This window comes from Triticum aestivum, chromosome 3B (assembly GCF_018294505.1).
Source record: "Triticum aestivum cultivar Chinese Spring chromosome 3B, IWGSC CS RefSeq v2.1, whole genome shotgun sequence".
NCBI classification, from domain to species: Eukaryota; Viridiplantae; Streptophyta; class Magnoliopsida; order Poales; family Poaceae; genus Triticum; species Triticum aestivum.
In genome coordinates, this window is record NC_057801.1 from 504,859,887 (window position 1) to 504,931,975 (window position 72,089).

Sequence of the window (72,089 nt, forward strand, 5' to 3'; positions counted from 1 at the left end):
GACAACCCACTCATCCTCTCATTGCTAATGAAGTGCAAATCGAGAAGATCATTGATGACATTGAAGCACCAGGTCCTCTCACACGCTCAAAATCTTCACATTTATCTAACTTTTGTGGGCACTTTGCTTTTGTCTCTATCACAGAGCCCACTAAGGTAGATGAAGCATTTCTGGAGCCTGAGTGGATTCAGGCTATGCAAGAAGAATTACATCAGTTCGAGCTCAACAACGTCTGGGAATTGGTCAAACGTCCAGATCCTCGCAATCACAACATCATTGACAAAAAATGGATCTACCGCAACAAGCAAGATGAAAATGGCCTTGTGGTGAGGAATAAGGCACGGCTTGTAGCTCAAGGCTACACACGGGTTGAGGGAATTGACTTCGATGAAACTTTTGCACCTGTTGCTAGACTTGAGGCTATTCGCATATTACTTGCTTACGCTAACCATCATAATATCACTTTATATCAAATGGATGTGAAAAGTGCATTCCTCAATGGTAAGCTTGAGGAAGAAGTGTATGTTGCTCAACCCCTAGGTTTTGAAGATCCAAAGAATCCCGACAAAGTCTTCAGACTCAACAAGGCCCTGTATGGCCTCAAGCAAGCCCCTCGGGCGTGGTATGATACTTTGAAGGAATTCCTCATGAAGAAAGGCTTCAAACCCGGTTCACTCGACCCAACTCTTTTCACAAAATCTTATGATGATGAATTGTTTGTGTGCCAAATATATGTTGATGATATTATCTTTGGCTGTACTGACCAACGTTATAGTGATGAATTTGCCTATATGATGAGTGAAGAATATCAAATGCCTATGATGGGAGAATTGAAATTCTTTTTAGGTCTTCAAATTCGTCAACAGCGCAATGGCATATTCATATCTCAGGAGAAATACCACAAAGATGTATTGAGGAAATTCGGCATGCAAGACTGCAAAGGGGTCAAAATTCCAATGCCCACAAATGGCCATCTATGCACTGATGAAAATGGTAAAGACTTCGATCAAAAGGTATATCGCTCCATGATTGGCTCTTTATTGTACCTATGTGCATCTAGGCCAGATATTATGCTTAGTGTTTGCATGTGTGCCCGATTTCAAGCTACACCGAAGGAATCACACCATAAGGCTGTGAAGCATATTCTTCGATATCTAGCTCACACACCAACACTTGGACTACGGTATCCCAAGGGATCTTCATTTGATCTCATTGGATATTCAGACTCTGACTATGCTGGTGATCGCGTGGACCGCAAGTCAACATCAGGCACATGCCATTTCCTCGGACGATCTTTGGTCTGTTGGTCCTCAAAGAAACAAAACTGCGTATCACTCTCCACTGCAGAAGTTGAGTACATTGCTGCTGGATCATGTTGTGCTCAATTACTATGGATGAAGCAAACACTCAAGGACTATGGCATCAACGTGAAGAATGTGCCTCTCTACCGTGACAATGAGAGCGCTATCAAGATTGCTCATATCCCAGTTCAACACTCGAAGACAAAGCACATCCAGATTCTTCATCATTTTCTTCGTGATCATGTGTTGAAGGGTGACATCTCCATCGACCACATTAGCACTGAAGATCAACTGGCTGATATCTTCACTAAGCCTATGGATGAGAAGAGATTTAGCAAGTTGCGGTGTGAGCTAAATATCCTAGAATCTTCGAATGTTCTCTGAAATGGACACACATCCTAACACTTATGCTGACTTGATGATTTAGATGCGCAACACACGAAGTAACGTTTTTCTTCAATCAATGAAGACTAACACTCTAAGTGTGAAGAAATCAATGAAGAAATTGATTCTCAGAGCCCTACGACAATTGTACGTGGTGTCTGAAATCAGCTTTCTTATACGGTGGGTTACGCCACCAACCAAAGTTGAAATCGTCAATTTGAGTTTTTTTCTTCGTTTTTGAAATTCCACAGTTTTTCAAATTCTTCAACTTTGCATTGTCTTCACTCTTTCCGGTGTTGTTCTTCATTTGAATATATATATATATATATATATATATATATATATATATATATGAGTTTTATGTCCTCTACAACATTCACTTATTGCTATTTCTCCAAGTTGATTTCTTCTGCTAAGTGAATGTGATCGAACCCTTCCCCCTCTATGCTAAACTCAACCAAGTCTATTCACAAATTCTTCATGTGTGTTCTAATTTGAAATTCGTTCAAAATCTTCACTATATCCTTGAAAGCTCAAGAAATTGCGAATGGAAACTTAAAATAATCTTATCTAAATTTTCGGCTTTGCCGCTCAAACCGTTCTGCATCCCATGACAATACTTATCTATTCACCCACGATCCTACAAGATCGCCACCTCACAGTATGTGGGTGACACATGTCACGTGAATAAGAAGGCCCAGGGGCACGTTCGTCCAAAATCTTTGGGCGTACAGTTTTTCACTGCCACTATAAATACCCCTGCCTCTTCCTCACTTCACTTTTACTTTGCTCGACCTCACTCCCGCTCGAGCTTCCCGAAACCCTAGCGCCGCCGCTACTTCATCGTCATCGGTGAGGAAGAGCTTCACTGCCTCGACCTCGTCGCCGTCGTACTCGCGCCGGTTGTGGATTTCTTCACTCCGCCACCGCCGTAGCCGTCTTCCTCTGCCGAGTTAGGGCGTGGAAGATCTGAACCGATGAACTTCACACCTACACTTCTCAGTTCCTCGTGTTCGTCTCCTCGGGTAATTAAAAGTTACTTTTACTACCCGCGTTGATTCATGTGTTTTTCTTGAAAATGTTCATAGGTGTTTGTTCTTCAAATCTTCACACACTAAACACCTAACATGTTATCTGTTCTTGATTCGTTTCTCTAAGCAATGATTTTCTTCAAGATTCCTGAATTGTGTGGATTCTCAAATATATACAACTTTGGAACCTAAGATAAAGAACGCTTAGTGAAATTCTTCAAGACTCATCTGGTCAAATTACTCAAACCTATTCTTTTTGAAATCTTCTGAGAATGCATATGACCTCTCCAAATTCCTCGCAACTATACTCTGTTCACAGGTACAATTGTCCGCTGCTGAATCACTAGGTTCTCATCAACTTAACTCATTTGCAGCGTTCCTCGAAGAAAAGTTGCACACCTCCTCAAAAACTTCAGTTGTTCATATTCCTCACCTGAAGAAAATGGGCGATGGTAAGAAGCCACAGAAAGGTGGAAAGAGGCCTGAGGTCAATACTGCTTTCGAAATCCCCGAGGACATTTATGCTGGGTACTGCACACCCCCTAAGGAAGATAGAAATCAGCGCAAGGTGCGCATTCAAAAGATAGAGAGGAGATGGGCACGAGAGTGGAGGGAGTACAGGTATGTTACTCCCAAGTATATGAAGAAATTCGTGCTCAACCCTCCATGCTCAAGACCTCCATTGGCACCAGGCCAAGTGGCTGATCCCACCAGCCTCAAGCGCAGTGAGGACTATGTTGATTAATGGGCAAAGCGCCAGGCCAAACTGGCCAAGCAAGCAAAGGAAGCAGTGAAGAAATTCAATGCAGACTCTGCTGCTGCTGCTACTGCTCCTGAGGCCTCTGCTAGTCAGCCGAAGAAGGCGATGCCTAAGAAGCCTGCTCACAAGTCAAGCGCTTCTTCTTCAATGCCCTCTCGGCCAAGCTCCTCAGCAATGCCCTTGATACGTCTCCAACGTATCTATAATTTTTTATTGTTCCATGCTATTATATTACCCCTTTTGGATGTTTATGGGCTTTATTTTACACATTTATATCATTTTTGGGACTAACCTACTAACCGGAGGCCCAGCCCGTATTGCTGTTTTTTTGCCTATTTCAGTATTTCGAAGAAAAGAAATATCAAACAGAGTCCAAACGGAATGAAACCTTCGGGAGCATGATTTTTGGAATGAACGTGATCTAGAGGACTTGGAGTGCAAGTCAAGAAGCAGCCGAGGCGGCCACAATATAGGAGGGCGCCCCCCCCTGTAGGGCGCCCCCCTGTCTCATGGGCCCCTCGGGCAGCCACCAACGTACTTCTTCCTCCTATATATACCTACGTACCCCAAAAACATCCAGGGAGCAGCCAAAACACAATTTCCATGACCGTAACCTTCTGTATCCGCGAGATCCCATCTTGGAGCCTTCGCCGGTGTTCTGCCGGAGGGGGAATCGACCATAGAGGGCTTCTACATCAACACCATAGCCCTTCCGATGAGTTGTGAGTAGTTTACCATAGACCTACGGGTCCATAGTTATTAGCTAGATGGCTTCTTCTCTCTTTTTGGATCTCAATACAATGTTCTCCCCCTCTCTTGTGGAGATCTATTCGATGTAATCTCTTTTTGCAGTGTGTTTGTCGAGATCCGATGAATTGTGGGTTTATGATCAAGTTTATCTATGAATAATATTTGAATCTTCTCTGAATTCTTTTATGTATGATTGAGTTATCTTTGCAAGTCTCTTTGAATTATCAGTTTGGTTTGGCCTACTAGATTGATCTTTCTTGTCATGGGAGAAGTGCTTAGCTTTGGGTTCAATCTTGTGGTGTCCTTACCCAGTGACAGAAAGGGTTGCAAGGCACGTATTGTATTGTTGCAATTGAGGATAACAAGATGGGGTTTATATCATATTGCATGAGTTTATCCCTCTACATCATGTCATCTTGCTTAATGTGTTACTCTGTTCTTTGTGAACTTAATACTCTAGATGCAGGCAGGAGTTAGTCGATGCGTGGAGTAATAGTAGTAGATGCAGGCAGGAGTCGGTCTACTTGTTATGGATGTGATGCCGATATACATGATCATGCCTAGATAATCCCATAATTATTCGCTTTTCTATCAATTGCTCGACAGTAATTTGTTCACCCACCGTAATATGTATGCTATCTTGAGAGAAGCCTCTAGTGAAACCTATGGCCCCCGGGTCTATCTCTTATCATATTTTCTTCCAATCTACTTTTATTTGCATCTTTACTTTTTGCATCTATATTATAAAATACCAAAAATATATTTATCTTATCATACTATCTCTATCAGATCTCACTTTTGCTAGTGGCCGTGAAGGGATTGACAACCCCTTTATCGCGTTGGTTGCGAGTTCACAGTTTGTTTGTGTAGGTGTGTGGGACTTTTGAGGAGCCTCCTACTGGATTGATACCTTGGTTCTCAAAAACTGAGAGAAATACTTACGCTACACTTGCTGCATCACCCTCTCCTCTTCGAGGAAAACCAACACAAGCTCAAGACGTAGCAAGAAGGATTTCTAGTGCCGTTGCTGGGGAGGTCTTCGCTCAAGTCAAGACATACCAAGTACCCATCACAAACTCATCTCCCTCGCATTTACATTATTTACCATTTGCCTCTTGTTTTCCTCTCCCCCACTTCACCCTTGCTGTTTTATTCGCCCTCTCCTTCCCAATATCCTCCTCTCTTTTCCGCTTGCCTTTTTCTGTTTGCTTGTGTGTTGGATTACTTGTTGCCATGGCGCAAGATAATACCAAATTGTGTGATTTTTCGAATACCAATAATAATGATTTCCTTAGTACTCCGATTGCTCCTCTTAATGATGTTGAGTCTTGTGAAATCAATGCTGCTTTGCTGAATCTTGTTATGAAAGATCAATTTGCCGGCCTTCCTAGTGAAGATGATGCCACTCATCTAGATAACTTTGTTGATTTGTGTGATATGCAAAATAAGAAAGATACGGATAACAATATTGTCAAATTGAAGTTATTTCCGTTTTCTCTTAGAGATCATGCTAAAGTTTGGTTTTCGTCTTTGCCTAAAAATAGTATTGATTCTTGGAACAAGTGCAAAGATGCTTTTATCTCTAAGTATTTTCCTCCCGCTAAGATCATCACTCTTAGGAGCGATATTATGAATTTTAAACAACTTGATCATGAGCATGTTGACCAATCTTGGGAAAGAATGAAATTGATGCTTCACAATTGCCCTACTCATGGTTTGAATTTATGGATGATCATACAAATTTTTTATACTGGTTTGAACTTTGCTTCTAGAAATCTCTTAGATTCGGCCACGGGAGGCATGTTTATGGAAATCACGTTAGGAGATGCTACAAAACTTCTTGATAATATTATGGCTAATTATTCTCAATGGCACACCGAAAGATCTTCTAGTAAAAAAGTGCATGCTATAGAAGAAATCAATGTTTTGAGTGGAAAGATGAATGAACTTATAAATTGTTTGCTACTAAAAATACTCCTATTGATCCCAATGATATGCCTTTGTATTCTTTGATTGAGAATAATAATGAATCTATGGATGTGAATTTTGTTGGTAGGAATAATTTTGGAAACAATGCTTATAGAGGAAATTTTAATGCTAGACCGTTCCCTAGTAATACCTCTAATAATTATGGAAATTCCTACAATAATTCTTATGGTAATTTTAATAATATGCCCTCTGATTTTGAGAATAGTGCGAAAGAATTTATGATTTCTCAAAAGAATTTTAATGCTTTGCTTGAAGAAAAATTGCTCAAAGTTGACGATTTGGCTAGGAACGTTGATAGACTTTCGCTTGATGTTGATTCTCTTAAAATTAGATCTTCTTCTCCTAAGCATGATATCAATGAGTCTCTCAAAGTAATGAGAATTTCCATTGATGAGTGTAAGGAAAGAACCGCTAGATTGCGTGCTAAGAAAGATAGCTTCATAAAAACGTGTTCGTCTAGTTTCCATGAAAATAATGATGAAGATCTTAAAGTTATTGATATGTCTCCTATTAGATCTATGTTTTGCAATATGAATTTTGATGATTATGGGACTGATTATGAATCAACTTTTCCTAGAAGGCATTCCAAAAATTCGGAGTCTTTAGATCTTGATGCTAAATTTGGTAAAAGTGAGATTAGAAAGGTCACACCTTCAAATAACATTGTGTTGGGGAACGTTGCAGAAAATAAAAAATTTCTACGCTTCACCAAGATCAATATATGGAGTCATCTAGCAATGAGAGAGAGGAGTGCATCTACATACCCTTGTAGATCGCGAGCGGAAGCGTTCAAGAGAACAGGGTTGATGGAGTCGTACTCGTCGTGATCCAAATCACCGAAGATCCTAGTGCCGAACGGACGGCACCTCCATGTTCAACACATGTACGGTTGGGAGAGACGTCTCCTCCTTGATCCAGCAAGGGGAAAGGAGAGGTTGATGGAGATCCAGCAGCACGACGGCGTGGTGGTGGAAGTAGCGGAGAATCTCGGCAGGGCTTCGCCAAGCTCAGCGAGAGGGAGAGGTGTTGCAGGGGAGAGGGAGGTGCCAGGGGCATGGGTGCGTAGCCCTCCCTCCCCCCCTCTTTATATAGGGGCCCTGGGGGGGCGCCGGACCCTAGAGATCCAATCTCAAGGGGGGGGCGGCCAAAGGGGGGAACTTGCCCCCCAAGTCAGGTGGGGCGCCCCCCACCCCCAGGGTTTCCAACCCTAGGCGCAGGGGGAGGCCCAAGGGGGGCACACCAGCCCACCAAGGGCTGGTTCCCTTCCCACTTCAGCCCATGGGGCCCTCCGGGATAGGTGGCCCCACCCGGTGGACCCCCGGAACCCTTCCGGTGGTCCTGGTACAATACCGGTGACCCCCGAAACTTTCCTGGTGGCCGAAACTGGACTTCCTATATACAAATCTTTACCTCCGGACCATTCCGGAACTCCTCGTGACGTCCGGGATCTCATCTGGGACTCCGAAAAACTTTCGGGTTACCGCATACTAATACCTCTACAACCCTAGCGTCATCGAACCTTAAGTGTGTAGACCCTACGGGTTCAGGAATCACGCAGACATGACCGAGACAGCTCTCCGGCCAATAGCCAATAGCGGGATCTGGATCTGGACACCCATGTTGGCTCACACATGTTCCACGATGATCTCATCGAATGAACCACGATGTCGAGGATTCAAGTAATCCCGTATACAATTCCCTTTGTCAATCGGTATGTTACTTGCCCGAGATTCGATCGTCGGTATCCCAATACCTCGTTCAATCTCGTTACCGGCAAGTCACTTTACTCATACCGTAATGCATGATCCTGTGACCAACTACTTGGTCACATTGAGCTCATTATGATGATGCATTATCGAGTGGGCCCAGAGATACCTCTCTGTCATACAGAGTGACAACTCCCAATCTCGATCTGTGTCAACCCAACAGACACTTTCGGGGATACCTATAGTATACCTTTATAGCCACCCAGTTATGTTGTGATGTTTGGTACACCCAAATCACTCCTACGGTATCCGGGAGTTACACGATCTCATGGTCTAAGGAAATGATACTTGACATTAGAAAAGCTCTAGCAAACGAACTACACGATCTTGTGCTATGCTTAGGATTGGGTCTTGTCCATCACATCATTCTCCTAATGATGTGATCCCGTTATCAATGACATCCAATGTCCATAGTCAGGAAACCATGACTATCTATTGATCAACGAGCTAGTCAACTAGAGGCTCACTAGGGACATGTTGTGGTCTATGTATTCACACATATATTACGATTTCCGGATAACACAATTATAGCATGAATAATAGACAATTATCATGAACAAGGAAATATAATAATAATCATTTTATTATTGCCTCTAGGGCATATTTCCAACACATTGAACCTACTATCTCGGATTTCAAGGAATTTGATTATGATAATTGTTCTTTAAAAGGTTGTATTTCCTTGTTGCAATCCGTTATTAATTCTCCTCATGCTTATAGTCAAAACAAAGCTTTTACCAAACATATTGTTGATGCTTTGTTGCAATCTTATGATGAAAAACTTAATTTGGAAGTTTCTATACCCAGAAAACTTAATGATGAGTGGGAACCTACTATAAAGATTATAATTAAAGGTTATGAGTGTTTTGCTTTATGTGATTTGGGTGCTAGTGTTTCCACGATTCCGAAAACTTTATGTGATATTCTAGGTTTCCATGATCTTGATGATTGTATAGTTAAATTTGCACCTTGCGGATTCCACCATTAAAAAGCCTATGGGAAGGATCAATGATGTTCCTATTGTTGCAAATAGAAATTTGGTGCCCATAGATTTTATCGTTCTTGATATAGATTGCAATCTTTCTTGCCCTATTATTCTTAGTAGACCTTTCCTTAGAACGATTGGTGTGATTATTGATATGAAGGAAGGGAATATTAGATTCCAATTTACTTTAAAGAAAGTCATGGAGCCCTTTCCAATAAAGAAAGTCAAATTACCTTATGAATCTATCATGCGTGCTACTTATGAATCAAGTGCCAAATATGGCACTACTTAGATCTATCTTCGCTTTTTTGCCTAGCTAGGGGTGTTAAACGATAGCGCTAGTTGGGAGGCAACCCAATTTTTCTTTGTGTTTTTTGTTTTTTCTCCTGTTTAGTAATAAATCTTGCATCTACTCTCTGTTTAGATGTGTTTTTATCTTTTAATTAGTGTTTGTGCCAAGTAGAACCTATAGGATAAACTATGATAATAGTTGATTTGATTCTGCTGAAAAACAGAAACTTTGCGCTCACGAGAAAAAATTTAATAAATCACAGAAACGTTATTTTACTTTGATTCTTTTTGCTGCTGATCAATAGACAAATTGTACAGTGCGTCCCATTTTGGTAGGATTTTTAGAGTTCCAGAAGTTTGCGTTAGTTATAGATTGCTACAGACTGTTCTGTTTTTGACAGATTCTGTTTTTCGTGTGTTGTTTGCTTATTTTGATGCATCTATGGCTAGTAAAATAGTTTATAAACCATAGAGAAGTTGGAATACAGTAGGTTTAACACCAAAATAAATAAAGAATGAGTTCATTGCAGTACCTTATGTGGTGGTTTTGTTTTCTTTCACTAACGGAGCTTATAAGATTTCCTGTTGAGTTTTGTGTTGTGAAGTTTTCAAGTTTTGGGTAAAGCTTTTATGGACTATGGAATAAAGGGTGGCAAGATCCTAAGCTTGGGGATGCCCAGGGCACCCCAAGATATTCAAGGATAGCCAAAAGCCTAAGCTTGGGGATGCCCCGGGAAGGCATCCCCTCTTTCGTCTTCGTTCATTGGTAACTTTACTTGGAGCTATATTTTTATTCGCCACATGATATGTGTTTTACTTGGAGTGTCATGTGTTATATTAGTCTTTGATTTTTAGTTTACCACAATCATCCTTGCTGTATACACCTTTTTGGAGAAGCCTATTTGATTAGAATTTGCTAGAATACTCCATGTGCTTCACTTATATCTTTTGAGCTTGATAGTTTTTGCTCTAGTGCTTCACTTATATCTTTTAGAGCACTGTGGGCCTTAATTTTGAAGAAATTGCTAGTCTCTCATGCTTCACTTATACTTTTTGAGAGTCTTTTAGAACAGCATGGTATTTGCTATGGTTACAAAATTGGTCCTAGAATGACGAGCATCCAAGTTGGGTATAATAAAAACTATCATAGGAAGTGAATTGGATGCTATGATCAATTTGATACTTGATAATTGTTTCGAGATATGGAGGTAGTGATATTAAAGTCATGCTAGTTGGGTGATTATGAATTCAAAGAATGCTTGTGTTTAAGTTAGCAAGTCCCGTAGCATGCACGCATGGTTAAAGTTGTGTAACAAATTTGAAACATGATGTGTACCTGGCTTGTGCATCCTTATGAGTAGCGGTCGGGGACGAGCGATGGTCTTTTCCTACCAACCTATCCCCCTAGGAGCATGTGAGTAGTACTTGATTTTTGATGACTTCTAAATTTTTGCAATAAGTATATGAGTTCTTTTGACTAATGTTGAGTCCATGGATTATACGCACTTTTACCTTTCCGCCATTGCTAGCCTCTTCGGTACCATTCATTGCCCTCTCTCACCTTGAGAGTTGGTGCAAACTTCGCTGGTGCATCCAAACCCCGTGATACGATACGCTCTATCACACATAAACCTCCTTATATCTTCCTCAAAACATCCACCATACCTACCTATTATGGCATTTCCATAGCCATTCCGAGATATATTGCCATGCAACTTTCCATCATTTCGTTTATCATCATCATGACATACATTACTTTTGTCATATTGCCATTGCATGATCATGTAGTTGACATCGTATTTGTACCAAAGCCACCATGAATTATTTTTCATACATGTCACTCTTGAATCATTGCACCATCCTGGTACCCCGTCGGAGGCATTCATATAGAGTCATATCTTGTTCTAGCTTCGAGTTGTAATTCATATGTTGTAATCAATGAAAGTGTGATGATCATCATTATTAGAGCATTGCCCAAAAAGAAAAAAAAGAAAAAAAGCAAGAAAGGCAAAAAAGGCCCAAAAAAGAAATAAAAAGAAGAAGAAAAAGAAAAAGAAAATAAAGGGCAATGTTACTATCTCTTTTTCCACACTTGTGCTTCAAAGTAGCACCTTGTTCTTCATATAGTGAGTCTCATATTTTGTGCTTCAAAGTAGCACCATGTTTTTCATATAGTGAGTCTCATAAGTTGTCTTTTTCATACTAGTGGGAATTTTTCATTATAGAACTTGGCTTGTATATTCCTACAATGGGCTTCCTCAAATGCCCTAGGTCTTCGTGAGCAAGCAAGTTGGATGCACACCCACTAGTTTTCTTTTGTTGAGCATTCATTTATAGCTCTAGTGCATCCGTTGCATGGCAATCCCTACTCCTCATGTTGACATCAATTGATGGGCATCTCCATATCCCGTTGATTATCCTCGTCAATGTGAGACTTTCTCCTTTTTTTGTCTTCTCCACACAATCCCCATCATCATATTCTATTCCACCCATAGTGCTATATCCATGGCTCACGCTCATGTATTGCGTGAAGGTTGAAAAAGTTTGAGATTATTTAAGTATGAAACAATTGCTTGGCTTGTCATCGGGGGTATAGAAGTTGGGACCATCTTTGTGTGACGAAAATGAAGCATAGCCTAACTATATGATTTTGCAGGGATGAACTTTCTTTTGCCATGTTATTTTGAGAAGACATGATTACTTTGATTAGTATGCTTGAAGTATTACTATTTATTTTGTCAATATGAACTTTTATTTTGAATCATTTGGATCTGAACATTCATGCCACAATAAAGAAAATTACCTTATAAATTATGCTAGGTAGCATTCCACATCAAAAATTTCTTTTTTATCATTTACCTACTCGAGGACGAGCAGGAATTAAGCTTGGGGATGCTTGATATGTCTCCAACGTATCTATAATTTTTATTGTTCCATGCTATTATATTACCCCTTTTGGATGTTTATGGGCTTTATTTTACACATTTATATCATTTTTGGGACTAACCTACTAACCGGAGGCCCAACCCGTATTGCTGTTTTTTTTTGCCTATTTCAGTATTTCGAAGAAAAGGAATATCAAATGGAGTCCAAACGGAATGAAACCTTCGGGAGCATGGTTTTTGGAACGAACGTGATCCAGAGGACTTGGAGTGCAAGTCAAGAAGCAGCCGAGGCGGCCACGAGATAGGAGGGCGTGCCCCCCTATAGGGCGCGCCCCTATCTCGTGGGCCCCTTGGGCGGCCACCGACGTACTTCTTCCTCCTATATATACCTACATACCCTGAAAACATCCAGGGAGCAGCCGAAACACAATTTCCACCATCGTAACCTTCTGTATCTGCGAGATCCCATCTTGGATCCTTCGCCGGTGTTCTGCCGGAGGGGGAATCGACCACGGAGGGCTTCTACATCAACACCATAGCCCTTCCGATGAGTTGTGAGTAGTTTACCATAGACCTACGGGTCCATAGTTATTAGCTAGATGGCTTCTTCTCTCTTTTTGGATCTCAATACAATGTTCTCCCCCTCTCCTGTGGAGATCTATTCGATGTAATCTCTTTTTGCGGTGTGTTTGTCGAGATCCGATGAATTGTGGGTTTATGATCAAGTTTATCTATGAATAATATTTGAATCTTCTCTGAATTATTTTATGTATGATTGAGTTATCTTTGCAAGTCTCTTCGAAATATCAGTTTGGTTTGGCCTACTAGATTGATCTTTCTTGCCATGGGAGAAGTGCTTAGCTTTGGGTTCAATCTTGCGGTGTCCTTACCCATTGACAAAAAGGGTTGCAAGGCACATATTGTATTGTTGCCATCGAGGATAACAAGATGGGGTTTATATCATATTGCATGAGTTTATCCCTCTACATCATGTCATCTTGCTTAATGCGTTACTCTATTCTTTGTGAACTCAATACTCTAGATGCAGGCAGGAGTCAGTCGATGCATGGAGTAATAGTAGTAGATGCAGGCAGGAGTCGGTCTACTTGTTATGGATGTGATGCCGATATACATGATCATGCCTAGATAATCTCATAATTATTCGTTTTTCTATCAATTGCTCGACAGTAATTTGTTCACCCACCGTAATACTTATGCTATCTTGAGAGAAGCCTCTAGTGAAACCTATGGCCCCCGGGTCTATCTCTTATCATATTTGCTTCCAATCTACTTTTATTTGCATCTTTACTTTTTGCATCTATATTATAAAATACCAAAAATATATTTATCTTATCATACTATCTCTATCAGATCTCACTTTTGCAAGTGGCTGTGAAGGGATTGACAACCCCTTTATCGCGTTGGTTGCGAGTTCTCAGTTTGTTTGTGTAGGTGCGTGGGACTTTTGAGGAGCCTCCTACTGGATTGATACCTTGGTTCTCAAAAATTGAGGGAAATACTTATGCTACACTTGCTGCATCACCCTCTCCTCTTCGAGGAAAACCAACGCAAGCTCAAGACGTAGCAGCCCTCAAGGTCAGAATCCTCAAAGCCCTCACGGCAAATTCCTCAGTCTGCTCCTCCTCCTCCAAAGTCCTCAGCTCCTTTGACAAAGTCCTCAGCTGCTCCGACCAAATCCTCGGCACTTGTGCATCTTGCCATGTGCCAAAGGACCACTGGCATCTGCATTGCCTTAGGAGCATCTGCTAGTTCCTCAGCTGCACCAAATTCCTTAGCTGGTCCCTCTCTGCTGAAGAAAAAGGCCACTGTTGGACGAGGCCTTCGACCAAGTCCTCACAAGAAGCAGGTCGCCTTCCAAGTTCCCTCTGATGAAGATGAGGCTGATGATGAAGAACTTGCTGAAATCATCAGAGACAGGCAAGCCAGGGCCGCTAGAGCCAAAGGTAGCAACGTGCCACTACTGTTGGATCCAAAGTTGTTCCTCGACTTCATTGACTTATGGCACAAGGACCCTAATACGCCTTTGCCGGAGATGAATCTCACTCCTGGTCAAAGTCATGTTCTGACTGCCTTCATTGAGGAAGAAAAGTGGAAATTTGAAGAAGGCAGAAGGCTAAAGAAAGCGCAATACAAGAAGCAGTGCTACCTCAAGGACAATGTCCTCACTCTTACCCCTAATCAGCTCATTGCCTTGCAAGCTGAAATCAAGCAATTGAGTGATGAATTCGATGGCTACTATGCTGATTGCAAGGGCGCCAAGGTTTGGTTCGTCAATCTCACGAAGAAATTCACTTCAAGTGCTACTCCTCCTGTGCACATTGAAGTTACACCGGCTGAAGCATCTGCTCAGCCTACTGAAGAACATGCCAGCACTGCTGATGACAATCAGGCTGCTGAAGAAAATGAGAGTGCCAGGGCTGATGACTCCATTCCAGCCGTTGAAGATATTGCCAGGGCATCCACTAGTGGTGCGCCTGAAGAAAATGAAGAAGTCAGGGCAACTGCAACAGTTGCGCCTGAAGAAAATGATCCAAAGTCCTCTGCACCTCCTGCGCCTACCCCAACTCCGATCCTTCCATCTGCATTAGATGTGAAGAAGACCAAGGTTGCAGAGCGTGGAGCTGTGAAGAAAAGGAAGGCATCAACTTCATCAAATCCTTCAGCTCAGAAGAAGATGAAGCCACTGAGTAGTTCAATTGATAACCCAATTGATGTCGTTCTTGTCTCTTTCATGCCATCAAAGACCTTGTTCCGTTTGGTGAAGATTATGTGATTCCCGAGGAATCCGATGAAGAAACTCCTTCTGCTGCATCAACAGAACAGTTGGATGAAGAAATTGAAGTGGATAGAATCCCTTCAACCCCAGTCATCTCCTCACCTATTCCTCAGTTCACTGCTAAAGAGGCAGGTGTTGAAGAAATGGAAGATGAGGATGTGGACATCGGTTGTACCACACCCGTACTGAATGATGACTTTTGGGAAAGTCAGTACCCCAACTCTCCGTTGTTCACTCCACTCCAAGCAATTCCTCAGTCCCCAGCTGCTACTGAAGTGCAAATGGGATCTGAAGAACCACATGCAACCCCATATGTCCATGAAGAAATTCCAGCCACTAGTGTTGAAGAAAATGTAAATGAAGATTTGAAGACCCAGGCTGAAGCTGCAGAAGAGCTTGAAATTCCTCAGCCCGAGGAACCTGAGATTGCGATTCCTGAAGTGGTGATGCAATTGACTGACACTCCTCATCCCAAGCCAAAGGATCCCTTCTCAAAGGAGCAAAAATTCAAGGCTGATGATTTCTTCGACGAGCATGTGTTCTTCACTAAATTCAACCCATATGACAATGCTCGTCTTAGAAGGAAGCGTTTCTGGACTGCCAGCCAGGCCAACTTCTATTCCTCAGTACTCTTCGACAAGGACAAAGTCTTCGACCACGAGCACATTCCTCACGTGGACATGGAATCCATGCCTTGCTTCACACCAGTCCTCGGTATGATTCATGATGCAGGTCTGCTTAACTTTTGCACTGACATCGTTGACTAGAATGAAGATCAAATTCTTTAGTTCTATGCGATGCTGCATATCACTGGTGAAGCAAATGACATCAATACTTGGGTGTTGGACTGGATGACCGAAAACACTCACTACAAGGCACCAGCCTCTGAATTGCTTCGTGCCTTGCCACTCAGTCCTCCACCTGAAAGTGCTTGTTGTCTGTATGATGAGCCTGAACTCACTGCTCACTATATGCAAGTGCTGATGAAGCCGCTGAAGCCTGTTCAAGCCCCAAGGACCAAATTCCTCGTGAAGGAATTGCTCTATGTGCTAAGAACCATCTATCACATACTGACGAAGACTATGAGTCCTATCAAAGGCCATGACTCATCCGATGAAGAAGTTATTGGGATGATGAAGAATATGCTTTTCAACATCATGCATGGCATCCCGATCAATTATCATGATTTCTTCATGAGGACTCTCACAAATGTTGCACTTTCACCGTCTGAGCTGAAGCCTTATGCTCCATGGATCATGAGATTCCTCAGATCAAGGTCTTCACTCAACTACAAGGCTGATTTTCAGAATCACCTCTGCTACTTGCCCCCTATTGAAGTCCTCAAGCGGACAATTTCCTCATCTGATGAGAAGGGCAAGTCACCAGCCGTTATCGATGAAGGCATTCGTCCATTGGATGGTCAGTTCCACAAAGCTGCATCTTACCCCACCAATGATGACTCTGCCACTCATAATTCTGCTGCTAATGCTACCAAGACAATTCCTCAAGCTACTGCTCCTCGTGTGATGACTGACCGTGAACTGCTTATAAGTCTTCACCAGAAGGTGGATCGAAACCACAAATGGGTTAAGCGTCAGTTTGGTTCTATTCTTCACAACATGACCTCTACACATAATGAAGTGAAGAAAAACCACTACTACCTCCATGAAGTATTGGATCGCACCTGGGCTATTCTGTCACATCTATATGGTGAAGAAGATCTGAAGCAAATGGGCTTCAAGGAAGATTTTGACTGGTCTGCTCCTCCGCCGAAGAAATTCAAGAAGGTCAAGGTTCCTTCCTTGGTCGCCAGTTCATATTCTTCATCGCGCACCACGGACGTGTATGAAGACTTGGATGATACTGTAGCAGGCCCTCCATCGACTCAAGATCCTAACAACGCTGGCGCTCCTCCATCTTCATGATATTCTTCAGGGGTGTTAGTCCTCATTTTCAACCCTTTTGGTCATTCGATGACAAAGGGGGAGAAATTTGAGTTAGTCTTCAAGCGGGTCTATCTTATATGGGCGTTTTTTTGCTAAGTTACAACTCTCGTTCTTCTGATGACTTTGCTAGATCGAGTTGTAATCTTAAACTCTATGGTGGCCTGATACTTTTGTTGTGTTCTTCTGCATGCTTATTCATTAATGTTAATGCATGCATGTTGAGTTACATCAGTCACCATATTTCATCATGCATTTCAAATTCTTCATATTATATGTCAAATGCGTGTATGAATTACAAGATATAGGGGGAGATCTCCATGATTATACTCTTCAAGTGTGCATTGCTTCAAAAGCAAATTCCTCACTATGCACATCTTCAGGGGGAGTTCTTCTATATCTTGCAATCAAATTCCTCAATATCAGTATCTACACTTCATATGTTTATCCCCGTTTGAAAACCTAACCTATATTGTCATCAATCACCAAAAAGGGGGAGATTGTAAGTGCATCTAGTGCCCCTTAGTGATTTTGGTATATTGAAGACTTATAGGTTAAGGGACTGATGCGTTTGTGAGTGTACACAGGTCTATAAGTCTATGAGGAGTTTGATATTTATAGAGAAAGTCGACCCCTAAAAATGAAGTTCTTCAACTGAAGACTTTGGATTTCTGAAGAGTTTCTGAAGACTTTGAAAGTGAAGAAATTGGTGTGACCTTGAAGACTTGGTAATCATTCGAGGAACATGAAGCTTGAAGACTCTTGTTTTTACTGTTTCATTTTCTCTTTCTTGAGTCATAGGAAACACCGTACTGTTAAAGGGGGTCGAGGAAATACTAAGGAAAAATTTCCATGTGATGCTCAACTCAAAATCCTACACCTACCAATCCTTTCGAGTGAAGCCATTGGAAATCTCGCACAGTTCAGTCATATTCTTTAGTGACAGAGACGGAGTTCTTCTGGTCTCTGAGAATTTTGTTCTGACTGAGGAGTTAGGAATTCGCCAGTGCAGATTGCCTACAAAGTGAGGAACATGATAGCCCTCAGGTATTTGAGAGTCAAATATTTCGACCGTTGTTGTGCTACGCGCGAGCTGTCCCAAAATATCTACCCACCTAATGGTCATATCACACAAGGGCATTTATGTCTTATCATGTCGGGCTGCTCCCTAGGCTATAAATAGCCGCCCCCTACAACCACTAGCTGGTTGGCTGCTCCGAGAGAAACTGACACTTGTCATTTGATAGCAACCCATCCTCCGAGGACTTTGAGCGAAAATCATCAAGTGAGGAAAACCCAAACCCCAAACGTACAAACCCCAAAGTGATTGAGCATCACTGAAGAGATTGATCCTGCGTGGATCCGGCGCTTGTTTCCTTTGAAGACTGTGCTTCTTCCAGACGGTTAGGCGTCAAGGTCTAGAGCATCCAAGAGGAATTGTGGATCGCCGAGTGACCGAGTTTGTGAAGGTTTGGAAGTCACCTGAAGACTTACCACGAGCGATTGGGCGAGGTCTATGTGACCTTAGCTCAAGGAGAATACGGTGAGGACTGTGTGTCTGGGACTGGGTGTCCTCGAGTTTAAATACTCAGCCGCTCCAACCAGATGTACAACTGAGACAGCAGTTGGAACTGGTCTACCAAATCATTGCCTTCACTGAGCTTACTGGTTCTATTTCCTCAACTCTTTAATTTCCTCATCTCCGTTATTGTGTGCTTGTTCATATCTGTATGAAGACTTTGACTGAAGACTTTCTCAATTTCCTTAGTTCAATTTCTTCAGTCTGTCCGTCTTCATCTTGTGTTATCATGTGTTTATGCTTTCTGTACTCTATGCTTGTCTTCATTTCATCATGATGACTATGCGTGTGTTGTGCTATGCTTACTTTTGAGTACTTATTCCGCTGCAAGTAGTTCTTCATTTAGGAATTTCCTCACCAGCAAATTCCTCAGTGAAGAATTCATAAAAATCGCCTATTCACCCCCCTTTAGTCGATATAACGTACTTTCAAGCGTGCAGTTGTGAAGAAAAGGAAGGCATCAACTTCATCAGATTCTTCAGCTCCGAAGAAGATGAAGCCTTTGACAAGCTAAATTGACAACCCAATTGATGTCGTTCCTGTCTCATTCATGCCATCAAAGGACCTTGTTCCTTTTGGTGAAGATTATTTGATTCCAAGTGAATCTGATGAAGAGAATCATTCTTCTGCTTCATCAGAGCAGTTGGATGAAGAAATTGAAGTAGATACAATCCCTTCAACACCAGTTGTCTCCTCGCCTATGCCTTAGTTCACTTCTGAAGAGGTCGCCATTGAAGAAATGGAAGATGAGGATGTGGACATTGGTTGTACCACACCTGTGCTGAATGATGACTTTTGGGAAAGTCAGCACCCCAACTCTCCAATGTTCACTCCACTTCAAGAAATTCCTCAGTCCCCTGCTGCTACTAAAGTACAAATGGGATCTGAAGAACCTCATGCAACTCCATCTGTCCACGAAGAAATTCCAGCCACTAGTGCTGATGAAAATGTAAATGAGGAATTGAAGACCCAGGCTGCAGCTACTGAAGAGCCTGAAATTCCTCAGTCTGTGGATCCTGAGATTGTGATTCCTGAGGTGGTGATGCAATTGACTGACACTCCTCATCCCAAGCCAAAGGACCCCTTCTCAAAGAAGCAAAAATTCAAGGCCGATGACTTCTTCGGCGAGCACATTTTCTTCACTGAATTCAATCCTTATGACAATGCTCGTCTTAGAAGGAAGCGCTTCTGGAATGCCACAGCCAGGCAAACTTTTATTCTTCACTGCTTTTCAACAAGGACAAAGTCTTCGCCCACGAGCATATTCCTCACGTGGACATGGAATCCATGCCTTGCTTCTCTCAAGCCCTCAGTATGCTTCATGATGCAGGATTGCTCAACTTTTGCTCTGACATAGTTGATTGGAATGAAGAGCTTATTCTTCAGTTCTACGCAACACTGCACATCACAGGTGATGCTGATGATATCAACACTTGTGTGTTGGACTGGATGACCGAAAACACTCATTATAAGGCATCGGCCTCTGAATTGCTTCATGCCCTGCCAATCAGTCCTCCACCTAAAGATGCTCGTTGTCTGTACCAAGAGCCTGAACTCATTGCTCATTACATGCAAGTGCTCATGAAGCCTCTGAAGCCTGGTCAAGCCCCAAGGACAAATTTCCTCGTGAAGGAATTGTATATGTGCCAAGAACCGTCTATCGCATTCTGACGAAGACTATGAGTCCTATCAAAGGCCACGACTCATCTGATGAGGAAATTGTTGGCATCATGAAGAATATGCTATTCAACATCATGCATGGCATCCCTGTCAACTATCATGATTTCTTCATGAGGACTCTGGCAAATGTTGCACTTTCTCCGTTTGAGCTGAAGCCTTATGCTCCTTGGATCATGAGATTCCTCAGATCAAGGTCTTCACTCAACTACAAAGCTGACCTTCAGAATCACCTCAGCTACTGCCACCGATTGAAGTCCTCAAGCGGACATATTTGTCAGCTGATGAGAAGGGCAAGGCACCAGCTGTTATCGATGAAGGTATTCGTCCATTGGATGGTCAGTTCCGCAAAGCCGCATCTTATTCCACCAATGATGACTCTGCCACTCATGATTCTGCTGCCAATGCATCCAAGCCAAATCCTCAAGCCACGGCTCCTCGTGTGATGACTGACCATGAGCTGCTTCTTAGTCTTCACCAGAAGGTGGATCGAAACCACAAATGGGTTAAGCGTCAGTTTGGCTCTATTCTTCACAACAAGACTTCTACACATAATGCAGTGAAGAAAAACCATTACTACCCCCATGAAGTCTTCGATCGCACCTGGGCTATTCTTTCACATCTCTATGGTGAGGAAGATCTAAAGCAAATGGGTTTCAAGGAAGATTTTGACTAGTCTGCTCCTCCATCGAAGAAATACAAGAAGGTCAAGGTTCCTTCCTTGATGGCCAGTTCATTTTCTTCGTCACGCAACAGGGATGAATGTGAAGACTTGGACGACACTGCGGCAGGCCCTACAACGACACACGACCCCAACAACGTTGGCGCTCCTCCATCATCATGATATTCTTCAGGGGCGCTAGTCCTCATTTTTTAACCCTTTTGGTCATTCAATGACAAAGGGGGAGAAATTTGAGTTAGTCTTCAAGCGGGTCTATCTTATATGGGCGTTTCTTTGCTAAGTTACAACTCTCATTCTTCTGATGACTTTGCTGAATCGAGTTGTAAACTTAAACTCTATGGTGGCCTGATACTTTTGTTGAGTTCTTTTCATGCTTATTCCTCATTAATGTCAATGCACGCATGCTGAATTACATCAGTCACCATATTTCATCATGCATTTCAAATTCTTCATATTATATATCAAATGCGTGTATGAATTACAAGATATAGGGGGAGATCTCCATGATTATACTATTCAAGTGTGCATTGCTTCAAAAGCAAATTCCTCACTTTGCACATCTTTAGGGGAGTTCTTCTATATCTTGCAATCAAATTCCTTAGTATCAGTATTTACACTTCATATGTTTATCCCATTGAAAACTTAACCTAAATTGTCATCAATCACCAATAAGGGGGAGATTGTAAGTGCATCTAGTGCCCCTTAGTGATTTTGGTGTATTGAAGACTTGTAGGTTAAGAGACTAATGCGTTTGTGAGTGTACACATGTCTATAAGTCTATGAGGAGTTTGATATTTACAGAGAAAGTTGACCCCTACAAATGAAGTTCTTCAACTAAAGACTTTGGATTTCTAAAGACTTTCTGAAGACTTTGAAAGTGAAGAAATTGGTGTGATCTTGAAGACTTGGAAATCATTTGAGGAACATGAAGCATGAAGACTTTTGTTTTCGTAGTTTCATTTTCTCTTTTTGAGTCATAGGAAACACCATACTGTTAAAGGGGGTCGAGGAAATACGAAGGAAAAATTTCCATGTGATGCTCAACTCAAAATCCTACACCTACCAATCCCTTCGAGTGAAGCCATTGGAAATCTCATACAGTTCAGTCAATTTCTTTAGTAACAGAGATGAAGTTCTTCTGGTTGCCGAGGAATTTGTTTTGACTGAGGAGTTAGGAATTCGCCAGTGCGGATTGCCTAGACAGTGAGGAACATGATAGCCCTGAGAAATTTGAGAGTCAAAATTTTGACCGTTGTTGTGCTATGCGCCAGCTGTCCCAAAATATCTACCCACCTAACGGTCATATCATTGAAGGGCATTTATGTCTTATCATGTCAGGCTGCTCCCTAGGCTATAAATAGCCGCCCCCTACAACCACTAGCTGGTTGGCTGCTCCGAGAGAAACTGACACTTGTCATTTGAGAGCATCCCATCCTCCGAGGACTTTGAGCGAAAATCATCAAGTGAGGAAAACCCAAACCCAAACACCTTCAAACCCAAAGTGATTGAGCATCACTGAAGAGATTGATCGTGCATGGATCCGACGCTTGTTACCTTTGAAGAGTGTGCTTCTTCCAGACGGTTAAGCGTCATGGTCTAGAGCATCCAAGAGGAATTGTGGATCGCCGAGTGACCTAGTCTGTGAAGGTTTGGAAGTCACCTGAAGACTTACCACGAGTGATTGGGCGAGGTCTGTGTGACCTTAGCTCAAGGAGAATACAGTGAGGACTGTGTGTCCTCAGGTTTAAATACCTAGCCGCTCCAACCAGACGTACAACTGAGACATCAGCTGGAACTGGTCTACCAAATCATTGTCTTCACCAAGCTTACTGGTTCTATTTGCTCAACTCTTTAATTTCCTCATTTCAGTTGTTGTATGCTTGTTCATATCTGTTTGAAGACTTTGACTGAAGATTTTCTCAATTTCCTCAGTTCAATTTCTTCAGTCTGTCTGTCTTCATCCCGTGTTATCCTGTGCTTACGCTTTCTGTACTCTGTGCTTGTCTTCATTTCATCATGATGGCTATGCTTGTGTTCTGCTATGTTTACTTTTGAGTACTAATTCCGCTGCAAGTAGTTCTTCATTTAGGAATTTCCTCATCCACAAATTTCGTAGTGAAGAATTCGTAAAAATTGCCTATTCACCCCCTTCTAATCGATATAACGCACTTTCAGTTGTTCAGTTGCAATTTTAGCAAGTGTTTTGTAGCTAGGTTTAGATTCACATTCAGAGTCATCTTCACTTGATGTTTGAAAGTAAGCATTGTGTGAGTTTACCTTGGCACCACGTGCCATGAAGTAGTAGGTGGGAGCAGAGTGATCCTCATCCTTAGCATCAGTGTTGGTGACAAGGCCATTGTCTTCAATGTTGAAGATGGACTTGGCGACATATGCTGAAGCTAGAGCCAGGCTTGCCACGCCGGGATCAGATTCCTCTTCAGACTCCACCTTTGCCTCCTCAGATGCAGGATCCTCTGAATCCATCTCCTTGCCAACAAATGCACGAGCCTGGCTGGATGAGCTCTTCTTGTGTGATGAAAACTCGACGAAGACTTGGAAGAAGACTTTGAGGATTTCTTCTTCTTATTGTCATCAGAACCATATTCCTTGCTCTTCTTCTTCTTCTTCTTCTTCTTGGTCTCATTTTCTCACTGTGGACACCCAGAGATGTAGTTTCCAGAATTCTTGCACTTGTGGCATGTTCTCTTCTTGTGATCACGAGAGGAAGCTTCATCGTTTCTAGAGCTGGATCTTGAGGACTTTTTGAAGTCTTTCTTCTTAGTGAACTTCTGGAACTTCTTCACAAGCATAGCAAGCTCCTTTCCAATGTTTTCAGGGTCCCCAGAACTGCAGTCAGATTCTTCTTCAGATGAGGAAACAACCTTTTCCTTCAAAGTGCGAGTTCAGCCACTGTTGGGACCATAGATATCTCTTTTCTCAGATAGCTGGAACTCATGTGTGTTGAGCCTCTCAATTATATCAGACGGATCGAGAGTCTTGAAGTCAGGGCATTCTTGTATCATCAGGGCTAGGGTGTCGAATGAGCTATCAAGCAATCTCAGAAGTGGCTCGACGATTTCATGCTTGGTGATCTCAGTGGCGCCGAGTGCATGAAGCTCATTTGTGATATCAGTGAGGTGATCAAATGTGAGCTGGACATTCTCATTGTCATTTCTCTTGAACCGGTTGAAGAGATTGCGAAGAACACTAATCCTTGAATCTCTCTAGGTTGAGACGCCTTCATTGACCTTGGAGAGCCAATCCCAGACTAGCTTCGCAGTTTCCAGAGCACTCACTCGACCATACTGTCCTTTGGTCAGATGACCACAGATGATGTTCTTGGTAGTCGAGTCCAATTGAATGAACCTCTTTAAATCAGCAGCAGTGACACCTTCACCGACCTTGCGAACGTCGTTCTTGATGACATACCAGAGGTTGACGTTAATGGCTTCAAGATGCATACGCATCTTATTCTTCCAGTAGGGGTAATCAGTGCCATCGAAGACAGGGAACGCAGCGGAGACTTTGATTATCCCTACAGCCGACATAGCTAAAACTCTAGGTGGTTAAACCGAATCACACAGAACAAGGGAGTACCTTTCTCTGATACCAATTGAAAGTGCTAGTTATCGACTAGAGGGGGGGTGAATAGGCGATTTTTATGAAAGTCTTAAAAACACGAGGGCTTTGAATACAAACATAAGTAATGAACCTATTGATATGCAGCGGAAGGTAGACTACACTAGACAAGCCATAGTCAAGTAAGCAATGAAGTGAAAGCACGAAGACTATCAGCAGCTAGGTAGTGAGGATCAGGATGGAAATTAGTATGAAGCCAAACAACAACAGTGTTCACACAGTGAAGACAATCAGATCATGGAGGGAGGCAATGACTTCACGAAGACAAACTTTAAGTAAATAGAGGTAAAGCATAGAACCGGTTGCTTGGAGAGGACAAGGATTTGTTGGACCAGTTCCAATTGCTGCGACAACTGTACGTCTGGTTAGGGAGGCTGAGATTCAACTCAGAAAACCGCGTCTTCACCTTATTCCCCTTGAGCTAAGGACACTTAGTCCTCGCCCAATCACTCTGGTAAGTCTTCAAGGTAGACTTCCAAACCTTCACAGACTTCGTTCACCGGCAATTCACAATGACTCTTGGATGCTCAGAACGCGATGCCTAACCGGCTGGAGGATTCATAGTGCTCAAGTGTAACAAGTCTTCAGATCACGCGGACAGAAAGACTTCAGTGATGCCTAACACTCTTTGGCTCTGGGTGTTTTGGGCTTTGTCCTCGCAAGGATTTCTCTCTCAAATACTTCGGAGGTGGGTTGCTCTCAAACGACAAAAGTCATGTACTAACTCTGAGCAGCCACCAATTTATGGTGTACGGGGTGGGCTATTTATAGCCAGGAGGCAACCCGACCTGATTTGTCCAAAATGACCCTCGGTCACTAGGGAACTGACACATGTCCAACGGTCGGATTTCAAACACGCACGACAGCTTGACTTGGGCTACAAGTAAAGCTGACTCATCCAACTCTGGATAAGATTTGCTCTCATTGTCTTCGCTCGAAGACATAGGATTTGGTTGAGCATCACATCAGTCACTCTGACTTTGTTCACTTCGATCCCACTTAACAGTACGGTGGTTCCTATGACTCAACGAAGAAGAAAAGGAAACTACGAAACAACTATGTCTTCGCACTCCATAGTCTTCTCATGTCATAGTCTTCAACGTGAATATCTTCAGAGACCACCATTGTCTTCAATGTCTTCACACATTTTTAGGGGTCATCTCTGGTAGGTAAACCGAATCAATATGGACTACTACATGTGTTATCCTGCAATTCTCACAAACACATTAGTCCCTCAACCAAGTTTGTCGTCAATACTCCAAAACCAACTAGGGGTGGCACTAGATGCACTTACACTAACTCGCAGATAACATATTGGGCTCTTATAGGCGCCGGCGCACCGGCCAAATTGTTTGGGCCGGTCGAGCCCCAACCGTTCGATTCGAAGACTGGGCTCTCGTACAGTTTCTTTCTTAAAAAAACGAATCTCGCGAGCACATCAGGAAAAAAAGAAGCAGCAGGCGCCGCTGCCATGGATGAGCGAGCGCGACCAACTTCAAATCACCACCGATCGCGGCCCCTGCCGATGGTCACCGCTGGTCGCCGCCCCCCGTCGATGGTCGCCGCCATCGCTGCCGGTGGCCAGCTCCACACATCTAACATCGGCACCGTGGTTGTAGCTCTGGTGGCGACGATTGCAGCTCCTATGGCGAGGGCCATAGCTCGCCATCGTGCTCGTCGCCGCTCACGCCTGATGCCGCAGCTCGTCGGTCACATCTCACCACCGTAACATCGCGGTCACCCATTCCAGCAAAAACGAGCGCCCGTTCCAGCAAACTCGAGCAACGGTTGTAGCAAAAAATCCAGACGCTGGCTTGTGCAATGTGGCAAAAATGCAAATACACTGGTTGTAGCAAAATCGAGCAAGTAGCAAAAAATCCAAATGTTGGCTTGTGCAATGTGGCAAAAATGCAAATACACCGGTTGTAGCAAATTTTGACACCGGTTGTAGCAAAAACCGATGATGACCATGGTGACCGGCGAGCCCTGATGCTCCGGCAGGAGGTTGTAGCTCCCGGCGTTGCCGATTGCATCTCCCCATGACGAGGTTGCAGCTTCCGATGCCATCAGTGCCAGCATCCCGCGGCCGTGAGCTTCGACGTTGCAGCTCGCTGCGCAGTGGCCGTTGCAAATTTTGACACCGGTTGTAGCAAAAATTGATGGTGATCGTGGTGGCCAGCGAGGCCTGATGCTCCGTCGACGGGGAGTTAATTGCACGTTGGTACCACACTTGCGCACCTACTCACGAGTCAGTACCACTACTCAAAAGTTTTGCAATTCAGTACCAAATCAAGGCCTAAGTGGTGCATACCGGGCTAAGGAGCGTATAAACGCGTATTGACCGCGTATCCGACAGGTTGGACCCGCATGTCAGGTCACACGCTAGCCGAATCGGCGCATGGACGGGTCGCTGACTAGGACGAGTCGGACCTAAAGGGCTAGGTCGAACCGAGCCACTGTTTCGAACCCTAACTCTCGTTTCCCTCTCCTGCTCTTCCTCGTGCTCCTCTCTAGCAATGGCGACGGCGATTCTGGGCGGCGGTGGTGTAGGCGCCGGCTCGAGCAACGGTGGCGGTGTGGGCGGGTACGGAGATCTTCCTGGCCTCGGGGCCGATGCGCACCCAGGATTGGCCGAGGGCGATGGCGACAGTTCGTCGTACTACTCCAGCGGTGGCGAGGAAGAAATGGAGGAGGCCCCGCTGACCATGGAGCACCACCTGCGGATAGCAGAGATGTGGGTCGCCAACCCTTTCACGAGCCATCACTGGACCCATGGATGTGGTGGAGTGCTGTAAGTTCTAGTCCCTCTCCTCTGTTCTTTCTTCCAATTTGGGGGCTAGGGTTAGTGTTGGGTTAGTGGTACTGAAAATGTCTAAATTTGCTGCCTTGTAGTGTGGATGATGCTATATGGGATGTTAGGATTCACTTTGATACCCTACATAATTTGGATAGGAAGATTTGCAGTTCTGATGTCACTTTTCTGAATCTGTATGCACTATTGCATACACAAGGATTTACATTCTCTGATGAATTGTATCACATGGAGAACACATGCATAGGAGAGCAGAGAGAGCATGGCCTAGACTTGATTGACACAAACATTAAATTGCAGCAAGTTAAGAAGCAGCATGATCATACATTAGTTCTGAATCTGTTAGTTAGAGCAACAGCCACTGACAGTGCTGCTAGTCTGAGAAATGCTAAACTGCAAACCATTATTTATGCACCACTAGTTGTGTATGATCTCAGTGAGACAGATGTGCTTGCTATTGATGACCAAGGGGTTGTTTTTCATAGTCAGTGCAGTAGCAGTACCAATGTTGAAGCTGGTGGTTTTTGCACACAAGAGAGCAAAAACCTAGGTAAACAAAAGCTGAAAGTTGTGATGGAGGATGAAGTTTTGTTGGAGGAGGGATATTACAGTAGTGATAATTCAGAAGGGGCATATGACAGTGACAACTACATGGAGAAGTACAGGATTTCTCAAGACACAGAGATAATAGATGGAAAGAGACAAGCAGATAAGGAACAACTAGCAGATGATGAAGATGGATATCCAGATGATGATTTAGAAGAGGGGGGAACAACTGCATTATGAGGGTGATGCTAAGGTTGAGGATCTGTTTGAGATGGAGGAGAGGGAGGAGGAAGAGAGGGGGGATGAAGAGATGGAGGAGAGTGTGAATGTGGAGTTAGCTCCACGGTTACAGGTAGAACCTCCAAAGAAGAGGCAGAAGCTGAAAATTAGGAGGTGCCCCACCACTAGAACACATTCTAGTGTTGTAAAGGAGGTGAAGCCAGATTTCACTCCTTCATCAGATGAAGAAGAAACTGGTTGGCTGCAGGATAGTGAAGATGATGGGCATGAGCCACTGCAATTTGTCCTAAAGAAAAGCAAGAAGAGTAGGGCACAGAAAAGAAAACCTAGGATATGGTTCAATGAGAAAATGGAGCACCCACACCAGCAATTATGTAAGTACATGTGCTTCAAAAATCAGCAGCAATTCAGAGATGTTCTGTTGAGCTTGCACATTTCACAGTCAAGAGATTTCATATATCATAGAAACTTTGACCAAAGGATCATTGCATGTTGCAAAAATGAGCACTGTCATTTCTACATTATTGCTATTGTGATCAAAGGTGAAAAGACTTTTGCTATAAAAAAATGAACCTGCAACACACTTGCCCTACCACTACAGAGTCATCAAGGGTTAGTGCAAAGTGGCTTGCAAAGACATATGAGCCATTGTTCAGGTCTGATCCAACCACTAGCATACAAACTCTGATTGATGCCTGCAATGAGAAGTATGGTGTTGAGGTTCCTAAGCACATGGCCTATAGGGCCAAAAACCTTGCTGTGGAAGCTGTCTTAGGAGAGCACAAGAAGCAGTATCCCAGGCTAAGGGACTATGCAGCAACCATCATGCAGACAAACCCTGGAAGTAGGGTTGTAGTTACAACTCTAGTTCCTAAAGCAATAAAAAAAGTACCACATCCAGGGCCAAGGTTTCATGCAATGTTTTTCTGCTTAAATGGAGCAAGGGAGGGATTTCTCAATGGATGCAGACCTTTCATTGGTTAGTTAGTTGTTTCTTTGCTTTATTTTCTCTAAAAAAATCTTTAGTTTATTTGCTATGTACTGACTTAATTGGTTCTTTCTTTTTGCAAAACAGGTGTTGATGGATACTTTATTAAGCTGACCACAGGTGCACGGATCCTTGCTGCCACTGGCAGAGATGGAAATAACAACATTTTTTCAATTGCATTTGCCATTGTTGGTCAGGAGGATACAGCTAATTGGTGCTGGTTTCTGCACCAACTGAAGATATGTCTAGGAGGAGAAGCTGGCCAATTTGGTCCTTATACTATCATGTCAGATAGACAGAAGGTAAGTACATAGTTTGTTGTGTGATTTCAGTAGCATAGTTTGTTGTCTATCTTCAACTATATATGTAGTCAGTAGCTTAGTCTGCTGTGTAATTTCAACAGGGCCTACTCAATGCAGTGAATATAGTCTTTCCAAACTGCCACCAGAGATATTGTCTTAGACACTTGTATACAAATTTCCAGAATGCTGGTTTAGGGGGGAAGATCTAAAGAAATGCATGGATAATGCCAGCTATGCTTACAATGAACATAAGTTTAATATTGCTATGAATGATTTGAAAAATGAGTGTGAGGCTTCTTGGATCTGGCTTAATGCAATTCCTAAGAAAACATGGGCTAGGCATGCTTTTGACACTAACTACAAGACAGATTTGGTTGTTAACAACCTATCTGAGGTGTTCAACAAGTATATCCTTGATTTTAGGAAAAAGCCTATTAGGACTATGGTTGATGGTATTAAGGACAAGCAAATGGTGAGGTGGCATAGGAATAGAGAGAGAGAGGAAAGGCAGCTTTCTGGGAGATCACACCACATTATGCTGAGAAGCTAGAGCTGGAAAAGGAGAGGGCCAGATATTGCAAACCCATTCAAGCTGGTGTTAATTTATGGAAAGTGACTAGTGGGCAGCAAACACACCCTGTGAACTTGGATAATCATACATGTGGTTGCAGAAAATGGGACCTGGGTGGCATACCATGCAACCATGCAATTTCAGCAATTAACAAGGCCAAGAGGTTTCCACAGGACTTTGTTTTTAAATTCTTCAAAAACCCATTTTATGTGGCAGCATATGAACCTATGATCTTTCTTGTTCCTGGTGAACATGACTGGATAAGGACACCTGGACCAGACATAGAGCCACCAGAATTTCATGTTAGGAGAGGAAGAAAGAAAGAGAAGAGGATCAAGGGCAAGTTTGAAGTGCCCAAGCCAAAGGACAGCAGTAGAATGGCCACAATAACATGCTCTAACTGTGGTCTCCAAGGCCATAGATACACCAACTGCCTGAAACAATTGAAACCAGATTTGGCTATGAGGAAAAACAAGCATGTGGTAATAACAATCTCAACACTTTGTATTACTTGACTAGTGCATTTGTTAATATTTTTATGTTGACTACTAATACCAATCTCACTTCTTATTGCAAGACACCTGCAAGATCACAGCAGTAGCCTCCACCTGCAAGATCACAGCAGCAACCTACATCTGTAAGATCACAGCAGCAGCCTCCAGCTGCAAGATCACAGCCTCCACCTGCAAGATCTGGTGCAAGGTCTGGTGCAAGAACTGGTGCAAGGTCACAACCATCAACTAGTGGTGCAAGGCCATTCACTGCCCCAAGATATGCAACTCCTTCTACATCTTCTGCACCAAGAAGTCACACTGGTTGGATGACCTGGTTTGGTGCCAGTGGTAACAATTGAGTGTCATGAGCTGTTGTTTCTCAAAACAATGTAATATTCAATGTTTTGTGTCCTGAACCATGGCTGGATGCTTAGGTTTGACTGTACTGAACCAACAAGTCAAACTGGTTGGATGCTTATGTTGGATGACTATGTTTGAGTGTACTGGATTGCTATCAACTATTGGCAATGTTATGCTATTGGCAATGTTATGCTATCAACTATCTTACCTGAGTTAATTTTAATGCTATTGGCAATGTTATGCTATCAATTTGGCAATGTTAAGGTTTGATGATGAGATTTGATGATTAGTGTTATTGGTAATGTTAAGGTTTGATGATGAGATTTGATGATTAGTGTTATTGACTAACCACTATGGATTAGGGGGTTCTCTCCGTCGACGGAGCCAAAATGACTAACCACTATGGGTTAGGGGGTTCTCTCCGTCGACGGAGCCAAAATGACTAACCATTATGGCTTAGGGGGTTCTCGACGTCGATGGAGCCAAAATGACTAACCACTATGGCTTAGGGGGTTCTCGATGTCGACGGAGCCCAAATGACTAACCACTATGGCTTAGGGGGTTCTCTCCGTCGACGGAGCCTAAATGACTAACCACTATGGGTTAGGGGGTTCTTTGTATCGACGGAGCCTAAATGACTAACCACTATGGCTTAGGGGGTTCTCGACGTCGACGGAGCCAAAATGACTAACCACTATGGCTTAGGGGGTTCTCGACGTCGACGGAGCCAAAATGACTAACCACTATGGCTTAGTGGGTTCTCTCCGTCGACGGAGCCAAAATGACTAACCACTATGGCTTAGGGGGTTCTCTCCGTCGACGGAGCCTAAATGACTAACCACTATGGCTTAGGGGGTTCTCGACGTCGACGGAGCCAAAATGACTAACCACTATGGCTTAGGGGGTTCTCGACGTCGACGGAGCCCAAATGACTAACCACTATGGGTTAGGGGGTTCTCGACGTCGAAGGAGCCCAAATGAGTAGACTAACCACTATGACAGCAACTATGACAACAACTTAAAACATGACAAGCAACTCAAATCATAAAGGATAGCTTGATGCAACCTACTTAATAGATTCTTACACAACATACTAGAGTTCAACTTAGGTCACAACTTAAAGCAACAACATAGTTCCAACTTAGTTCACAACTACACATCCATAGTAGATAATTTAGTTCACAACAACACCATAACTTCACAAAAGGTGAGCAAAGCAAGCATTCTTCTTCTTCATGTTGATCTGGATCTTGCTCTTGCTCTTCCTCTTCATCTACATCTTCATTCTGACAAGATGTCCAGGATCCCCTTCAATTTCTGCTTGTTCTTCTCCTCTGACTTCAACAGTTCAGCAATCTGAATCTTTAGCCGATCCCTCCTTGCTGTGAGCTTGTCATGCCCCTTCTTGAGATCACCCATGTGAAGGAGCAGCTGGGTGTTCTCCTGGATGAGCTTTTCCTCAGATTTTTTGAGTTCATCAACCTGGAAATGCAGGTTCCTGGTGGATGTACTAAGCACTTCCTTCTCTTTTAGATGATTGAACTTCAGGTTATGGATGGCAGTGCCTTGAGATTTTGTGATGTTCATCAGTACTTTATACTTCTCCAGCAGCTTGAAGATCTCTGCATCTTTCTTCCCCATCTCTGTCTTCATGTCAGATACAACTGTCTCAAAAACCTGCACATTCTGCATCTTAGCCTGCAAATAGCTGAAATCTACCATCCTATCCTCTTGAGCATTGAACAGTTGGTGCACATCTTCAACCAATTTGTCATAGTTGGCCTCTAGATTATTTTTTTCTTCTGTCAAATGGTGAATAGTGAGTGAACTCTCCAGGTTATCCTTCCTCCTATCACTCTTGATGTCATGGTACATTTCCCATAACTTCAACAAGGCATTCTGCAATGTAGGAGGACACTCTGGATCAACCCAGAGAACAATACCATAGTTGTCATCTTCCTGCAATATAAACAAACATAGCATGTGCAAAATCAATCTCCTAGGCAAATTATTTAAGTAATAAACTCTGAGCAACTTGCTTTAAATAATAACTGAACTTTGAGCATCTAACTTTAAACAATGAAATAAAAATCAAATCAACTTTAAGCATCTGCCACTGAATTAAATAATGAACTTTAAGCATCAACTTTTAGCATCTTTGAGCAACAACTTTAAAGAATGAACCTCTGACACTAAACACTAACTGAATTTTGAGCACCAGACATTGAATCTCTCTGACATTATGCAATCAAATAATTTGCAAATTGAGTACTCTTGTGAACTAAACAATTATCATCTGCACTGCAAACTAAGTTGTTGCCCAATTATAAAATTACTGGCCAAATTAAATATACATGGAAAGCATCAACACATTTTCTAATCCAATGATTAGCATCAGTACTACTAAATGACCATCACAGCTACCCAATTAAACTAGAGTACTCATTAAACAATGTGCATCAGCACATGGCTAGATTAAAGAACATGAAACCAATGCACTGGACAATTCTATGCACATGGCTAGATTAAACAATACAATTAAAACAGAGATTTGTACAGAATCTTACACTCTTAGGACAGACTAAGAACCTCCTGCCCGTGTTAAATGCTTCAAATGCTACATGCCTCTCAGCCGCCACACCATGCTAATGGCAAAGAACAATGGGTGTTGTCTCAGTGCCACTGTAGTCTTGGTCTTCAATGCTAGCAGGGATCTACAGGAGCAAAAGGAAGAGACAATCCCCAAATCAAATCAAATCCCCAAATCAGATAACCTATCCTAACCCTAGCTCTACAACTCACCCGGTAATGCATGGCTTTGTCGTCGGAGAGGTTCATGTATTGCTCGCTGGAGTCCTGGCTGATCTCGTCCTCCATGGCGCGATGGCGAGCCGGTTGAGGTGGCGGCGGCGGCGGCGGCGAATCGGAGATAGGAGGGAGAGCGAGAGTGAGGACCGACCGAGCCGACCGAGCCAGTTTTGACCCACCGCACCGCACCAGTGTCGTCCTAGTCAACAAACCGAGCACGCGCCGATTGGCCACCATGTCACCTGACAGGTGGGCCCGGTCTGTCAGATACATGGTCAATACACACTTATACGGCTGTCAGTCCATTTTGTAACAGTTAGACCGAATAGTGGTACTGAACTATGACATGCACGAACAATGGTATTGACTCGTGAGTAGGTGCGCAAGTGTGGTACCAACGTGCAATTAACTCGTCGACGGGAGGTTGCAGCTTCCCACGACGAGGTTGCAGCTCCCCACGATGAGGTTGCAGCTCCCCGCGATGAGGTTGCAGCTTCTGGTGCCGGTAGTCCCAGCTCCGCCCAGCCGCAGTCGTAGAGGAGGTGGAAGAAGCACCCCCCAGCTCCGCAGTAGCACCTTGCTCGTGTTCTTCCCCTCGCCGTCACAAATTTAGGGGTTGTTTTGGGGGGAAAAGGGACCGGGCTTCTCTCATCGAATTACAAAAGCACTAGTGGATGAGAGGTAGGGGGTGGGTGCGCGGCCATGTCCAGTTCCTAGTAGCAGCGGAGACCAGTGGCCAACAAGAGGAGAGATCCATGGAGGAAAAACGAGACCAGGGAGAAACAGAGAGAGAATGACGGGAGGAAAAGGATAAGGAAGGAAGGAGAAAAAGAAGGGGGAGGGACAGGCATGGGCCACACAAAGAAAACATGCGGACGCGGGGGAGGTAGCGCGCACCAGCGATGACACGTGGTGACGCAGCGAACGACCGGCGCAAACTCGGCCGGTGCGCTGTTCCCAAACATTTACCTAACATATTTTTGTACGAAACTGCAACGAGCCTACCTCACCACTGGTCAAAATTTACACCTTCCAAAACTCAGATTTTGGATTCCATGAAATCGTACCATACGACATAATTATGACCGAAAGGAATCGAAAGCTTTTGCAGAAACATAATTAAATTACAAAAAAGTTACACACCACTCTTGTGGACAGATGACATGAATGTTCGGGTCACGCTCCTAACACTGGGCGGGGAAGCACGGTTGCTGTATCTTTTCTCAATATCCAGGGGTTCTCTAGCCAGACTTCATTATTCTTTTGTCTCTGATGGGCAGCGGAACAGGTTTTTGAGCCACATGCGGGTGCTCTGATCCTTTGTACACCTTGAGGTGGGTAAATAGTCTTCTGCCCAGCTGCAAAATGGTTCAAAGGTTGAGAAGATCACAGAGAAAAAGAGTAAATTTGGCGAACTGAGAAAACCAGCACTTAACAGGAGAGTAACACGAGATATTTTCTAGCTAACATGGACATTTCAGAGAACACAATCCAATACTTGTTAGCCGGGTCATCCGAGCACTTAAGTTGAGAGCAAATATTTTGGACTGGGTGTAATTCCACATTCATGCCAATGGCAAGGTAAAACTTATTGGCAATATTTAATTAAATAAATTTATCTGCATTTCTAATTCTTGGTAAACTTTGGGGCACACAAAATACCTGATGCAACCAACTAGGTAAGAACTAACAGATGCCAAGAGATGATTTCTTACCCTGCCCTTAGGAAGCATGCCACGCACAGCATGTTCGATAATTCTCTCCGGAATCCTTTTCTGAAGCTGATCAAAAGTTTCTTCTTTCATTCCACCGGGCCGTCCAGAGTGCCTTTTATAGAGCTTCTGTGACCTCTTTTTACCAGAAACAGCAACCTTCTCTGCATTAACCTATGTAAAACATATAGTTCAGTATGTCAGCTCAGCAATGTGCAGTAATTTCTGTAATGAAAAGCCACATTAACATGATGATATAATATAGGTTTCAGGAATCAAGATGGGTTTAGGTGCTTATTTTTTCCTCCCGCTAATTTTATGAACTTATTTGCCTTGAAAAGAACACTGCTACGGTATTCTGTAAACACCATACAAACTACTTCGGTGCGTACCACAATAACAAAAGCCCCCATGTCCACACTTGGAGTGTATGTGGGCTCATTTTTCCCTCTCATATGCACTGCGATAGCAGATGCTAGCCTGCCAAGAATCTTGTCCTCTGCATCAACAACATACCACGTCTTCTCGGTAGTTACGTGATCAGCAGCCTTAGGGTACCATGTTGTGTTCCATATGTCCTGCGAATTAAATTGATTGATCAGATTACTACACAGAAAAGGTTACACACACACACATACACAAGCAAGCAAGCCATGATACCAATACACCGGTGGAACATAAACAAGATAGTCATGCTGAGATCTTAATGAGCATAAGCACTAAACAGAAACATGGGTGGCCACGATGAGCCAATGCCGCATTTGTTTACCAGATGTAACAAACCAGTTTCTACCATATTAGCTTCATTCTTGTGTTAATTCTCGTAAAGTACCACTCCTGTTCGTTTATTTCATTTCCCAGAATCCTCGTTCACCACAAACTATGAGCAGCTAATTTTGGCAGTTGTATGTATCATCATATGTACTACGTGAGCATTGTATAGTGACATGTGAGTCTGTGATAGACTAATTATAATTATGCGGATTGATGAAACTGAAAGGAACCATTTGAGAATTTCAAACCGAAAAAAGTCGTACAGCATAGCTACTCTTTTCCTGAATATGAATCGCAGCACTAGGAAATAGAAGAAAGAGATAAGAGTGGGGGCTCGTACGGGTCCGCAGAGCTCGTCGCCCTCGAACATGAAGCGCTGCTCGCGGGGAACGAGTGCGGAAAGAGGCTGCCGCTTCTGTTTGTCGCTCTGCTCGCACCGCACCGTGAGGCCAGCCGGGACGGCGCGGCGGGGCGCGGGCCTCGCCGCGCGGCGATGGCGCCTATCGCCGGCGAATGTGGAGGAGAGGAGCGCGGAGGCGGAGATGGCCGTAGCCATTGCAGCGGCGGTGTCCGGACCTAGTCGGGGGTGGGTTCACTGGAATGCCACTGGCATTTCCTTTCGAGGAGGCGAGGCGGGGAGAGTGGAAGCGGATAAGAAGGGGATAGGAGGAGAGAGAGGGACGGAAAGAGGAGGAGATGGGCTTTGCTCATGGGCTTCCAAGAAAAAGATTTGCCAGTGTTAAATAAGGAGGTTTCTACTATATTTTCTCATCGTCATCGACAAAGAAAAAAAAAGCCATTTTCTTCAAAAAATGTTGGCATATCATCGGAAATTCTCTTTGCAATGAAGTTCTTTTGGCTATTAATAACAAGGTAATTCCTAAAGGGTGGAATGATACTGTTATTGTTTTAATCCCAAAGGTCGAAAGTCCAGAAAAAATTACCCAGTTTAGACCTATCAGTTTATGTAATGTTCTTTATAAGGTCATCTCAAAAATGATAGCGATGAGACTGAAGCATGTTCTAGATGACATAATTTCACCTGTCCAGAGTGCCTTCGTGCCAGGCCGTATGATTACTGATAACATCCTCGTGGCTTATGAGTGTATGCATATGTTTAAAAATAAGAAGAAGGGAAAAGATGGGTACTGTGCGGTGAAACTTGACATGCATAAAACATATGATCATGTTGAATGGATTTTTCTGGAAAAGATGCTAATACGACTGGGTTTTTCTAGTGAGTTTGTGGAGTTACTGATGGCATGTGTTAAATCAGTAAAATATAAGGTGCGTTTTAATGATCACGAGACTGATGAATTTATTCCTACAAGGGGTCTCAGGCAGGGAGACCCGCTATCCCCATATTTATTCCTGATTTGTGCAGAGGGTTTATCAAGTTTATTGGCTCATCAAGAGGAGGTTCGTGGCATTGAAGGGGTAAGGGTGTGCAGAAATGCACCATCGGTTTCTTATTTACTTTTCGCCGATGATTCCCTGATCCTTATGAAGGAAAATTTAATTAATGCAACCTCGTTGAGACATGTTCTTGATTAATATTGTGCAAGCTCGGGACAAATGGTCAGTGATGCAAAGTGTAGTATTTTCTTCAGTCCTAATGTTGATGTCGAAGTAAAGGCTGCAGTTTGTGCCCAGCTGAATATTATGACGGAGGCAATTTCGGATAAATACCTCGGTCTTCCTGCAATGGTGGGGGCAGATAGAAGTGATAGTTTTATTCATCTTCTTGAGAGAGTAATAAAGCGACTAAAGGTATGGCGGGAAAAGTTTCTTTCGGTGGGTGGCAAAGAAATTTTATTGAAGGCTGTTATACAGTCTCTACCTGTTTTTGCTATGGCAGTTTTTAATATTCCCAAAAAGATTTGTAAGCTCATAACAGACGAGATGTCTAGCTTTTGGTGGGGAGATACTGAAGAACAAAAGAAAATGCATTGGTGGGCGTGGTGGAAGATGTGTGTACCAAAAAAGAATGGAGGTATGGGGTTTAGGGACTTGCACGCTTTTAATCTCGCTATGTTAGCAAAGCAAAGTTGGAGGTTGATCACAAAACCAAATTCTTTGTGTGCGACTGTTCTCAGAGCTAAGTATTACCCCGATGGCAATTTACTGAAAGCAGGTCCGAAGAAGGGATCCTCTTTTACTTGGCAGAGCATAATTGCTGGGCTACGCACATTTATGAGAGGACACATATGGAGAGTTGGTACTGGAGCAAACATCAACATATGGGAGGACCATTGGGTGCCTGGCATTCCGAACAGGAAAGTAATAACTGTGAAAGGACAAAGACTTCTACAAAATGTAGATGATTTAATTGATCCCTTTACAGGAAAGTGGGATGAGGCTTTGATTAGAGATAATTTTATTTGGGTGGATGTGGAAAGAATTTTAAAAATCCCTTTGAGCCCTAACATGACTGAAGATTTTGTGGCATGGCAGTATACGAAGTCGTTCTCGTTCTCGGTTCGATCAGCTTATTATGTGGAATGGGAACATCAATTTGGTGCTCAAACTAGGTGGGGGGATGGCCAATGAGCTATGCATGCAAACCCGGTATGGGATATTTTGTGGAAGTTACAAATTCCAAGCAAGGTGAAAATTTTCGCCTGGCGTGCTTTACATGGTATTGTCCCAGGGATGTCGATCTTGGCAAACAGACACATCAAGGTACAGCCTCAATGCCCAGTATGCAAGCAAGGGGCGGAAGATATGCGACATCTGATGTTTACATGTGAAAGAGCAAAAGAAGTATGGAAGAAACTGGGGTTACATGAAATAATAGGTGAAGTCATTCAAATTGACAGGTCAGGTAGTGTGATCCTTGAAGAATTACTAACGCAACCGGCGAGACATTCACCTGTTCTTGGTAGGTTGGGATTCCGGGAGTCTTTGGTCGTTCGGGCTTGGTATATATGGTGGCAGCGACGAGAATTTGTTAAGGGAAAAAATGTCCAAAATCCTTCAAATACTGCATTCGCTATCCAAGCGATCACAAGTAACTTTTCTCGAGCTGCGGATCAGAAGAAACCGGATAAAGTTATGTGGGTGAAACCTCCAATCAATTCTTATAAATTAAATGTTGACGCCGCTTTTTTTGAAGATGGAACGGGTGCAGCTGCAGCAATTCTTCGAAACAACCGAGGAGAGGCTCTTGCGGGAGCATCCTGGTTGCTTCATCATCTCCTTGATGCAACAACGGCGGAAGCAGTAGCTATTCAGCGAGGACTAGAGTTGGTTGAAGGACTCGGCTGTCACCAGGTCATTGTTGAATCTGACTCATTGGAAGTTATTCAAGCATGCAATGGCGTGATTGAGATTTGGAGCCCCTATACTGCTATTTTGGCTGATTGTTTTTAAAAAGCATACCGTATTGGTGCGGTATCCTTCACTCATTGCCCTAGGGAGGCTAATAGATTGGCGCACAATCTTGCTAGACATAGTTGCAATTTAAATTCTACTTTTGTTTGGGATGGTGATCCTCCCAGCTTTTTACTTTCGGACATTGTGGATGATGTAACTTTGATATGAGTTTAATAAAGTGCGCCAAGTAGTTTTCAAAAAAAAAACCTAGCTGTCCTTCACTAGGTTTTTGTGGCTTAGGTCGGATCTCCCCGCCTCCTGCTCGCCTTTTCGGCTTTCAGAGGTGGGGAAGCTACGGATCAATGCTCGGGGTCTAGTTTGTTTTTCATCTACGTTTGATTTTTTTACGGCAAAGTCTCGACATTGAAGGCAGTGTCATTTGTGGTCCTTTCCACATCACAATGTGACCGTTGTGGCCGATGCAACCTACACGGGTAAGAAGTTGTGGTGTTTTGGTCCCACAGATCGACGACTCCCATTGTCGAGGATTGTCATCCGCACTTACCTATTTTTGGCGACGGTGATGGCAGTATTGTAAGAATGTTCTTATCACTAGAGATTCTTTCTTTTGTGCTCCCGGTATTCTTCCCCGGTGACACAACAACAAAGTATCAGTTTGACAACATTTCTCGCAAGGGGTGTGTGCCTTCAGCCAGTGTGTGTTCCACAATCTTAGGTTCTTACTGTGCTAGGAATGTGCGGCTCATAGACTCCTTAAAACTCAAGATGGGAATGGGCCGGGTCGGCCCGCCGGGTCGCTGACCCGGCCCAAAAAGTCAAGGCCAATGGGCCAAGCGGGTCGGCCTTAAACGATATACGGGTCAATGGAGTCGACATCGTCCGACCCGATGGGTCACATGGGTCGATCCAATCGAATCGCTATGCCTAGTCATTGTTGGCCGTCCCTATACGGATGTACACAAACTTGATCATATACACAAGAACATATATGATATATGATGATGTTGTACGACACTGACTAATTCGGTCGGAGACGCCCCTGTACACAAGCACAAGCAGGCAGACAGCCAGGTGGATCAATTCTTACGTGAAGTCGTAAACTTTTTTTGAAAGATCCAGGTAGGCTGGCATTGATTGATTTAGAAGAGAGCATATGGAAGACAGAGTTTAATCAAGTGATCAAAGGAAAAACAAGAAAGAGATACATCGGGGGGGCTTCGGCCTGCGGCTCCCCACAAAGAAAAGCCTTAAGAGACTATCTCACACCTAGATCCCCAAAGGGGGGCTCGATAGATTTTGCTCCGGCTAGCCGCCAGTGCTCCATCATGCGTCGAATGGAATCAATGACATCCTTCAAACAACTGTCTTCGATCTGAAGGTACAATTGTTTCTTTCCATCCAAATTGCCCAGGTGGTAGCCATGATCATAGTCTTCACTCCCCTCCTGTTTTCCGCTCTTGTTTCGTTTACAATGGCCTTAACTGCCGAGTGTGTGCATCGCCGATCTTGTGGAGGCGGGGCGAGCGACAAGCATCCTTTCCATTCTGCCACGTTTGCACAGGTTGCCTTCATGAATGGGCAGTTCCAGAAGAGATGCACGGAGGACTCAAGGTTTTTGAGGCAAAACTGACAGAAGTAAGGATTTGGCCATCGTCGACGTTGCAGACGGTCATTACACCACGCTCTATCATGATGAATCAGCCAGGAGAAGATTTTGATCTTGCCCGGTGCCCACACCTTCCAAATGACCGAATTCATTCCATTGTTTGGTAAGTTTTTAAAGTGGGCATTGTAGGCAGAGCTCGTGGAGTAGGATCCTTTTGCGTTTTCTGTCCAAGTGATCACATCTTCCCGATGCTCATTGCTTAGTCCTCCATGTTCTCTGATCTTGCGGGCCAACCTGACCACATCATGGACAATTTCTTCATACCGCCCATTGCCAAGGCTGCGGATCCAGCAATCGTCTTGCAAAGCCTCAGCCACAGTTTTAAGCTTGCTTCTAGACCTTTTGAACAACAGCGGAAAGGTTTGACAGAGAGGTTCATCTCCCAACTAATGACAGGTCCAAAATTTCGTCGTCTTGCCGTCTCCGATGGCAATCTTCGTGACTTGAGTGAAGAGTGCCCTGTCATTGCTGTCGCACAGGATGGGGGAAGCTTTCCAAGGCCTGTCCGGCTGCATCCATTCCAACCAAAGCCACCGGAGACGAAGTGCTCTGCCGAAAAGGTGGAGATCCGGAATGCCAAGCCCACCCTTTGGGATGGGAGAGCATACTGTTTTCCAGTTAACTTTGCACTTTCCGCCTGACAACTCTTCATCATGCGCCTAGAGAAATCGCCGCCTGGTCTTGTCAATATCCTTGAGGAGCTTTTTTGGGAGCCGCAGTACCGTCATCGCAAATGTTGGCAGTGCTGACAGTACGCTACGGACGAGGATTCTACGCCCAGCAAGACTCATAAGTCTACCCTTCCATCCTGCAAGGCGAGCCCTAATTCTATCGAGGAGAAATTGGAGATGAACTAAGCGAATTATACCAGTGGAAACCAGGAGGCCTAGATAAGTCATAGGGAATCCTACTACGGAGCCGCCGAAACTATGCAGTACGTCAGCGATGTCTAGACTGTTGCACCTGATCATGGCCACCGAGGATTTGCTTTGGTTTAAACGAAGACCAGAGGCGTCCCAGAAAAGATTGAGTAGTTTTAGTAGCGAATCGACCTCCTCTTTGATTGGGTTGGCGAAGATCACAGCATCGTCAGCGTAGAGGCTAATCCTCATGCTGGCACCTCTTCCTGGCAGAGGAGAGAATATGCCAAGATTTACAGCAACGTCGAGGAGGCGGTAGAGGGGGTCGATGGCGATGATGAACAACAGAGGGGAGAGCGGATCGCCTTGCCTCAGGCCCTGCAAGTGTCCAATGGCCTGCCCTGCAACGCCATTTAACAGACAGGAGGATGTCACCGTGGAGAGGAGAATGGAGATCCAGTCTCTCCATCTCGCAGGGAAGCCTAAACGTTGAAGTAGCTCAAGAAGATAATCCCAAGAGATGGAGTCGAACGCTTTTTCTATGTCTAATTTGAAGAGCAGCACAGGCTTGTTTCTTCTGTGGAGGGATTTTACGCATCCTTGGATGTAGAGATAACTGTCGTGAATACATTTTCCTTTTTGGAAAGCTGATTGTGCAGGGGATATGATCTGAGGGATGACTGCAGACAGCCGCATAGATAGGACTTTGGCAACCAGCTTTGCCACCGAGCCCATCAAACTAATAGGTCTGAAATGCTTCACTTCCCGTGCGCCTTCTTTTTTAGGAATTAGCGTGATGAAGGCCTTATTCAATTCTAAAAAAATTGTGTTGATCGCCCTGTAGAACTTGAAGAAGGCAGCCATGATGTCGTCCTTGATGATGCTCCAACACAAACTAAAGAACTGGCCAGTGTATCCATCGGGGCCTGGGGCTTTTTTCGCTGGAGATCTCATAACGGCTGCCCAAACCTCTCCCTCTGAGAACGGGTTATCTAAACCCACATCTATCACAAGAGGCAACTGAAGCTGATCCCAGTTGATTGTGAGGGGTTGGTTTTTCCTTGTGCCCAACTGATTTGAAAAATGCCTGAAAATCACTTGGGCCTTCTCCAGATGCTGGGTTAGGACCTCCCCTTCTTCAGTTTGCAGAGAATGTATATAGTTTTTTCTCCTTCTATTGTTGCACTTTGCGTGGAAGAATTTTGTGCTGGCATCTCCGGCCCTAATCCATAGCACCCGAGAGGCTTGCCGTCTTCTAGACCTCTCAATTGCTGCAAGCCCGAGCACTCTGGTTTTGAGCATCTTCCTTAATGCAAATTCTTCCTGGGTGAGCTGCATGTTCTCTTTAGCGATGTCTAGTCCGAGGATGACTTCATTTGCTATATGGAACTGCATCTTGGCCTTGCTAAAAAGTGATTTGCTCCAGATCCTTAAATCCTTTGCAGTTCTCTGTAGTTTCACCTTCAGTTTGATGTAAGGACAGTCATGGGAGACTGGTCTGTTCCATGCATGCATCACCGTTTTCTTGGAAGTGTGGAAACTTAGGCCAATGGTTTTCAAACTTGAATCTTGCTGGTCTTGGTGGGCTGGCACAAGGGGAAAGTAGCAGCGGGCAGTGATCCAAGAAAGATGTGGATGCTGCATTCAGCATGTATCCATTGTGCAAAGCCTCCCAATCTACATTGCAGAAAAACTTATCGATGCTGCAGAAGGTTGGGTTCTCTCTTTCATTGCTCCAAGTTAATCTTCTATTGTGGCATTTGATTTCCTTTAGGCCCGCAAAATCTAAAGCTTTTCTGAACCTTCCCATAAGCCTCCTGTTCACGTTTAAGTTGCTTTTGTCTCTAGCTTCATAGATCATGTTGAAATCTCCCGTGATCAGCCACGGCTCTCCAGCTAGTGGTGCAATGTTGGCCATCTCAAGAAAGAACTCCTTCTTTAGTTGGTCTGTAAGCCGTTGTCAGCCAGTACTGAACATTGTTGCTAAGTTCAGTGACCTTGGCCGTGATGGTGAATCTACCAATGGAGTGTGATTCGATGCTAACTACATCTTTGTTCCAGAAGATTGCAACACCACCCCTCGTCCCCAGGGCCGGGAGAACCACACAACCCTGCAAGAGCTGTCCCGCTACTTCATGCGCAACTTCTGAAGACCAAACATCTATTTTTGTTTCTTGCAGCGTTAGGATGGCATTTCTGTGAGTAGTGATGGTTTCTCGAATGGCCTCCCACTTGGCAGGCGCATTTAGCCCCCTAACATTCCAAGACATTATGGAGCGATGGTTTATAGTCATTTGGACACGATGATTTGCTTCGTCGACTATCATTACTAAAACAAGGGATACAACACACCACCGATCGGTCCGGGGGGGCGACGATAGCCACCAACAGGCCCAAAACCCCATCGTCGTCTGTCTTGCAACATGATCCTAGAACTACACATGAATGGGAAACCTAGCTCGAACTGGCGTAGGGTCAGCCATCGACAAAGCCTACAAGCTACATGACACATGGAGAACTACTGGGCCACATTGGCCGCACCATCAGGACCGAGCATGCCGGCCGCAATCTTCATAGCATCAACATTCAGGCTTGTCAAGCGAGCAATGGTGGCTATGTCTTCCTCGGTCAGTGGCTCGTTGAACTTCTTGATCAGAGCAGCTGCAGCATTCGGGGTCATCTTGTCCTTTGGCCCCATCTTGCCGAGTTCTTGCACCAGCCTCAACGCTGCCCTCTGCGAGACCGGCACGGAGGAAGCAGCTGAAGCCTGCCGGGCGCTATGCCTTGAAGGAGCAGAGAAAGCTCGTGACTTGGGCGGGGCGGAGGTGCGGGCAGGCTTCGGGGTTGGGAGGACAGGAGCTTGGACCATCATGAAGAGTTGCTGCACATCGTCTTCAGAGGCTGGATTGGGCTGTGCTGAATCGCCCTCTGGGCTTATCTGGAGCTGCAGGTGGCCGACCTTCTGCGTGACGGCCTCGACCTGGAACTGAACAGCTGCAGGGGTGGGCTGGTTGATGCAGGGCAGAACATCAGGCAGCAGGGCGAGTGGCAGGTGGTCTTCCTTCGACTTCTGCTCGATCGGTTCTTCGTTGTCGCTGAAGGAGAGAGGGGTAGCGAGCGCCTCGAGCATTGCATTCTCGAACTCTACTTGCATGCAGTCTGACCGGGGTGGAGGGGAGAAGGCGCGTCCGGAGTCAGAGAAGGAGAAGAAAGCGGTGATCGGGTCTGTCTCCGGCGGCGAGGGGGGCGTGGCTGCAACGGCAGGGGGGAGTCGCACGCAGCACCGTCTTCGGGGAGGGTGACAGGGCAACGCTCAGGGAGGGTGACAGGGCAACACGCTCCACAGAGCGGCCGCGGCACCCCTGGTGGCGTCGCGAGGCAGGGGTCCTGCTCCTCCGACGCGGCTCCTCCGCTGGCGGGGCCTTGGCGTTGGACTGCCGACCACAGCCAAGGAAAGCGTCCTTCCAGGACCGGCCGCGGTTGCCTTGGTTATCTCCGTCGTGGTCGCGACGCTCGCCGAGGGAGGGGAAACTGCTGCAGCCGGAGGAGGACACGCGAGGCACAGAACGACGGATCCTGCTCTGCCCGTCCTCCACACCGGCTGCCCAAGTGCCCATCTCCGAGCGGGGAAGGGGGCGGGTGTCTTCGGCTTCCGAGGAGGGGAGCCCGCTCTGTCTCGAGTGTGAGGAGCGGGGCGAGAGCGGGGTCCAATCCTCCACTCGGTCCACGTGGATCAGCAGGTCGTAGCGGTGGACGCCCGGCGGGGGTGGGGGCATTGCGGTCAGGTGGGGAGAATCCGATGATCTCATCGACGCGGCCAGCACCACGCTTGAGCACCCACAGAGCCCTCTTGGTCGGGATGTGCGCCATGTCCCAGCACCACAGCCAGCACGCGAACGTCTTGGTGTGGCCACGCTCGTACGTGCGGCTGTCGAGCCGGTCGATGCGGCCGAAGTCGCCGAGCGCGTCGTCCGCCCCCTCCAGGCTCCAAAACTGCATGGGCAGGTGCTCGACGACGATGCAGACGTGGAGGGACAGCTTCAAGATGGCCGCGTGATCATCCGGACTCCAGGCGTGGACGAAGTACTTGCAGCCGTCCACCTTGATGACGCCGCGGTGGCCCGCGTTGTCGCGGTGCGCTGGCAGGTCGAAGTGCACCAGGAAGGCCTCAGGGTGGTGGGTGGTGACGCAGAGCTGGTGCGCCGGGGTGCGTAGCTACTCGTCGATGGCCTTCCCCACCGCCATGGGGCTTGTGGCATGGGCTCGATCCGTAGCCGTGAGGGTGACCGCGTGCTGCCGGAGGATGTACTCCACGTGCTCCAGGGCCGGCGTGGCAACCACCATCTTGAGGCTCTCGCGGGGCCGCTGCGCCAGATCAATGTGGGAGAAGCCAGCCATGGACGGAGCTTAGTGAGGAGGGGCCGACGGAGGCGGACGATGGTCGAAGCAGAGGCGCTCCCGCACCGGCACCCGAGCTGGCGCCGGCTTGGGTCCGGCTGGGGCGGCCCCTCCTAGGCCGCGGGAGCGGTAGGGGCACTCTTTGGCGTAGTGGCCTTGGCGCTCACAGGAGATGCATCGAAGCGGGTCGCGGCAATCTTTGCGCCGGTGGAGTTTGCTCAGGCATCGAAAGCACTTCCCACGGAAGCGCCTTAAGAAGGCCTCGCGGCCGGGCGAAGGCATGGAGGCGCGCCCGCGGTCCGAGCGAGGAGCCCCTAAGCGCCTACTGTTGCCCGCCGGCCCCTTGCAAGCTCGCCGGTTTTTGCGCGACTGGACCTGAACCCAACCACCCGCCTCCTCCATAGGGGAGGAAATGGCAAGGTTTGATGGCGCAACGACGATGGATTTAAGGCGCTGAGACCCGGAGGGGGGCGGAGGCAGCAGATCTACCGGTCCGGAGGGAGGGGCGGCGTTGGAGGACTCACCCCGAAGCAGTAGACGCGGCGGAAGGCCCGAATCTGACAGCCGGCCAGCCGGGGGAGCCTGCGAGCGTCCGAGGCATGCGACGGACCGCCGGGCGAGGGGATGCAGGAACCAGACGCAAGGGGGAGGCTACTACAACTCGGCCTACGGGCCCTAGCCATGAAGGCTGGTGGGTGGCCGCCGCGGCCGGAGTGGCACGCGGCGCGGGGGGGGGGGGGAGCGGAGCAGTCTCGTCTCTCTGACCTTTAAAATCCTTATTTTCACTCTTTCTTCGAAGTCGTGAACTAGTTCGTCGTCTCAGTCGCCAGCAAGCTTGCCATCCTCTCCAACTTGTCCAGCTTGCCGTCCTGGTTTCCTTTCCAGTCTTCAGATTACGCACAATGGATATATAGATTTTTCATCTTAATTTTGGGTCGGCCTCATGTACCCAATGGGTCAGCTAGGCCATAATTTTTTTATAAAATGGGCCGACCCATGGCCTCACATATAACCTTGGGAAGAAAGTATAGTTTTCCCCCTCAAATCCTACTTGATGGATCAATATCCCCCTAAACTCTAAAACCGGATTATTTTTCCCCTAAACTCTGTGAAACCGGATAAATGTGGCCCTCGGGTGGTTTTGGAGAGGATTAAAGGTGGTTTTGCTTGTAACGGTGCTGACTTGGCAAAAGTAGTGTCGTCCGCTCGAGCTTGAGCTCGGCTGTGCACGCGCCTGCCAAACAGCCCCCGGCCGCAGCCCGTCAGCCTCATTCTTGCTCGTGCCCTCCCCTGGATGGCCCTGTCTCTATTGTCACAAGAACAGAACAAACAAGAAAAGTAAAATCAACCATTGATTGTAACACGAGGCTGAGTCCATGGCGTGATTTACTGAGGCCCGAGAGCTTGCAGCGCATGATGCACCAGAGACTCCTCATCGGAGTGCAACTCCACGACGGAGAGCACTCCTAGATCATGGCCTTGCCGCACAGCACCTTGCTCAACACAGATATCAGGCCACTGCCGGCGGTGGCGCACCTCCTCTTCTTTAACCCGGCGTGGTGGCGGTGCCGTCCAGGGGAGGGCATGCACGTGAGAGAGGATGCGGGGCCACGGCCGTGGGTGGTTACAGGTTTGCATTGGGGTGGCTGGGCTGGCGCGTGGACGACCGAGCTCGGCCATGGCCATGGCCGCCGAGCTCAAGCTCGAGCGGGCGACGCCTGCCAAGTCAGCATGATTACAAGCAAAACCACCTTCAATCCACCCCAAAACCACCCCAGGGCCACATTTATCTGGTTTCGTAGAGTTCAGGGGGAAAATGATCCGGTTTTAGAGTTTAGGGGGATATTGATCCATCATGGAGGATTTTAGGGGGAAAACTATACTTTCTTCTAACCTTGGAGCCACGAGGCTAGGTCCAAGTCCAGGTCCGGGTCAGCCCATTCCCATCTTGACTTAAACCTTTTGAGGTTAGTTTGGCGCGTTCAACAATCTTAGGTTCTTGCGTGTTATTAGGAGCGACTCTTTAAACCTTTGAGGTTGGTTGAGCTTGTGCAAGTTCGGTCTTCTGCAGTTTCTGCACTAGATGTATCGAGGGAGGAAAATTAAGATGCAAGAGATGGATGTACAGTCAACGACTACAAAGGACTTGATGTATTTTTTTTGTTTTATATTGGCTTTTTGTTGTTTATTTTTTTATCTGGTATACTTTGTCTAATTTATCAATAAAGAAATACTGTTTGCTCAAAAAACAAACTTAATTTTTTTCAAGTCATTCTAAAGAAAAACAAACAGTTTTCCCTAAGAAGGGGCTGGATATGTTCTCTAGAAAAAGAAGAAAAAGAGTTTGCATAGGTACATTCTAGTAGATATGCATCTACTTGGACTACTGATACACAGTTGGTAACAGCGTAAACCATAGCAAAAGAGTTCATTTCTAATGTTCATGAATAAGATTGCACTTGTAAAGTAGAATAGTTGGGAGGTAACGTTCATACTTGTAAAATGGAAGCGGAATACTGCTCCTTCCAACCAAAAGATAACGTGATTTGTACAGGTAATAATGTCAACATACAGAAAAGCAACAGCTTTTGACGTGTAACAGGTGTAAGTCCTTACAACCAAGTCGTGATGTTTCTCAAGGAAGACAATCAAAAGAATAATTTACAACAAAACTGTGGATCAAGACAAGTGGAAGCCTGGAACCACGTAAACCACCGGTTAGTTGACTGTCCGCAAATGAACAAAAGAGGTCATGCCGCGGAAGAATCTGAATTCGTCTGTGTAAGAGGTTTTACTTTCCTTGTGTGACCCAAACTGTTCACAAGGTCCCTTCGAGTGCACACAGGAAACATGTTGATTCCTGGCATGTTTAGACGCCATAGTACATATGGAAAACTGAGTTGATCCCGAGATGTGAAACGAACAACTTCATTGAACCAAGCACACATGAAATGATTCGTCAATGGGGTCAGCTCCCTCACAATGATAGAAGCTTCAGCCAAAGCTGAAAGAAACAAAAAGCTTGGTCATATTCATACCACATCCATGCTTGAGCAGAAGTTAGCCTGGAGAAAAAATCCACATGTGCAAGTTAAATTAGTCAAAATTAAACGCCTACCTTTTAATCCATGTAGTCTTTTTTCATCTGGCATGCCGTCTTGACGATATTGAGTTAGCTGAACCTCTACTTCTTCAGGAGTAGCCTTGTGCTTTTGAACAATTGCTTTCCCCTCATCATAAATGTTAGTCCGTGCTCCATGTTCAGAAATAGCAAAGGTAGAGTTTGTCCTCCAAAGAAGTGCTTCAAGCACTCCTATTGGATCTCTTCTGAATTGGTATTTAGAGTCTACCCATATAGAGTAACTTGCTTCTGGGAAAAGTCGGTGAGTCAACATCTGCAAAAATGATGCTATGCATTTTACTACCAGAATGTACATAGTTATGCAATCCTACACATAAAATTAAGGCAAAAACACAAATCAGCAGATTTAACATCTAGGCCGTTCACTTTACCAGGGGGCATAACTGAAATTATTATTACCAAATAACAGAAATAGCTAATATGGCTTACACTTTACAGAGAGACTACTTTATTAGGTCAAATCCCACATGAGCTAGTATTTTGAGAATATGGAAGCTGGCACAATGGACTATGACATCTGCAGATTTACCTTCGGTATTTTCCCATTTAGACGTTGATCTACAAAGGGGAGATTCTTGACAACAATGATACGCCACCTTCCTATCATTTCATTCTCGCCAGTTAATTTTCCTTCGGCTTCTTGAGTTGATAGTGTTACCTCATCCCAGAAAGCCACATAGCAGACCTGCTTTATCATAAGTCAATCTCTCCTGAATCCTCAGAGCCATCACATGTGATGGTTTACACAGAAGCAGCATTTCTGAGAATGCTGAATGCTGAATGCTCAAATACCTTTCCAATAGAAGAATTGACCATTCCAATAGGTTGATATAGATCATCCCCACCACCGAATGCGCAGGTAGACACAACAACTTTACAAGTTCTCATGTATCTGACATCACCAACCGAAATTTTGAAACCACCATTGTCACTATAGAAACCACAGTGCACACTAACAGTCTCATTCACCTGGAGAAGTAGTGAAACACATTAAATAGGTCTAAAATGGCATAGGTTTTTGTTACCGCAAAATAGTACATGTTAGCCAGCATAAGAACCTTGAAGCTCTCTTCTCTTTCAGGAACTGTTTGGAATCCTGTAAACAAATTGAACCTGGTAGCTTCTGCGTGCTGCAGTAAATAGGTAGAGTTTGCCTCAGAGTGGTGTGAGTCATAGTCGTCGTCATCAGTTTTGTATATAATCCTCTTGACCACAGCATTAAGTCCTGAGCCTTCATGAAATACCAAATTTTCTATACTTTTCGGGCTAAGAAACTTCAGGCACGCTGTTAACATCAAGAATACAAAACTAATCAAGTCATTATTTAGTACATAAGCCAATAATAGTCACTAGCAAACAAATTTGACATGATACGTGCTCTCTGATTTTTTGGAATAACTTTACTTAAGTATGGACATGGGGTTTGACTTATCAAGATCCAAACATTTGGTTTGTAAGAAACTAAGAAGACTTCGAGAATCATAATCCTATTAAGGCATTTCCCAATGTGCACGATCTGCTAAGTCCAAATCTCCAGTTGCCATGATATATCCAATGGTTTGTGCAGATAAGTAGTCTAAGTAAGACACCACCATAATCTCAGCACATTCTGCAATACAGCACTCGCATTATCAAATTACTACGAAAGCCGACTCTTACAGTGCAATTTGTCAAATCCGTGGCAAACCTTATTGGGAGTTGGGAACCACAAGAGCACGGGGAATTTGGGGACGAGCTAGAGTAGATCGAAACAGAGTAAGGAACTCACGCTCGCGCACGCCATGGACGAGGCGCGTGGTCGGGTCTAGGCGGCCAAGGCTGCTCGATACTGGCGGGGCGGGGCTCGGAGAGGCACGGAGCCGCGAGGCCTCGAAGAGTAGCAGCGCGACGGCCGGGAGGAGCAGGAGGATAGGCCACCACCGGGCCACGAGCCGCACGGCGCGCTGCCCCAAGCTGCGCACCACCTTCCGTCGACCGGCGCGGGTACGCCGGGGCGCCGTGGCGCCGTCGTCGTCAGATACTGTGATGGAGATGCTCCGGATCGTCGACGACGGCATCGGGGGAAGCGGTGGTGGCGAAGTGGTGGCGCAGGTGGGTTTGCCATTCACTGGGTGGGCTTGAGCTCACTGGAAGCTGGTATGGGCTGGGTTTGTGGTGTGGTACCTTGTGCCTGGGCCCTGGATCCAACTCATATCGCCAGCTTCATTTTGATTGCCCGAGGTTACCCTCGGAGAGAATTTGCTTAAAAAAAACTCAGAAAGAAAATGCTAGGTAAGGGCATCTCCCTCCAAACCGGTCACCACAGATAAAAGACCAGTCCACGAACACGAATACGAGAGCCGGTCATTCAACGCTATCCACATACTCCCTCCGTTCCTAAATATTGTCATTTTAAAGATTTCAAATGGACTATTACATACAGATGTATATAAACATATTTTAGAGTATAGATTCACTCATTTTGCTCTGTATGTAGTCACTTGTTGAGATCTCTAGAAAGACAAATATTTAGGAACGGAGAGAGTACATTTCAAACCAGATTTCAACTAACCGGGTGATTTTCATCAAACATGGCGGAATTCATCAAAGTTTGGATAGAGAAAAAAACACAAATCATCCATAAATAGCATGCAAATATGTTTAGTACAACAATAGTTCAAATTCAACGAGATTAACCAAATATGGATCATGTTATCCCACACATACTACTCGTTGTGGGTCCCAACAGAACATTCTTCTGCTATATATTGCCATTTTCCCTAGAAAAATAAAATAAGAAGAAGAGTTTCGGGACTTTCTGCCACCGTCTCGAGGTGAAACCAGGGGAAGACCATCTCATCTATAGACCCTAATTCATCTCTTGTGTTTAGTCTTTGAATCAAACCTCATATTGGTACCTAGGGTGCTTGTCGGTACTAAAAGCGGCAGATCTCGGACAGGGGGGCCCAAGCTGTGGATCTTGAAAGAATGGTGAACAGGAGACAAGGGAGGCAATGTTTACCCATGTTCGGGCCCTCTCGAAGAGGTAAAACCCTAGGTGCTACATGATTATATTGATGATGGAGTATCGAGTATATGTTGATCAAACCCGGGATCGTATGTTGTGTTCTAAACGCCAAGGCTGGTAATTGTGATCGTGTCTCTACGGACTAAATCCTCTAGTTTATATAGGCACCAGGGATATCTAGGGTTGCACATGGTCACTTGCCAACTAGGAATAAACGTGCTCACATTTGGAGTTGTCCTTGAAGTACACGCCAAGTCTTCGGCAATATCTGTCTACACGACTGATTTTGAGGCTTCCGGGGTCCTTCCTTGTTTGAGATCGGTGGGCCGTAGGCTCGGCCAAGGGACTGTAGGTCACATCGGTTGGCACCCCCTAGTCCACACTTCCAGTAGCCCCTAAAGTTGTCTTCAAAGCCGAGGACGGAAGCTCCATCCTCGGACTGATGTTTCCGGCCTATAGTCTTCGACTTGGCAGGCGAGTTCTCCTCTTAGTTGGCTTTCATTTAGATTCGAGATCCATTTTTTCTCCTCTTAGTTGGCTTTCATTTAGATTCGAGATCCCTTTTTAATCAAAGTAGTTCCCGAGCCTCCCCTTGAATGGACGGCCCGCCAACCACATGTTTCTTATGTTAGGAAACGTAGTAGAAAACAAAAAAAAATTGCACCTACGCACACCCAAGGTCAATAGGAAGATGCATAATTGTTGGAAATATGCCCCGGAGGCAATAATATTGTATTATTATATTTCCATATTCATAGTTAAGAGTTTATATTTCATGTTATAACTGCTATGATCCTGGAATATGCGATTGAGTGGGAAACTCATAAGCACATGCGAAATGATAAACGATAAACAATAGGTTCCCGGTCTCGCCTCTAAGACTGGCTCAAGTGTTGTTGGTGATCACGTTTTCCGGATCTTAGGATATCGGTAAGTGTAATGATAGTCCTAAAACAACATTGAGGGTAATGACGTTAGAAGAACAATCATATTGAATCGACCCAATACTTGTCTGTTATACTATGTGATTATATCATTTGAAATCATCTATTATAACACGAAGTGTTAGCATGTGTTTTAGTTCCTCCGACCATGAGAGTGTCTCAGGTCACTTCCTACCAGACGGTGGGCTTTGGGTTTGCTCAAACATCATCTGTAACAAGGTGATCATAACGACAACTTTCAAGCACACTAGAAAGTTTGACAAGTGACTAGACAGCTCGAGAGTGGGATTTGCTCCTCCAACGATGGAGAGATATTCTTAGGGCCCTCTCAGTGCGACGGCATCCATCATCTTCTGGCCAGACAAAAATGACTTTGTCACAGGGATGCCGGAACACGTCAACAAGAAAGAAGAACAAAACTGGTAACATGAGCAACGATATAGTGAGCATGGTGATGGCTCAAGAGGATACCGATGCACACCGGGTTTTGTAAAGTATCACGAAGCAAAAGGAACATCACATGATAAGAAAAGGTTCACTCGAATATAATCCGTGTAATCATAGGGACCGATATGGATCTCCACGGTTCTGCTATCGATCGTTGAACGAAGGGGTTTCATTCATGTCTATGGTTTACCAAACCTATGGGGTCATGAGCTTAAGGTAATCATGATCTGCTGAGTGTTAGTGGGACAGGAGTGATGAGAATATATTTGTGGAATTGTTTCATTAATATCCGGAATAGTTTCGAGAGGTTCTAGAAGCGTTTCGGGGTCGCTGAAAGGGTTTCGATGAATATCAGGTAATACCATGCATTACCGATTAATTATATATATGTGGAAAATATTTTTGGGGATGTTAAATTATATATATAATGCTCTAAAAATATTTAGAATATTTTATATTTAATTTAAATATCAATGGGCCTTAAAAGGCCAAGAGGTGGAAGGCAACTTGGGCCACAAGGGCCCAAATAGGAAGCCCCCCCCCCCTTTCCTCATGGGGGACAAATTGGACTAGGGGAGGGAGTCCTACTCCCTCTCCCTAGGCTGGCTCCCCAAGGGGGACTCCCCCCCCTTGGTGGCTGCCCTCTCCCTCCCCTCTAACCTATATATACAAGAGGATTTCCACCATATGTATATACAAGTTTTGGAGCCTCCTCTAGTTGATCTAGTTCTAGTTCTTGTTGGTCCTAATTGACTAATCAGAGCTAGCCCTAGCCACCTCCAATCCTCATAATTAGAAGCCTCGTGTGGTTCTAATCTCCTCTCTCTAATTCTCCGACAATGATTAGCTCTGCACAGCGAAGCGCTGCCGGATCGTGAAGACCGTACACTTGCAACCAAGTAGAGAGGTTGTGCTTTCGGTCATCCGTTCAAGGGGTCATTCGAGGGCGGTTCGTGGGATCGTCATCGACGTTCGAGGGACTCCAAGTATGATCTAAACCAACTCGTCTACTTCCGCTGCACTCCTGGAGTTGGTAACGATCATTGATCACAACCCGTTATGCATCTTCATATTGTTTTTGGGTGATCCTAGGGCAATTTTTTTGTTTTCTATGTTTCCCAACAGTGGCATCATGAGCGGTTCTATGAGTAGATGTAGGTTGCGATCTAGATCACATGTGGATGTCAGGGTGATGTTCTTGCTATGCTTCCTCGAGTGTTGCTTCGGTTCAGTTCATTGACGGCATGGTGTCATTTTTCACAAGGTTCTAACAATCAATCGGCTCTGGCTGCCGACGATCTGCTAACAGTTCCTTGGGCTTCACCATAGTCAAGAATAGTGAACCGTCGCGTATGCAAGAGGGTGATGAAGATGGATGATCTTCTAGGGGGTTCACACGTATTAGACGAAGTTTAGTGTGGGAGAACGAGATTTTTAATTAAGTCTCTTCTTTCACACACCCCGAAAGTTAATCTAGCAACAAGGATTATCACTTTAGGTGTGCACATAGCTAGCTAGGTTTATTTGGAAACCCTAGAAGCCACTTCATTAAAAATTTCCAAACCGATTAGAGGAGGTCTATCTTGGGTTTGCAGGGTTTGCATATGATGTGGCATATCCTTCGTCATGATAATGACTTTATGTATGAGATGGTTATATGTTGTAATGTTAAGTGGCATGCGTGTCACGACACACTGGTACACGTCGGTGCTATACAAATGGTTTTTAACCCCCTCTCCGCGAAGGCATTTGGAACCGTCGCCAAGTGAGTGTGGGCGATAGGGGGGGGGTCCTTCCCACACGACCCAAAAACCGTCGGGGGTAGGCCCTCCTGGCACACAAGCTGGAGCAAAATGAGCTCGTGTGCGATCGGGCGAGGCATCGAAACCCAATTGTTTCCATTCGTATGTACATCCCACACGGTGAATCCCAGAAAAACATTTCCATTCATATGTATATCACACACGATCAATCCAAGGAGAACGTTTCCGTTCTCATGTACATCCCACACAGTGAATCCAGGGAAAACATTTCTGTTCGTATGTACTTCCCACACAGTCAATCCAGGGAAAACGTTTCCATTCGTATGTACACCCCACACAGTCAATCCAGGAAAAACATTTCCGTTCATATGTACATACCACACAGGTTTATGTATAGGCTCGTGTGTGATACGTGTAACTATCACACATGCTCTGCCTTGGTTAACCGTTTGCTTTTATCAACTACATCACACACAATTTGATGAAGAAAGTTGTGTGGCATTGGGCTATCCATCATAAGCGCTTTTACTTCTAGAACTGTTTGCAAAGTTCCATGACCCATTTAGCAGGTTTATTAGTTTATAATTAATAATTCCAGTATTACGCAAATTCACATTTCATATCGAACAACTATTTGCCAATTTCATATCAGGCACATAGATATATTTTAACATCACAGTACGATAGCTACCGGAAAACAACACAGTACAACATATAGATAGTTCAACTTCATAAGAACAATATTAGAACAATATATTCATTTCTCTAATCGAGATCATCTAGGCTCGCCTTATCCACCTCTGCTTTCAGTTTAGTAAAAACCTGTTTTGCACTGGCCAACTGGGAAAATGCCTCCTCCTTCGCCAACACCATCTTAGCAAAGTCTGATTTAAAAAAAATCTGAGCTCATTCTCCACCTTCCTCTTTTTATCCCGCATCTTCAAATATTCTTCAGCGCTAACAACACTTTCTCTAAGTCTACCTCTATTCTCTTCCTGATACATGCTCCAGAGCTTTGCTAGGCACATCTTCAAAGACTGTGGCCACTCTTGATCAACCGACTTCAAGTAAGAACACTTCTATTCATTCTATAATATTTAAAACTAGATCAGTAACAATTGTAGGGAAAATGGGTTTATAGCAACACAGAAAATCACCAATACTTATTTTGAAAAACTGAAGAAACATGTTAATTATGACATATCTTCTAAAAAATATCAATGTGCAAATGAATTAATTGCTACTGAGACAACAACCAAATTCTGAAACATCAGAAGCTATAATTAACTACAATAGCGCTACAAGTTCTTACTCATGTACTATAAATAACAAACTGAACATTTAAAGAGGAAGGTAAATATAACTGCAACAGCATAGCGATAGTGTTTGGATGACAACAATTTGATACTAACAGTGTGTACATGCACAAATTTACTAACATAGAACTAATAGCACTAAGGCGTCCATTATGTCGCACCGGTGCCTTGCACTGGCGAGCCGATGCAGCGGAAAAAAACCAGGGACCCGAACTCCGGAGCACCTAGTTGCTTTGATGCCCAGTTCCTTAGTGCCATAAAAATTTAGTATTTTACTGCTTGGCTGCTTGGATGTGTGGACAAGTTGGCTCCACAAACTGCTGAAGCGGTGCCAAATAATTTTCTAATGGCACCGCTGATGAGATGACAACATTTTTAGATACTAGGTACAAACTATGACATTGTCTTAGGATGCGTTTGGTTGAAGGTGTGGTATGAATGGGTTGGGACCGTGATAGTGTCTGAATCACATCTAACAAATGATTTGTAACAACGAAAGAGGGTCTAACCTTCTCTACACATGCCAGAAACTTCCTCCCACTACCCACAGATTCAAACACAACTAGTTCACGCATAGAGATTGATGGTGACAATGAGCAGACAGAACTTCAGCTACCCCGCTCCATTCGTTGCAACTGATGGTCCTAGGGAACTATAAGAGGAAGAAATGACTCAAATCGACCACCGGGTAAAAATCCCTCATTCCAAGTCATAGCCCGAGAGACAGAGAGAGAGAGAGAGAGCCCGAGAGAGAGAGAGCCCGAGAGAGAGAGAGAGAGGAGAGAGAGAGAGAGAGAGAGAGAGAGAGAGAGAGAGAGAAGAGAGAGAGAGGCATAGCCGGGTGGTGAAGGAGTCGTCGGAGGAGGAGGAACCGCTGGAGAGGTCTTTGAAGAAGACCATGGCGACCCCGCGGTAGGATGCGAGACGGCGAGAGCGAGGAAGCAAGAGAGGATGCGTCTATAGCTTAGGAAGGAAGGAAGGAAGGGAGAAATAGGGGAAATGTGACTTGTGGTCGGGGAGAAAAGAGAATGGAGAGGGGGGAGGGTAGATATTTCGGCAGTAGGCCAAAAATTTTGAAATGTGGAGGGAAACTTTGCGCACGCTGCCGCCGGACACCATTCGCTGTGAACGATAGTGTGCATCGCAAACGATTCTTCTGCTTAACATGCATGGGATGAGTTTGGTAATTGAAATTTTAGTGGAAATTTCCCCGCGTATGTCATTGCATAATTTAACATCGCTTGCTAATTTGGGCACACAAAAGAGCGTATAGCAGACACACCAGACTTACTGAATCAAGCAATTTTAGTAATTAAACAGAGACAGTCCACCTAAACATTGCTCTAACAAAAAACTAGCTTAAAAACAAAGCCTAAGTACGAATAAGTTTAACAAATCCGCCGCCGCGCCGGCCTATGCATCGCCGGTGTGAGATGAGACATCGATGACTTGTCCTAGCGACATGCCGCCGTTAGTGGACTTCGCGTCCCCCCTGCTAAAGTCGACCGCGTCCTCGTCCTCGGTGCCGCCCTCAAGGTTGTAGTACTCGAATAGTGGCTGCGCCAGAGCTTGCGTTGGTACTCCACCGCTGATTCCTCAATGGACAGACTCTTCTCTACCTTGACTTGGGCCACGCGCAACTCCTTCTCCCGACGCTCCTCGATCTCCGTTGCCTCCTGCATCTCCAACTCCCGCTCGACGACCTCATGAGGAAGCAGGTGCTCCATGGCCACCGCCGCCTTTTCGGACGTGGGTTGCATGCTGGATTCCGAGGTGGCCTGGAATATCTTGGCATGGATGGCCTCGACCGGGGCCAGGGCGACATCAGCGGCACGGACAACAGCTCGAGCATTCTCGGCGTTTGCAGCCGTCGTTGCAGCAGCAGCTACTGTCGTCTCGGCTGCTGCAGCTGCCCTGTCGGCTGCCGCAGACGCCCTCTCGGCGGAAGCGGGCACGCTCAATGCGGATGCGGCGGCACTCTTGGCGTAGGCGGCCGCGCTCTTGGTGTAGGCGGTGGCTCATAACCCACAAGTATAGGGGATCGCAACAGTTTTCGAGGGTAGAGTATTCAACCCAAATTTATTGATTCGACACAAGGGGAGCCAAAGAATATTCTCAAGTATTAGCAGCTGAGTTGTTAATTCAACCACACCTGAAAGACTTAATATTTGTAGCAAAGTATTTAGTAGCAAACTAGTATGGAAGTAACGGTAACAGTGGAAAAAGTGACAGTAGTAGTTTTGTAGCAATCGTACAGTGGCAACGAAAAAGTAGCTTAGCAAGGATCAATATGAAACGAGCTCGTAGGCAATGAATCAATTAGGGCTGGGCATTCTGTAGAAACCAAAAATTCGGGTTTTACCGTTCGGTTTATTTTCTAATTCAGTTAGCAGAACTAAAAACCAAAATTAGTAATCCAAAATTGCTAACCGATTTTTCGGTTAACCGATTAATTCGGTTTGGTTTTCGGTATATACCGAACACTGCTTAAAGTTAGTACAACGCGGCAGGGAGCGCTTCTCCTCTAAGCGGTGAGCATCCTCTAATATTTATATCGTCCAACACCTTGTCCCTTGAGCATAGAAAGCGATATGGGACTAAACAAATGTGCTGCTGCACACTCCACCGAGTCAACAAACACACTAGTTGTTCGTTTGGGCCTTTTAGTTAGTAGAGGGCCCTGGTCCATACACTAGAGCTCTACTACCAGGCTTAGCATTTCTCAGAAAACAAAAAAAGCTACCAGGCTCGGCATGCATGTGATACGCACCAATTTGGCCAGAACATGAGACAAAGCATGCATTGCATTTGGCAGTTTGCCTCGAGAAAGGTTAAACAATTTGGCCATTCATACACTGTAGCCGACACGCGCACGGGTTGACAACGACTCTTTGGCGATACGCGGGAGCCTCCTATACTTCGATTTTTGTTTCGGTCATCGGTTTAACACCGAACCCACCGATTTAAATTGGTTATTAAACCTAAAACCGAATTTAATTCTGGTAGCATAAAAAAATAAAAAATTCGGTTTATTTGGTTTCGGCATCGGTTCGGTATTCAATTGGTCGGTTTTTATGCCGACCCCTAGGATCAATGATGGATAATTATGTCGGATGCAATTCATCATGCAACAGTTATAACATAAGGTGACAAAGAACTAGCTCGAGTTCATCAATGTAATGTAGGCATGTATTCCGAATATAATCATACATGCTTATGGAAAAGAAGTTGCATGCCATCTTTTGTCCTACCCTCTGATACTTCTCCGTCGTATCTATAATTTTTGATTGTTCCATGTCAATATTATTCATCTTTCATATACTTTTGGCAACTTTTTATACTATTTCTGGGAGTAACATATTGATCTAGTGCCCAGTGCAGTTTCTGTTTGTTGCATGTTTTATTCGTAGAAACCCCATATCAAACGGAGTCCAAACAGGATAAAAATGGACGGAGAATATTTTTGGAATATTTGTGATTTTTGGGAAGAAGAATCAACACAAGACGGTGCTCGAGGGGGCCAGAGGCAGGGGGCACGCCCCTGACCCTCGTGGGAACCCCGTACGACGGTTGACGCTCTTATTTTGCCACAAGAAATCTAATTTTTAGAGAAAAATCTGGGCGAAGGTTTCAACCCAATCGGAGTTACGGATCTCCAGATATAAAAGAAACGGTGAAAGGGTAGAATCTGAGAACGCAGAAACAGAGAGAGACAGAGAGACATATCCAATCTCGGAGGGGCTCTCGCCCCTCCCACACCATGGATACCATGGACCAGAGGGGACACCCTTCTCCCATCTAGGGAGAAGGTCAAGGAAGAAGAAGAAGAATAAGGGGGGTTGTCGTGGAATTGTCACATCAGATGTCCTAGTGAAAGGACTTAATCGCGGAGCCATCACACTAGGAAGCTTGAAGGGGTTAATTGGGACAAGAGACACAGGAAGTTTATACTAGTTCGGCCCCTTACGATGAAGGTAAGGCCTACGTCTAGTTGGGTTGGTATTGCTTGATGTTTCGATGACCAGGGAGCGAGATACGCTATGCCCGGTTCTCGATGAGTTATTTCTTACCCTAAGCCGCCAGCGGGTCGTCCCCTTAAATACACGGGTGGACGTCCTGCGGCCTACAGAGTCCCAGCTGGCTCATAAATAGTGTCCGGCTCGGTGACTAGTTAAATCTACCTTACAACACGAGTCATTCCATTACAGCGGTTTACTACGACGGGCCTCCAGTCGATGGCGGGCTTTAGGCCCTTTATTGAACCACCATCTTCATGCTTGGTCTTGGGCTTCTTTCTGATGAATCTTCTTTGCGTAACCCGGCCCCTCCTGGGCGGCTTACACAAATAGTTATATCCCCAACATTAGGCCCCAGATTGATTTGAACCGCCATCTTCATGTCAATCTTAACATACCTTAAAAAATAAACCTTCAGCCTTCTGCCTGTGTAAAGATTTTTAACCCGCCATGACGTCATCTTCTGGATCCGTGTTAGCCCGTCGTGACGTCATCTTTACTTAAATTCATTTTTTACTCCGCCATATCTTCCAACGGATCTTTGCTTTTATTGACCGCTCCGAAAACCGAGGCGTCGGGGCCGCTGGATAATGATGTTTAGTCTCCTCGTTTCTCGCACCATCCCGGTCGACCCTTCCCTATAAATAAGCTTGACCTAGACCTGCCTCAGTCATTCGTCTTCTTCCTCTTGCTCTCTCTCTCTGCCGCCCGAGCTCCGCCGCCGCTGTCATCGCAGATCTCCTCGTCTTCACCAACTCAGGCCGTTGCATCGACCTGACTTGACCAGAAAATCACGACGGACCTCCGCAGCAACTCTGCATCTGTAAGTTTCCTCCTTCTTGTTCCTCAGATCCGCATTAGGACCTTCGAGTTCTTCGGTGTTCTTCGTTGTTCGTCAGGAACCCTTCATAGATTTCATCACCACCGCCGTTTCTTGATCTTTAAGATAGTGTAAAACTGATGCAGTAGCTGTTTCACACCCATTTTGAATGCAAACAGATCCTTTCCATCACATAGAGGCCTTGTTCAGCACTGATGAACTTATCTGTACTAGTTTTAGGTCTAGAATTTTTTTTCTTTCCGTGCACCTGTTTGATCCAGAATAATATCCACCAACTGCGAAACCTGTTTCTCTTAAGCCCATTTAACTCTAGCGGCCCTCATTGTCGGTTTAAAATAGACAATGTTAATTGACAGCCTTGCCAGGTCCTGGCAACTTAAAATATCTTTTAACTGTTACTGATTCCCATAGCGGCTTAGGCAACCAGATATAGTCAGCCATATGTCATTAGGCCCCTTCTTAAGCCGCCATCTTGTTTAAACTTAAAATGTTTTCCTCCGGGTTAAATTTGAACCGGAACCTCTTATTTTGTCATAGGCTTCAATTTATGTAATGGCACCCAAGGCTCCTAAAGCTCCCGTGACCTGCAACTGGGTCAAATCCACTGTTACAGAGAGCATCTTGTCTGATTTTGTGAAATCCAGCCACCTGCCCAAGACGAAGGAGGTCATGTCTTATCGCACTCCTAACCCATCAGAGGAGAAGCCTCAACCCAAAAAGGGGAGGTAATCGTGTTCACTAATCACATGAACCGGGGCTTCGCTCCACCCAGTTCAAAATTCTTCAGGGATGTTTTGCATTTCTTTGACCTTAGACCTCAAGACATCGGGCCCAATTCCGTGTCAAACATTTGCAACTTCCAAGTCTTCTGTGAGGTGTACCTTGGAGAAGAGCCCAGTATACTTTTATTCAGAGAGTTGTTCTATTTAAACCGGCAGAATGAACGTGCCAATGGGCCCAGTCTTGAACTTGGTGGCATCTCGATTCAGCGGCGGAGAGACTGCCTCTTTCCTTATGCTAAACTGCCGAGTCACCCAAAGGATTAGAATCAGACGTGGTTTTACTGCCAAGACACTTCTCCGACTGAAGAAAATCCTCTACCCGGCTTCCGCGCCCTGCGCCTTGAGTCCAACCACCCACTGCCGGATAAACTGACTACTGTTGAATGTCTGCCACTTTCTCCCACTATTAGAAAAATCAAAGCTCTTTTGGGAAATGGCTTAGACGGTATTGACCTGGTCCGAGTCTGGATTACTTGGCGAGTGCTTTCGTTAAGCCGCCGCCCCGGCTTAATGTGCACTTACTCCGGCGAGACAGATGACCCACTGCGTCATAGCCCCGATGACTTACCAGAAGATGTGGTGGAAGCCATGATCCAATCATTGTTGAAAGAGGGCACGGTGATTAGTAATGCCTTTGGCTTACTTCCCTTCTGCAAGAAGAACCTGGCCCCTGCTATGAGTCACCAACTTTAATGAATACTCTTTACTATATTACCTCTTGCTTTTACTCATAACCCCTTATCATTTTTCACAGGCCGATGACAACTTCTGGAAGGTCAAATATGACCATGAGGCAACCAAACAAGCCAGAGCGGCAAAGAGAGCTGAAAGGAAAGCCGCCAAAATAGGAACTTCAAGGAAGAAGAAACCAAGCGCTTCGGATTTACTCAAATTGGATGACACTTCTGATGAAGAAGAGGTAATCCTTAACTCTCCTGACTCCTTTGTCATTATTTTATTGACATTCTATCCTTTCAGGATGATACGGGGAACAGCCAAGCGATTGACGAAGAGCTAACTGTAATCTCCTCCGACTCAGAGCCTTTGCTACCGCAAAAAATCCAAAGGGTGACCCGGAAAGTAAGATTTTCACATCCTCTTGCTTATCAAGATCCTCAATTTCTTTTGAAGCAACAACAGTTTGAAAGCCGGAGGCAGACCCGGAACAACAAAGATGTAGAGCTTTCCTCCGGCTTACCTGACGTAACCAGGAAGCGTCGGACTGAGGTTATCTCTGATTTACATTCTGTTTTTCCTTTGGCGGGTTACTTTCGCCAACCTCTCAATTCATCCGACTCCAATTATTAGGATACCTCTCCTTCCTCTGGCGAGTCTATGCAATCTAACATGCCGGCTTTCAAAACTGCCCTCGGGTAACTTATTTTTGTTTACCTTTATGCTTTACCTTACCCATGCTTTTGTACTCATCCTTCTGCCTTTGTCCACAGTGTGCAAGTGAAACCCAGTAAGAGGGCAAAAAAGAGTAAGCCATCCCGAGACCCGATCGTGACTGAACCGGAGCTTGCCACGACTGCTCCTGATAGTTCTAACCATCAGCCGCCGCTTGAACCAGTCTATGACATTCCAGCACCAACCTCTGATCCGCCCGCCGAAGACACTCTCAATAGCTCTGATAACCCGGAAGCTCCTAGCCCGGTCAAGACAACTGATCCAGACATTGAGATTCTGATGACTCACTTTGTTGAGCCAGGGCGACCCACTGTCCTTGCCAAGTGCTCTCCTAAGGAGGAAATTCTGGAACGTCAAAAGGCCAAGCTAGATATTGTTGACTATACTCATTTGAGTATTGGAGATATAGTCTCTGGCTATCTCAATCAAGTACATAGCAGCCGTGACCTGGAGATTGGTATGGTGAAGCAAATACAACAAAAATCTGAGGTATGACTTATGCTACTTTTCCTAATCATACTTACTGTATCAGCCCCCAAGTCTATTGCTTATGAATAAATATGTTGTAGACTTAGAAAATTGTTTAGCACTGATTTATCCAGTATTTGAAAGAAGATATTTAACCCGGTTGTGACATGATACTTAAAACTTGCAATACACATTAGCCCCCAAGTGTCAAGCATCTTTGCTTGCAAAGTGCTTGAGACTTTAATTTTCATGAGCCGGCATTGTAAGTTAAAATTCTTCAGCACACATTAGCCCCCAAGTGTCAAGTATGTTTGCTTGCAAAGTGCTTGGGACTTAATGCTATCTTACCATGATTCTGATTATAACCCGGTATTAATGCAGGCCACCATAAGTCAATTTGAGTCGGAGATGGCTGACCTGAAGAGTCGCCTGGCCGCTCAAGAACTTGAAATTCAAAAGGCCAACTCCAAATTTGAATTCAGCGTCTCTGAACAAGAGAAGCTGAAGAAGAATTCTGAGGCAGAGAAGAAAATCTGGGCTGATGAAAAGGCTTCTCTGGTGACCCGGGCTGAGACGGCAGAGGCATTACTTGCAGAAACAACAACGGAGTTGTCCGGCTTAAAACGCCAGATATCTCAAATGGTCTCAGCAATCTTTGGTAAGTTACTCATATAGACTTTAAACCTTGCAAACATCCTTTCAACGATTACTTCAATTGTCAGCTCTGTCTCACCTTATGTTTAATAATGCAGGCCCTAGGAGCACAAACCTCAAGCAGAACATGTTGATCAAGCTGAAGGCGGTTTATACTCTTGTGGAGCAGCTCTACACCGGGTCACAACGTGCTCTGGCCGTTGTAGCTTTATCAAATGACGTTCCTCACCTCCTGCAAGACGTATTGAAACGGCTTGCTTCACTACCTCAACGGATCTAAGACCTAAGGCGGGCGTCCGCAAGAGCCGGGGCCGTAGATGCGTTGAGCCGGGCGAAAGCCTAGATTCCGGAACTAGACCTGGCCGACCTCGCTCTTGGATACCCTAGTCTTAAAGAAGATGGGACCGTATTTGATGGACATGACTTCACCGCCTGTGTCAAAGTTATACGCCCCGTGGCCACTCTTATTGGGAACGATACTGATCTTACCAAGTATCAGCCGGGTTATGACAACGAGAATCGGAGAATCCCAACACCTCCCTTTGATGAAGTCATCCTGATCCCTCCAACTCGTAAGCATACCTTTGCCCCTGAAGTGGACCCATCCGGTTTAATAGATGATGAAGCCGAATTTGAAGCCTTGAGCGGCATTGACTGGGCCTCGTCAACTTTCCAGGACAAAGCAGCCGGCGGAGAAGCGAAGAAGGATAACCCAGAGCATTCAAGCCCGCCAAAAGAGTGAAACGCCAGGCGTTTATGACTTTGCAAAACAATGCTTCATTGTTCAGACTTGGGGAGTCTTGTAATAGGGTAGAAAAACCTCTTCAATTTTGTCATGCCTTCGCGCATGTTTATGGCGCTTAATACTTTCGTAAGCCGCCGTCGCTATATATACTTCCAGCTTATATTGATCTTTTATTTCCTTGATGTCAAATTTGCTTGCCTTATCCTGCCTGTAAAACAAGCAAAAATTCCCTTGCGGTCCTTTTGATGATCTCGCCTATTTATATGACCTACATCATGCTGGTAAATTCAACTCCTGAAGGCTGGAACATATAATGTTCACCTGGCACTTAATAACCTGGGGCGATCAATATTAAGCCGGAATAACAAAAACCATCTGATAGTGCTTTCAAGAAGGTCTCAAGATGGCCAAGTAATTTAAACTTATGAAGTATAATGGATAATAACAACATTCAAAGGCTTCTGATTCGAATATGATCAGTAAACTGTTCCAAAGGGGTTAAGCTAAGATTCGGATACGATCATATAGCCCCCTGTGGCTTTGGCGATGCCAATCAAGTGGGTATTGACAGCTATGTTCTCTTTGGTTCAAATACGACCTATGTTTGAACAGGAAGCCCCCAAGTGACCATAAAAGTTGTTTAATGACGCTGATTCGAATACGATCCACGTTAGACCCAAAGGGGTTAAGCTATGATTCAAATATGATCAAGAAGCCCCCAAGTGGGTTTGGAAGTATGCCAATCAAGTGGGTATCGATAGCTATGTTCTCTTTGGTTCGAATACAACCTATGTTTGAACAGGAAGCCCCCAAGTGACCATAAAAGTTGTTTAATGACGTTGATTCAAATACGATCCACGTCAGACCCAAAGGGGTTAAGCTATGATTCAAATATGATCAAGAAGCCCCCAAGTGGGTTTGGCAGTATGCCAATCAAGTGGGTATCGACAGCTATGTTCTCTTTGGTTCGAATACGACCTATGTTTGAACAGGAAGCCCCCAAGTGATCATGGCTAGATTCAGATATGGTCATAAGTCGGACCAAAGGAAGAGCCGGATTCAAATATGATCCGCTCCCTGTTGGTTGTTTCCACCATCTGAAAAAAAGACATATAGACTTTTGAGGGTAAAAAAGGACAGAGGTCCTGCTTTATTGCTTTATATAATATATACATCGTCAAAAAATATACATCTTGAGAGCTGGTGGCTTAAGTATAGTAAGGCCAAAGATGGGCGATATTCCACGGCCGGCGGGTCTCCTCCTCCGACTTACGTGAGTCTTTGTGCTCTCGAATATCAATGAGGTAGTATGACCCGTCAGATTCTTGCTGACCACAAAGGGTCCTTCCCAAGGAGGGGATAGCTTGTGCATATCAGACTGATCCTGGATGAGCCGGAGCACTAAGTCGCCTTCCTGAAAGGTTCTGCTTTTGACCCGGCGGCTGTGATAGCGATGAAGGTCTTGCTGGTAAATCGCTGAGCGGGCTATTGCCAAGTCTCGTCCTCATCCAAAAAGTCAAGTGCCTCCTGACGAGCTTTTTCATTATCAGCCTCAATGTAAGCCACCACACGAGGTGAATCGTGCCGGATGTCACTTGGCAGGACTGCCTCTGCTCCATAGACCATGAAGAAAGGTGTATAACCCGTGGATCTGTTAGGCGTAGTGTTGATGCTCCACAGCATAGAGGGTAACTCCTCCACCCAACAACCCGAAGTCCGCTGTAAGGTGACCAAGAGCCGTGGTTTGATACCCCTCAGGATCTCCTGATTAGCTCTTTCTGCTTGACCATTGGATTGAGGATGAGCAACAGCCGAAACGTCAAGCCAGATATGTTCTCGTTGACAGAACTCTTCCATGGCACCCTTGGAGAGATTAGTGCCATTATCAGTTATGATGCTGTGTGGAAAACCAAAACGAAAGATCACCTTTTTGATGAACTGAACCGCTGTGGCTGCATCACACTTACTGAACAGCTCTGCCTCAACCTACTTTGTGAATTTATCCACTGCCACTAGGAGGGGTGTCTTTTTATCCTTAGACCTCTTGAAAGGTCCCACCATGTCAAGCCCCCAGACTGCAAACGGCCAAGTAATTGGAATCATCCTCAACTCTTGAGCCGGCACATGAGCTTGTCGTGAGAATTTTTGACATCCGTCACATTTGCTGACAAGATCCTCTGCATCAGCATGAGCCGCCAGCCAATAAAAACCATGACGGAAAGCCTTGGCCACAAGAGATTTTGAGCCAGCATGATGACCACAATCTCCTTCATGGATCTCTCGAAGTATCTCTTGACCCTCCGCAGGCGACACACAACGCTGGAATGCCCCTGTGACACTGAGGTGATGTAACTCGCCATTAACAATTATCATGGATTTGGACCACCTGACGATTTGTCTCGCCAAGGTCTCATCCTCAGGCAACTCTCCCCGGGTCATATAGGCCAAGTATGGCAATGTCCAATCTGGGATGACGTGAAGTGCGACCACCAACTGTGCCTCTGGGTCTGGCACTGCTAGTTCTTCCTCTGTAGGTACCTTGACAGAAGGATTATGCAAAACATCAAGAAAGGTGTTAGGCGGCACCGGCTTACGCTGAGATCCCAACCGGCTTAACGCATCAGCCGCCTCATTCTTCCTTCGATCAATGTGCTCCACTTGATACCCTTTGAAGTGCCCAGCCACAACATCTACTTCACGATGGTAAGCCGCCATAAGGGGATCCTTAGAGTCCCACTTGCCTGACACCTATTGAGCCACGAGATCTGAGTCTCCCAAGCACCTTACCCGGCTCAAATTCATCTCTTTGGCCATCCGGAGACCATGGAGCAAGGCCTCGTACTCGGCTGCATTGTTAGTACAGGGAAACATGAGCCAGAGCACATAACGAAATTTGTCACCTCGAGGGGAAGTTAAAACAACTCCAGCCCCTGAGCCTTCTAACTGCCTGGACCCATCAAAATGAATAGTCCAATATGTATTATCTGGATTCTCCTCAGGTGCTTGCAACTCTGTCCAATCATTGATAAAGTCCACCAAGGCTTGAGATTTAATAGCAGTACATGGCATATACTTCAAACCATAGGGCCCAAGCTCAATAGCCCACTTGGCGATTCGTCCTGTGGCCTCCCTGTTCTGAATGATGTCTCCCAAAGGGGCGGAACTTACCACCATTATAGGATGACTTTGGAAGTACTGCTTCAGCTTCCGGTTTGCCATGAACACACCATAAACAAGTTTCTGCCAATGTGGATATCTTTGTTTAGACTCAATGAGCACCTCGCTGACGTAGTAAACCGGCCGTTGAACCGGATGCTCCTTGCCTGCCTCCTTACGCTCCACCACAATGGCGACACTGACGGCTCATGAGTTAGCAGCCACATATAACAACAACGGCTCCTTATCAATGGGAGCCGCAAGGACCGGTGGCTCAGACAACTGTCTCTTTAAATCTTCAAAGGCAGTGTTAGCAGCATCACTCCACATAAAGGTGTCTGTTTTCTTCATCATCTAATACAGCGGTAGGGCCTTCTCACCTAACCGGCTTATGAACCGGCTTAAAGCAGCAACACGACCCTCCAGTCGCTGAACATCATTGATGCATGCCGGTTTAGCTAGAGAGGTAATTGCCTTGATCTTCTCTGGATTAGCTTCAATACCTCTGTTTGAAACCAAGAAACCCAAGAGCTTGCCTGCAGGTACACCAAATACACACTTTTCCGGGTTAATCATCATTTTATAAACCCGAAGATTATCAAAGGTCTCCTTCAGGTCAGATATCAAGGTTTCCTTCTCTCTGGACTTCACCACGATATCATCCACATAAGCATGAACATTGCGCCCAATTTGATCGTGGAGACAGTTCTATACACATCGCCGATAAGTCGTCTGAGCACTCTTGAGCCCAAACGACATAGATACATAACAGAAGGCTCCAAATAGAGTGATGAAAGCCGTCTTCTCCTAGTCCTTAACTGCCATCTTGATCTGATGATAACCAGAGTAAGCATCCAAAAAGCTTAAACGCTCACAACCCGCCGTAGCATCAATGATTTGATCAATACGGGGGAGAGCAAAGGGATCAGCCGGACAATCCTTATTTAAGTCCGTGTAATCCACACACATCCGCCAGGTGCCGTTATTCTTGAGCATGAGCATCGGGTTAGCCAACCACTCTGGGTGAAAAACTTCAACAATAAACCCAGCGGCTAAGCGTCGGGCGACTTCCTCTCCAATAGCTTGCCACCTCTCTTCGTTGAATCGTCGAAGAAACTGCCTGACCGGCTTATACTTTGAATCAATATTGAGAGTGTGCTCAGCAAGTTCTCTCGGTACACCTGGCATGTCAGAAGATTTCCATGCAAAGATGTCCCGGTTCTCACGGATGAACTCGATGAGCGCGCTTTCCTATTTAGGATCCAAATTGGCACTGATGCTGAATTGCTTAGATGAATCACCCGGATTGAAATCCACAAGCTTGGTTTCAGCAGCCGACTTAAACTTCATCACCGGGTCATGCTCGGTGGTTGGCTTTTTGAGAAAGGTCATATCTGCCTGGTCAATGTTGTTTTGATAAAACTTCAGTTCCTCCGTTGCACAAACAGACTCAGCATAAGCCGTGTCGCCCTCCTCACATTCCAGGGCTACCTTCCGACTTCCATGCACGGTGATGGTACCTTTGTGACCTGGCATCTTAAGCTGCAGGTAAACATAGCACGGCCGTGCCATGAACTTGGCATAAGCCGGCCGTCCAAACAGAGCATGATATGGACTCCTAATTTTGACCACCTCAAAGGTTAGTTTTTCATCTCTGGAGTCATACTCATCTCCAAAAGCCACTTCCAGTTCAATCTTGCCAACTGGGTACGCCGACTTGCCAGGGACCACTCCATGAAAAACAGTGTTGGACGTCTTCAAATTCTTATCAGTTAACCCCATGCGTTGAAAGGTCTCATAATAGAGGATATTAATGCCACTACCCCCGTCCATGAGTACCTTAGTGAATTTATAGCCACCAACCTGAGGTGCTACCACTAAGGCTAACTGACCTGGATTATCAACCCGGATGGGGTGATCTTCCCTGCTCCACACAATGGACTGTTCTGACCACCTCAAATAACGGGGAACCGCGGTAAACACGTGATACTGCCCACTATTCAGCTGCTTCGGATGGCTTTGATAACCCGACTGCTGCTGCTGTTGTTCCCCTTGACAAGATTGCTACTGATTATGACCGCCCTGATGTCCCTGAAAGCCGGAACTTGAACCGCCACCCGGGCCATGAAAACCGCCAGCTCCTGAGCCACCGCCCGAACCATGATTGCCATCAAATGTGTTAGAATTCTTAAAAGCCTTCATGATCGCACAATATTTCCATAAGTGGGTGGCGGGTCGTTCCTGGGTGCCGTGTTTTGGGCACGGCTCATTGAGTAGCTGCTCAAGAGATGGGCCTGACCAGCCATATCGGGGCGGCTTGCCCTTACGTCTCTTATTGTTATCCAGTGCATTGGCATTGGCTACAAACTCCGGGTTACCCTCGGCCTTACGCTTGTTGCCCCCTTGATTCGTCGGGTTATGCTGCTATCCCTTTCCCTTGCCGTTCTTCTTTCCCTCCACTATCTTTTCCTCATCAGACGCGGGGTCCTTGGTACTATCAGGGTCGGCGTATTTGACTAAAGCGGTCATTAGCATACCCATATCGTTGCAATCACGCTTAAGGCGCCCCAGCTTCTATCTCAGCGGTTCAAAGCGACAATTCTTTTCCAACATAAGGACTGCAGAGCCAGCATCCATCTTGTCAGATGAATGTATTATCTCCTTAACCCGGCGTACCCAGTGAGTCGTGGACTCACCCTCCTCCTGCTTATAATTTGTCAAATCCACAATCGACATGGATTGCTTGCAAGTGTCCTTGAAGTTCTGGATGAAGCGTGCTTTTAGCTCTGCCCACGAATCAATGGAATTGGGGGGCAAACCCTTTAACCAGGACCAGGCCGTTCCATCTAACATCATTGTGAAGTACTTAGCCATTGCTGCATCGGTGACCTCCAACAGCTCCATGGCCATCTCATAGCTCTCGATCCACGCTCCAGGCTGTAAGTCGGCCGTGTAATTGGGAACCTTTCGAGGTCCCTTGAAGTCCTTGGGAAGGCATACATTACGCAGAGCCGACACCAAACAAGGAACACCGCCAGTTCTAGTGGCCACTCCCGTCTCAACGGAAGCTAT

The 72,089-nt window shown here is 45.2% G+C and overlaps 2 protein-coding genes across 3 annotated transcripts; both read right to left on the minus strand.

Annotated features, from left to right (window-relative positions):
* Positions 1-34,602: 34,602 nt before the first annotated feature.
* On the minus strand, positions 34,603-36,743 carry LOC123070606 (50S ribosomal protein L13). The gene is made up of 4 exons (XM_044493877.1): positions 36,407-36,743; positions 35,685-35,870; positions 35,296-35,466; positions 34,603-34,938 (listed from the first exon to the last, which is right to left on the minus strand). The coding sequence occupies exons 1-4, from the start codon at positions 36,620-36,622 to the stop codon at positions 34,822-34,824; spliced, it is 690 nt and encodes a 229-aa protein (XP_044349812.1). The 5' UTR covers positions 36,623-36,743; the 3' UTR covers positions 34,603-34,821.
* Positions 36,744-48,821: 12,078 nt separating this feature from the next.
* On the minus strand, positions 48,822-51,599 carry LOC123070607 (probable hexosyltransferase MUCI70). Of its 2 annotated transcripts, none has more exons than XM_044493878.1 (6): positions 51,237-51,599; positions 50,527-50,753; positions 50,261-50,437; positions 49,998-50,156; positions 49,445-49,721; positions 48,822-49,330 (listed from the first exon to the last, which is right to left on the minus strand). In XM_044493878.1, exons 1-6 carry the CDS (start codon positions 51,523-51,525, stop codon positions 49,077-49,079), a joined length of 1,383 nt encoding a protein of 460 aa, XP_044349813.1. In that variant the 5' UTR covers positions 51,526-51,599; the 3' UTR covers positions 48,822-49,076. The 2 variants fall into 2 exon arrangements, with proteins under 2 accessions (XP_044349813.1, XP_044349814.1); XM_044493879.1 differs by having other exon boundaries at positions 49,998-50,153; positions 51,237-51,598.
* Between the last annotated feature and the right edge of the window lie 20,490 nt (positions 51,600-72,089).

What these genes read in the sequence shown, in the direction of transcription:
- LOC123070606 (XM_044493877.1), bottom strand. Translation starts at nt 36,622, where the DNA reads ATGGCTACGGCCATCTCCGCCTCCGCGCTCCTCTCCTCCACATTCGCC. An exon ending in TGGGGGCTTTTGTTATTGTG is followed by an intron (nt 35,467 to 35,684) that starts GTACGCACCGAA and finishes TGTTTTACATAG; the next exon opens with GTTAATGCAGAGAAGGTTGC. An exon ending in GCATGCTTCCTAAGGGCAGG is followed by an intron (nt 34,939 to 35,295) that starts GTAAGAAATCAT and finishes ACCATTTTGCAG; the next exon opens with CTGGGCAGAAGACTATTTAC.
- LOC123070607 (XM_044493878.1), bottom strand. Translation starts at nt 51,525, where the DNA reads ATGCCGTCGTCGACGATCCGGAGCATCTCCATCACAGTATCTGACGAC. An exon ending in TCAATTCTTCTATTGGAAAG is followed by an intron (nt 50,157 to 50,260) that starts GTATTTGAGCAT and finishes CTTATGATAAAG; the next exon opens with CAGGTCTGCTATGTGGCTTT. An exon ending in TAAATGGGAAAATACCGAAG is followed by an intron (nt 49,722 to 49,997) that starts GTAAATCTGCAG and finishes TCATTTTTGCAG; the next exon opens with ATGTTGACTCACCGACTTTT.